Source organism: Scyliorhinus torazame, chromosome 5 (assembly GCF_047496885.1).
Source record: "Scyliorhinus torazame isolate Kashiwa2021f chromosome 5, sScyTor2.1, whole genome shotgun sequence".
Taxonomy (NCBI): Eukaryota; Metazoa; Chordata; class Chondrichthyes; order Carcharhiniformes; family Scyliorhinidae; genus Scyliorhinus; species Scyliorhinus torazame.
The window spans coordinates 17108842-17180930 of record NC_092711.1 but is presented as its reverse complement, the minus strand read 5'-3'; positions in this window follow the sequence as shown (position 1 = coordinate 17180930).

The window sequence follows — 72089 nt, the reverse complement described above, 5'->3', positions numbered from 1 at the left end:
AGGTGAGTGTAGATGCTGAGGATGGGTTTCTGCAGGTTGTGTTATTGGGAGGTTAGTGGAGATGCTGAGGATGGGTTTCTGCAGGTTGTGTTATTGGGAGGTGAGTGAAGATGCTGAAGATGGGTTTCTGCAGGTTGTGTTATTGGAAGGTGAGTAAAGATGCTGAGGATGGATTTCTGCAGGTTGTGTTATTGGGAGGTGAGTGGAGATGCTGAGGATGGGTTTCTGCAGGTTGTGTTATTGGGAGGTGAGTGAAGATGCTGAGGATGGGTTTCTGCAGGTTGTGTTATTGGAATGTGAGTGAAGATGCTGAGGATGGGTTTCTGCAGGTTGTCTTATTGGAAGGTGAGTGTAGATGCTGAGGATGGGTTTCTGCAGGTTGTGTTACTGGGAGGTTAGTGGAGATGCTGAGGATGGGTTTCTGCAGGTTGTGTTATTGGGAGGTGAGTGAAGATGCTGAGGATGGGGTTCTGCAGGTTGTGTTATTGGGAGGTGAGTGGAGATGCTGAGGATGGGCTCTGCAGGTTGTGTTATTGGGAGGTGAGTGGAGATGCTGAGGATGGGTTTCTGCAGGTTGTGTTATTGGGAGGTGAGTGAAGATGCTGAGGATGGGGTTCTGCAGGTTGTGTTATTGGGAGGTGAGTGAAGATGCTGAGGATGGGATTCTGCAGGTTGTGTTATTGGGAGGTGAGTGAAGATGCTGAGGATGTGTTTCTGCCGGTTGTGTTATTGGGAGTTGAGTGGAGATGCTGAGGATGGGTTTCTGCCGGTTGTGTTATTGGGAGGTGAGTGAAGATGCTGAGGATGGGTTTCTGCAGGTTGTGTTATTGGGAAATGAGTGGAGATGCTGAGGATGGGTTTCTGCAGGTTGTGTTTTTGGGAGATGAGTGGAAATGCTGAGAATGGGTTTCTGCAGGTTGTGTTATTGGGAGATGAGTGGAAATGCTGAGAATGGGTATCTGCAGGTTGTGTTATTGGGAGGTTACGGAAGATGCTGAGAATCGGTTTCTGCAGGTTGTGTTATTGGATGGTGAGTGTAGATGCTGAGGATGGGTTTCTGCAGGTTGTGTTATTGGAAGGTAAGTGTAGATGCTGAGGATGGGTTTCTGCAGGTTGTGTTGTTGGGAGGTGAGTGGAGATGCTGAGAATGGGTTTCTGCAGGTTGTGTTATTGGGAGGTGAGTGAAGATGCTGAGAATGGGGTTCTGCAGGTTGTGTGATTGGAATGTGAGTGAAGATGCTGAGGATGGGTTTCTGCAGGTTGTGTTGTTGGGAGGTGAGTGGAGATGCTGAGAATGGGTTTCTGCAGGTTGTGTTATTGGGAGGTGAGTGAAGATGCTGAGGAAGATTTTTTGCAGGTTTTGTTATTGGAAGATTTGTGAAGATGCTGAGGATGGGTTTCTGCAGGTTGTGTTATTGGGAGGTGAGTGGAGATGCTGAGGATGGGTTTCTGCAGGTTGTGTTATTGGGGGGTGAGTGAAGATGCTGAGGATGGGTTTCTGCAGGTTGTGTTATTGGGAGGTTAGTGGAGATGCTGAGGATGGGTTTCTGCCGGTTGTGTTATTGGGAGGTGAGTGAAGATGCTGAGGATGGGTTTCTGCAGGTTGTGTTATTGGGAGGTGTGTGGAGGTGCTGGGGATGGGTTTCTGCAGGTTGTGTTATTGGGAGGTGAGTGAAGATGCTGAGGATGGGTTTCTGCAGGTTATGTTATTGGGAGGTGAGTGGAGATGCTGAGGATGGGTTTCTGCAGGTTGTGTTATTGGGAGGTGAGTGGAGATGCTGAGGATGGGTTTCTGCAGGTTGTGTTATTGGGAGGTGAGTGAAGATGCTGAGGATGGGTTTCTGCATGTTGTGTTATTGGAAGGTGAGTGAAGATGCTGAGGATGCGTTTCTGCAGGTTGTGTTACTGGGAGGTGAGTGGAGATGCTGAGAATGGTTTTCTGCAGCTTGTGTTATTGGGAGGTGAGTGGAGATGCTGTGGATGCGTTTCTGAAGGTTGTGTTATTGGAAGCTGAGTGGAGATGCTGAGGATGGAGTTCTGCAGGGTGTGTTATTGGGAGGTGAGTGGAGATGCTGAGAATGGTTTTCTGCAGCATGTGTTATTGGAAGGTGAGTGGAGATGCTGAGGATGCGTTTCTGAAGTTTGTGTTATTGGAAGGTTACTGGAGATGCTGAGGATGGGTTTCTGCAGGTTGTGTTATTGGGAGGTGAGTGGAGATGCTGAGGATGCGTTTCTGCAGGTTGTGTTATTGGAATGTTCGTGAAGATGATGAGGATGGGTTTCTGCAGGTTGTGTTATTGGGAGGTGAGTGGAGATGCTGAGGATGGGTTTCTGCAGGTTGTGTTATTGGGAGGTGAGTTGAGATGCTGAGGATGGGTTTCTGCAGGTTGTGTTATTGGGAGGTGAGTGAAGATGCTGAGGATGGGTTTCTGCAGGTTGTATTATTGGGAGGTTAGTGGAGATGCTGAGGATGGGTTTCTGCAGGTTGTGTTATTGGGAGGTGAGTGGAGATGCTGAGGATGGGTTTCTGCAGGTTGTGTTATTGGAAGGTTAGTGGAGATGCTGAAGATGGGTTTCTGCAGGTTGTGTTACTGGGAGGTGAGTGAAGATGCTGAGGATGGGTTTCTGCAGGTTATGTTATTGGGAGGTGAGTGGAGATGCTGAGGAAGGGTTTCTGCAGGTTGTGTTATTGGGAGGTGTGTGAAGATGCTGAGGATGGGTTTCTGCAGGTTGTGTTATTGGGAGGTGGGTGAAGATGCTGAGGATGGGATTCTGCAGGTTATGTTATTGGGAGGTGAGTGGAGATGCTGAGGATGGGTTTCTGCAGGTTGTGTTATTGGGAGGTGAATGACGATGCTGAGGATGGGTTTCTGCAGGTTGTGTTATTGGGAGGTGAGTGGAGATGCTGAGGATGGGTTTCTGCAGGTTGTGTTATTGGGAGGTGAGTGGAGATGCTGAGGATGCGTTTCTGCAGGTTGTGTTATTGGAATGTTCGTGAAGATGATGAGGATGGGTTTCTGCAGGTTGTGTTATTGGGAGGTGAGTGGAGATGCTGAGGATGGGTTTCTGCAGGTTGTGTTATTGGGAGGTGAGTTGAGATGCTGAGGATGGGTTTCTGCAGGTTGTGTTATTGGGAGGTGAGTGAAGATGCTGAGGATGGGTTTCTGCAGGTTGTATTATTGGGAGGTTAGTGGAGATGCTGAGGATGGGTTTCTGCAGGTTGTGTTATTGGGAGGTGAGTGGAGATGCTGAGGATGGGTTTCTGCAGGTTGTGTTATTGGAAGGTTAGTGGAGATGCTGAAGATGGGTTTCTGCAGGTTGTGTTACTGGGAGGTGAGTGAAGATGCTGAGGATGGGTTTCTGCAGGTTATGTTATTGGGAGGTGAGTGGAGATGCTGAGGACGGGTTTCTGCAGGTTGTGTTATTGGGAGGTGTGTGAAGATGCTGAGGATGGGTTTCTGCAGGTTGTGTTATTGGGAGGTGGGTGAAGATGCTGAGGATGGGATTCTGCAGGTTATGTTATTGGGAGGTGAGTGGAGATGCTGAGGATGGGTTTCTGCAGGTTGTGTTATTGGGAGGTGAATGACGATGCTGAGGATGGGTTTCTGCAGGTTGTGTTATTGGGAGGTGAGTGAAGATGCTGAGGATGGGTTTCTGCAGGTTGTGTTATTGGAATGTGAGTGAAGATGCTGAGGATGGGTTTCTGCAGGTTGTCTTATTGGAAGGTGAGTGTAGATGCTGAGGATGGGTTTCTGCAGGTTGTGTTATTGGGAGGTTAGTGGAGATGCTGAGGATGGGTTTCTGCAGGTTGTGTTATTGGGAGGTGAGTGAAGATGCTGAAGATGGGTTTCTGCAGGTTGTGTTATTGGAAGGTGAGTAAAGATGCTGAGGATGGATTTCTGCAGGTTGTGTTATTGGGAGGTGAGTGGAGATGCTGAGGATGGGTTTCTGAAGGTTGTGTTATTGGGAGGTGAGTGGAGATGCTGAGGATGGGTTTCTGCAGGTTGTGTTATTGGGAGGTGAGTGGAGATGCTGAGGATGGGTTTCTGCAGGTTGTGTTATTGGAAGGTTAGTGAAGATGCTGAGGACGGTTTCTGCAGGTTGTGTTATTGGGAGGTGATTGGAGATGCTGAGGATGGGTTTCTGCAGGTTGTGTTATTGGGAGGTGGGTGAAGATGCTGAGGACGGGATTCTGCAGGTTATGTTATTGGGAGGTGAGTGGAGATGCTGAGGATGGGTTTCTGCAGGTTGTGTTATTGGGAGGTGAATGACGATGCTGAGGATGGGTTTCTGCAGGTTGTGTTATTGGGAGGTGAGTGTAGATGCTGAGGATGGGTTTCTGCAGGTTGTGTTATTGGGAGGTTAGTGGAGATGCTGAGGATGGGTTTCTGCAGGTTGTGTTATTGGGAGGTGAGTGAAGATGCTGAGGATGGGGTTCTGCCGGTTGTGTTATTGGGAGGTGAGTGGAGATGCTGAGGATGGGCTCTGCAGGTTGTGTTATTGGGAGGTGAGTGGAGATGCTGAGGATGGGTTTCTGCAGGTTGTGTTATTGGGAGGTGAGTGAAGATGCTGAGGATGGGGTTCTGCAGGTTGTGTTATTGGGAGGTGAGTGAAGATGCTGAGGATGGGATTCTGCAGGATGTGTTATTGGGAGGTGAGTGAAGATGCTGAGGATGGGTTTCTGCCGGTTGTGTTATTGGGAGGTGAGTGGAGATGCTGAGGATGGGTTTCTGCCGGTTGTGTTATTGGGAGGTGAGTGAAGATGCTGAAGATGGGTTTCTGCAGGTTGTGTTATTGGAAGGTGAGTAAAGATGCTGAGGATGGATTTCTGCAGGTTGTGTTATTGGGAGGTGAGTGGACATGCTGAGGATGGGTTTCTGAAGGTTGTGTTATTGGGAGGTGAGTGGAGATGCTGAGGATGGGTTTCTGCAGGTTGTGTTATTGGGAGGTGAGTGGAGATGCTGAGGATGGGTTTCTGCAGGTTGTATTATTGGAAGGTTAGTGAAGATGCTGAGGACGGTTTCTGCAGGTTGTGTTATTGGGAGGTGATTGGAGATGCTGAGGATGGGTTTCTGCAGGTTGTGTTATTGGGAGGTGAGTGGAGATGCTGAGGATGGGTTTCTGCAGGTTGTGTTATTGGGAGGTTAGTTGAGATGCTGAGGATGGGTTTCTGCAGGTTGTGTTATTGGGAGGTGAGTGAAGATGCTGAGGATGGGTTTTCTGCAGGTTGTGTTATTGGGAGGTGAGTGGAGATGCTGAGGATGGGTTTTTGCAGGTTGTGTTATTGGGAGGTGAGTGACGATGCTGAGGATGGGTTTCTGCAGGTTGTGTTATTGGGAGGTGAGTGAAGATGCTGAGGATGGGTTTCTGCAGGTTGTGTTATTGGGAGGTGAGTGAAGATGCTGAGGATGGGTTTCTGCAGGTTGTGTTATTGGGAGATGAGTGGAGATGCTGAGGATGGGTTTCTGCAGGTTGTCTTATTGGGAGGTGAGTGAAGATGCTGAGTATGGGTTTCTGCAGGTTGTGTTATTGGAAGGTGAGTGAAGATGCTGAGGATGGGTTTCTGCAGGTTGTCTTATTGGGAGGTGAGTGGAGATGCTGGGGATGGGTTTCTGCAGGTTGTGTTATTGGGAGGTGATTGTAGATGCTGAGGATGGGTTTCTGCAGGTTGTGTAATTGGGAGGTGAGTGGAGATGCTGAGGATGGGTTTCTGCAGGTTGTGTTATTGGAAGGTTAGTGAAGATGCTGAGGACGGTTTCTGCAGTTTGTGTTATTGGGAGGTGAGTGGAGATGCTGAGGATGGGTTTCTGCAGGTTGTGTTATTGGGAGGTGAGTGGAGATGCTGAGGACGGGTTTCTGCAGTTTGTGATGTTGGGAGGTGATTGGAGACGCTGAGGATGGGTTTCTGCAGGTTGTGTTATTGGGAGGTGAGTGGAGATGCTGAGGATGGGTTTCTGCAGGTTGTGTTATTGGGAGGCGAATGAAGATGCTGAGGATGGATTTCTGCAGGATGTGTTATTGGGAGGTGAGTGAAGATGCTGAGGATGGGTTTCTGCAGGTTGTGTTATTGGGAGGTGAGTGAAGATGCTGAGGATGGGTTTCTGCAGGTTGTGTTATTGGAAGGTGCGTGGAGATGCTGAAGATGGTTTTCTGCAGGTTGTGTTATTGGGAGGTGAGTGGAGATGCTGAGGATGGGTTTCTGCAGGTTGTGTTATTGGGAGGTGAGTGGAGATGCTGAGGATGGGTTTCTGCAGGTTGTGTTATTGGGAGGCGAATGAAGATGCTGAGGATGGATTTCTGCAGGATGTGTTATTGGGAGGTGAGTGAAGATGCTGAGGATGGGTTTCTGCAGGTTGTGTTATTGGGAGGCGAATGAAGATGCTGAGGATGGGTTTCTGCAGGTTGTGTTATTGGGAGGCGAATGAAGATGCTGAGGATGGATTTCTGCAGGATGTGTTATTGGGAGGTGAGTGAAGATGCTGAGGATGGGTTTCTGCAGGTTGTGTTATTGGGAGGTGAGTGGAGATGCTGAGGATGGGTTTCTGCAGCTTGTGTTATTGGGAGGTGAGTGAAGATGCTCAGGATGGGTTTCTGCAGGTTGTGTTATTGGGAGGTTAGTTGAGATACTGAGGATGGGTTTCCGCAGGTTGTGTTATTGGGAGGTGAGTGGCGATGCTGAGGATGGGTTTCTGCAGGTTGTGTAATTGGGAGGTGAGTGGAGATGCTGAGGATGGGGTTCTGCAGGTTGTCTTATTGGGAGGTGATTGTAGATGCTGAGGATGGGTTACTGCAGGTTGTATATTTGGGAGGTGAGTGGAGATGCTGAGGATGGGTTTCTGCAGGTTGTGTTATTGGAAGGTTAGTGAAGAGGCTGAGGACGGTTTCTGCAGGTTGTGTTATTGGGAGGTGATTGGAGACGCTGAGGATGGGTTTCTGCAGGTTGTGTTATTGGGAGGTGAGTGGAGATGCTGAGGATGGGTTTCTGCAGGTTGTGTTATTGGGAGGTGAGTGGAGATACTGAGGATGGATTTCTGCAGGTTGTGTTATTGGGAGGTGAGTGAAGATGCTGAGGATGGGTTTCTGCAGGTTGTGTTATTGGAAGGTGCGTGGAGATGCTGAGGATGGGTTTCTGCAGGTTGTCTTATTGGGAGGTGAGTGAAGATGCTCAGGATGGGTTTCTGCAGGTTGTGTTATTGGGAGGTTAGTTGAGATGCAGAGGATGGGTTTCTGCAGGTTGTGTTATTGGGAGGTTAGTTGAGATGCTGAGGATGGGTTTCTGCAGGTTGTGTTATTGGGAGGTGAGTGGCGATGCTGAGGATGGGTTTCTGCAGGTTGTGTTATTGGAAGGTGAGTGGAGATGCTGAGGAAGGGTTTATGCAGGTTGCGTTATTGGGAGGTTAGTGGAGATGCTGAGGATGGGTTTCTGAAGGTTGTGTTATTGGAAGGCGAGTGAAGATGCTGAGGATGGGTTTCTGCTGGTTGTGTTACTGGGAGGTTATTTGAGATGCTGAGGAGTGGTTTCTGCAGGTTGTGTTATTGGGAGGTGAGTGGAGATGCTGAGGATGGGTTTCTGCAGGTTGTATTATTGGAAGGTGAGTAAAGATGCTGAGGATGGGTTTCTGCAGGTTGTGTTATTGGAAGGTGAGTGAAGATGCTGAGGATGGGTTTCTGCAGGTTGTGTTATCGGGAGGTTAGTGAAGATGCTGATGGTGGGTTTCTGCAGGTTGTGTTATTGGGTGTGAGTGGAGCTGCTGAGGATGGTATTCTGTTGGTTGTGTTTTGGGAGTTTAGTGAAGATGCTGAGGATTGGTTTCTGCAGGTTGTGTTATTGGGAGGAGAGTGAAGATGCGGAGGATGTGTTTCTGCAGGTTGTGTTATTGGGAGGTTAGTGAAGATGCAGAGGATGGGTCTCTGCAGGTTGTGTTATTGGAAGGTGAGTGAAGATGCTGAGGATGGGTTTCTGCAGGTTGTGTTATTGGAAGGTTACTGAAGATGCTGAGGATGGTTTTCTGCAGATTGTGTTATTGGGAGGTGGGTGTAGATGCTGAGGATGGGTTTCTGCAGGTTGTGCTATTGGAAGGTTAGTGAAGATGCTGAGGATGGGTTTCTGCAGGTTGTGTTATTGGGAGGTGAGTGGAGATGCTGAGATTGGGTTTCTGCAGGTTGTGCTATAGGAAGGTGAGTGAAGATGCTGAGGATGGGTTTCTGCAGGTTGTGTTATTGGGAGGTGAGTGAAGATGCTGAGGATGGGTTTCTGCAGGTTGTGTTATTGGAAGGTGATTGGAGATGCTGAGGATGGGTTTCTGCAGGTTGTGTTATTGGGAGGTGAGTGGAGGTGCTGAGAATGGGTTTCTGCAGGTTGTGTTATTGTAAGGTTAGTGAAGATGCTGAGGATGGGTTTCTGCAGGATGTGTTATTGGGAGGTGAGTGGAGATGCTGAGGATGGGTTTCTGCAGGTTGTGTTATTGGGAGGTTAGTTGAGATGCTGAGGATGGGTTTCTGCAGGTTATGTTATTGGGAGGTGAGTGAAGATGCTGAGGATGGGTTTCTGCAGGTTTTGTTATTGGAAGGTGAGTGGCGATGCTGAGGATGGATTTCTACAGGTTGTGTTATTGGGAGGTGAGTGGAGATGCTGAGGATGGGTTTCTACAGGTTGTGTTATTGGGAGGTGAGTGGCGATGCTGAGGATGGGTTTCTACAGGTTGTGTTATTGGGAGGTGAGTGGCGATGCTGAGGATGGGTTTCTACCGGTTGTGTTACTGGGAGGTGAGTGGATATGCTGAGGATGGGTTTCTGCAGGTTGTGTTATTGGGAGGTGAGTGGAGATGCTGAGGATGGGTTTCTACAGGTTGTGTTACTGGAAGGTGAGTGGAGATGCTGAGGATGGTTTTCTGCAGGTTGTGTTATTGGGAGGTGAGTGAAGATGCTGAGGACGGTTTCTGCAGATTGTGTTATTGGGAGGTGATTGGAGACGCTGAGGATGGGTTTCTGCAGGTTGTGTTATTGGGAGGTGAGTGAAGATGCTGAGGATGGGTTTCTGCAGGTTGTGTTATTGGGGGGTGAGTGAAGATGCTGAGGTTGGATTTCTGCAGGTTGTGTTATTGGAAGGTTACTGAAGATGCTGAGGATGGTTTTCTGCAGATTGTGTTATTGGGAGGTGGGTGTAGATGCTGAGGATGGGTTTCTGCAGGTTGTGCTATTGGAAGGTTAGTGAAGATGCTGAGGATGGGTTTCTGCAGGTTGTGTTATTGGGAGGTGAGTGGAGATGCTGAGATTGGGTTTCTGCAGGTTGTGCTATAGGAAGGTGAGTGAAGATGCTGAGGATGGGTTTCTGCAGGTTGTGTTATTGGAAGGTGATTGGAGATGCTGAGGATGGGTTTCTGCAGGTTGTGTTATTGGGAGGTGAGTGGAGATGCTGAGGATGGATTTCTGCAGGATGTGTTATTGGGAGGTGAGTGGAGATGCTGAGGATGGGTTTCTGCAGGTTGTGTTATTGGGAGGTTAGTTGAGATGCTGAGGATGGGTTTCTGCAGGTTGTGTTATTGGGAGGTGAGTGGAGATGCTGAGGATGGGTTTCTGCAGGTTGTGTTATTGGAAGGTGAATGAAGATGCTGAGGATGGGTTTCTACAGGTTGTGTTATTGGGAGGTGAGTGGCGATGCTGAGGATGGGTTTCTACAGGTTGTGTTATTGGGAGGTGAGTGGAGATGCTGAGGATGGGTTTCTGCAGGTTGTGTTATTGGAAGGTTAGTGGAGTTGCTGAGGATGGGTTTCTGCAGGTTGTGTTATTGGGAGGTGAGTGAAGATGCTGAGGATGGGTTTCTGCAGATTGTGTTATTGGGAGGTGATTGGAGACGCTGAGAATGGGTTTCTGCAGGTTGTGTCATTGGGAGGTGAGTGGAGATGCTGAGGATGGGTTTCTGCAGGTTGTGTTATTGGAATGTGAGTGAAGATGCTGAGGATGGGTTTCTGCAGGTTGTGTTATTGGAAGGTTAGTGGAGATGCTGAGGATGGGTTTCTGCAGGTTGTGTTATTGGAAGGTTAGTGGAGTTGCTGAGGATGGGTTTCTGCAGGTTGTGTTATTGGAAGGTTAGTGAAGATGCTGAGGACGGTTTCTGCAGATTGTGTTATTGGGAGGTGATTGGAGACGCTGAGGATGGGTTTCTGCAGGTTGTGTTATTGGGAGGTGAGTGAAGATGCTGAGGATGGGTTTCTGCAGGTTGTGTTATTGGGAGGTGAATGAAGATGCTGAGGATGGATTTCTGCAGGTTGTGTTATTGGGAGGTGAGTGAAGATGCTGAGGTTGGATTTCTGCAGGTTGTGTTATTGGGAGGTGAGTGGAGATGCTGAGGATGGGTTTCTGCAGGTTGTCTTATTGGGAGGTGAGTGAAGATGCTCAGGATGGGTTTCTGCAGGTTGTGTTATTGGGAGGTTAGTTGAGATGCTGATAATGGGTTTCTGCAGGTTGTGTTATTGGGAGGTGAGTGGAGATGCTGAGGATGGGTTTCTGCAGGTTGTGTTATTGGAAGGTGAGTGGAGATGCTGAGGGTGGGTTTCTGCAGGTTGTGTTATTGGAAGTTGAGTGAAGATGCTGAGGATGGGTTTCTGCAGGTTGTGTTACTGGGAGGTTAGTTGAGATGCTGAGGATTGGTTTCTGCAGGTTGTGTTATTGGGAGGTGAGTGGAGATGCTGAGGATGGGTTTCTGCAGGTTGTGTTATTGGAAGGTTAGTGGAGATGCTGAGGATGGGTTTCTGCAGGTTGTGTTATTGGAAGGTTAGTGGAGTTGCTGAGGATGGGTTTCTGCAGGTTGTGTTATTGGAAGGTTAGTGAAGATGCTGAGGACGGTTTCTGCAGATTGTGTTATTGGGAGGTGATTGGAGACGCTGAGGATGGGTTTCTGCAGGTTGTGTTATTGGGAGGTGAGTGAAGATGCTGAGGATGGGTTTCTGCAGGTTGTGTTATTGGGAGGTGAATGAAGATGCTGAGGATGGATATCTGCAGGTTGTGTTATTGGGAGGTGAGTGAAGATGCTGAGGTTGGATTTCTGCAGGTTGTGTTATTGGGAGGTGAGTGGAGATGCTGAGGATGGGTTTCTGCAGGTTGTCTTATTGGGAGGTGAGTGAAGATGCTCAGGATGGGTTTCTGCAGGTTGTGTTATTGGGAGGTTAGTTGAGATGCTGATAATGGGTTTCTGCAGGTTGTGTTATTGGGAGGTGAGTGGCGATGCTGAGGATGGGTTTCTGCAGGTTGTGTTATTGGAAGGTGAGTGGAGATGCTGAGGATGGGTTTCTGCAGGTTGCGTTATTGGGAGGTGAGTGGAGATGCTGAGGATGGGTTTCTGCAGGTTGTGTTATTGGAAGGTGAGTGGAGATGCTGAGGGTGGGTTTCTGCGGGTTGTGTTATTGGAAGTTGAGTGAAGATGCTGAGGATGGGTTTCTGCAGGTTGTGTTACTGGGAGGTTAGTTGAGATGCTGAGGATTGGTTTCTGCAGGCTGTGTTATTGGGAGGTGAGTGGAGATGCTGAGGATGGGTTTCTGCAGGTTGCGTTATTGGGAGGTGAGTGGAGATGCTGAGGATGGGTTTCTTCAGGTTGTGTTATTGGGAGGTGAGTGAAGATGCTGAGGATGGGTTTCTGCAGGTTGTCTTATTGGGAGGTGAGTGGAGATGCTGAGGATGGGTTTCTGCAGTTTGTGTTATTGGGAGGTGATTGTAGATGTTGAGGATGGGTTTCTGCAGGTTGTGTAATTGGGAGGTGAGTGGAGATGCTGAGGATGGGTTTCTGCAGGTTGTGTTATTGGAAGGTTAGTGAAGATGCTGAGGACGGTTTCTGCAGGTTGTGTTATTGGGAGGTGAGTGGAGATGCTGAGGATGGGTTTCTGCAGGTTGTGTTATTGGGAGGTGAGTGGAGATGCTGAGGATGGGTTTCTGCAGTTTGTGTTATTGGGAGGTGATTGGAGACGCTGAGGATGGGTTTCTGCAGGTTGTGTTATTGGGAGGTGAGTGGAGATGATGAGGATGGGTTTCTGCAGGTTGTGTTATTGGGAGGCGAATGAAGATGCTGAGGATGGATTTCTGCAGGTTGTGTTATTGGAAGGTGAGTGGAGATGCTGAGGGTGGGTTTCTGCAGGTTGTGTTATTGGAAGTTGAGTGAAGATGCTGAGGATGGGTTTCTGCAGGTTGTGTTACTGGGAGGTTAGTTGAGATGCTGAGGATTGGTTTCTGCAGGTTGTGTTATTGGGAGGTGAGTGGAGATGCTGAGGATGGGTTTCTGCAGGTTGTGTTATTGGGAGGTGAGTGGAGATGCTGAGGATGGGTTTCTTCAGGTTGTGTTATTGGGAGGTGAGTGAAGATGCTGAGGATGGGTTTCTGCAGGTTGTCTTATTGGGAGGTGAGTGGAGATGCTGAGGATGGGTTTCTGCAGGTTGTGTTATTGGGAGGTGATTGTAGATGTTGAGGATGGGTTTCTGCAGGTTGTGTAATTGGGAGGTGAGTGGAGATGCTGAGGATGGGTTTCTGCAGGTTGTGTTATTGGAAGGTTAGTGAAGATGCTGAGGACGGTTTCTGCAGGCTGTGTTATTGGGAGGTGAGTGGAGATGCTTAGGATGGGTTTCTGCAGGTTGTGTTATTGGGAGGTGAGTGGAGATGCTGAGGATGGGTTTCTGCAGTTTGTGTTATTGGGAGGTGATTGGAGACGCTGAGGATGGGTTTCTGCAGGTTGTGTTATTGGGAGGTGAGTGGAGATGCTGAGGATGGGTTTCTGCAGGTTGTGTTATTGGGAGGCGAATGAAGATGCTGAGGATGGATTTCTGCAGGTTGTGTTATTGGGAGGTGAGTGAAGATGCTGAGGATGGGTTTCTGCAGGTTGTGTTATTGGGAGGTGAGTGAAGATGCTGAGGATGGGTTTCTGCAGGTTGTGTTATTGGAAGGTTAGTTGAGATGCTGAGGATTGGTTTCTGCAGGTTGTGTTATTGGGAGGTGAGTGGAGATGCTGAGGATGGGTTTCTGCAGGTTGTGTTATTGGGAGGTGAGTGGAGATGCTGAGGATGGGTGTCTTCAGGTTGTGTTATTGTGAGGTGAGTGAAGATGTTGAGGATGGGTTTCTGCAGGTTGTCTTATTGGGAGGTGAGTGGAGATGCTGAGGATGGGTTTCTGCAGTTTGTGTTATTGGGAGGTGATTGTAGGTGTTGAGGATGGGTTTCTGCAGGTTGTGTAATTGGGAGGTGAGTGGAGATGCTGAGGATGGGTTTCTGCAGGTTGTGTTATTGGAAGGTTAGTGAAGATGCTGAGGACGGTTTCTGCAGGTTGTGTTATTGGGAGGTGAGTGGAGATGCTGAGGATGGGTTTCTGCAGGTTGTGTTATTGGGAGGTGAGTGGAGATGCTGAGGATGGGTTTCTGCAGTTTGTGTTATTGGGAGGTGATTGGAGACGCTGAGGATGGGTTTCTGCAGGTTGTGTTATTGGGAGGTGAGTGGAGATGCTGAGGATGGGTTTCTGCAGGTTGTGTTATTGGGAGGCGAATGAAGATGCTGAGGATGGATTTCTGCAGGTTGTGTTATTGGAAGGTGAGTGGAGATGCTGAGGGTGGGTTTCTGCAGGTTGTGTTATTGGAAGTTGAGTGAAGATGCTGAGGATGGGTTTCTGCAGGTTGTGTTACTGGGAGGATAGTTGAGATGCTGAGGATTGGTTTCTGCAGGTTGTGTTATTGGGAGGTGAGTGGAGATGCTGAGGATGGGTTTCTGCAGGTTGTGTTATTGGGAGGTGAGTGGAGATGCTGAGGATGGGTTTCTTCAGGTTGTGTTATTGGGAGGTGAGTGAAGATGCTGAGGATGGGTTTCTGCAGGTTGTCTTATTGGGAGGTGAGTGGAGATGCTGAGGATGGGTTTCTGCAGGTTGTGTTATTGGGAGGTGATTGTAGATGTTGAGGATGGGTTTCTGCAGGTTGTGTAATTGGGAGGTGAGTGGAGATGCTGAGGATGGGTTTCTGCAGGTTGTGTTATTGGGAGGCGAATGAAGATGCTGAGGATGGATTTCTGCAGGTTGTGTTATTGGGAGGTGAGTGAAGATGCTGAGGATGGGTTTCTGCAGGTTGTGTTATTGGGAGGTGAGTGAAGATGCTGAGGATGGGTTTCTGCAGGTTGTGTTATTGGAAGGTGCGTGGAGATGCTGAGGATGGGTTTCTGCAGGTTGTCTTATTGGGAGGTGAGTGAAGATGCTCAGGATGGGTTTCTGCAGGTTGTGTTATTGGGAGGTTAGTTGAGATGCTGAGGATTGGTTTCTGCAGGTTGTGTTATTGGGAGGTGAGTGGAGATGCTGAGGATGGGTTTCTGCAGGTTGTGTTATTGGGAGGTGAGTGGAGATGCTGAGGATGGGTTTCTTCAGGTTGTGTTATTGGGAGGTGAGTGAAGATGCTGAGGATGGGTTTCTGCAGGTTGTCTTATTGGGAGGTGAGTGGAGATGCTGAGGATGGGTTTCTGCAGGTTGTGTTATTGGGAGGTGATTGTAGATGTTGAGGATGGGTTTCTGCAGGTTGTGTAATTGGGAGGTGAGTGGAGATGCTGAGGATGGGTTTCTGCAGGTTGTGTTATTGGAAGGTAAGTGAAGATGCTGAGGACGGTTTCTGCAGGCTGTGTTATTGGGAGGTGAGTGGAGATGCTGAGGATGGGTTTCTGCAGGTTGTGTTATTGGGAGGTGAGTGGAGATGCTGAGGATGGGTTTCTGCAGTTTGTGTTATTGGGAGGTGATTGGAGACGCTGAGGATGGGTTTCTGCAGGTTGTGTTATTGGGAGGTGAGTGGAGATGCTGAGGATGGGTTTCTGCAGGTTGTGTTATTGGGAGGCGAATGAAGATGCTGAGGATGGATTTCTGCAGGTTGTGTTATTGGGAGGTGAGTGAAGATGCTGAGGATGGGTTTCTGCAGGTTGTGTTATTGGGAGGTGAGTGAAGATGCTGAGGATGGGTTTCTGCAGGTTGTGTTATTGGAAGGTTAGTTGAGATGCTGAGGATTGGTTTCTGCAGGTTGTGTTATTGGGAGGTGAGTGGAGATGCTGAGGATGGGTTTCTGCAGGTTGTGTTATTGGGAGGTGAGTGGAGATGCTGAGGATGGGTGTCTTCAGGTTGTGTTATTGTGAGGTGAGTGAAGATGCTGAGGATGGGTTTCTGCAGGTTGTCTTATTGGGAGGTGAATGGAGATGCTGAGGATGGGTTTCTGCAGTTTGTGTTATTGGGAGGTGATTGTAGATGTTGAGGATGGGTTTCTGCAGGTTGTGTAATTGGGAGGTGAGTGGAGATGCTGAGGATGGGTTTCTGCAGGTTGTGTTATTGGAAGGTTAGTGAAGATGCTGAGGACGGTTTCTGCAGGTTGTGTTATTGGGAGGTGAGTGGAGATGCTGAGGATGGGTTTCTGCAGGTTGTGTTATTGGGAGGTGAGTGGAGATGCTGAGGATGGGTTTCTGCAGTTTGTGTTATTGGGAGGTGATTGGAGACGCTGAGGATGGGTTTCTGCAGGTTGTGTTATTGGGAGGTGAGTGGAGATGCTGAGGATGGGTTTCTGCAGGTTGTGTTATTGGGAGGCGAATGAAGATGCTGAGGATGGATTTCTGCAGGTTGTGTTATTGGAAGGTGAGTGGAGATGCTGAGGGTGGGTTTCTGCAGGTTGTGTTATTGGAAGTTGAGTGAAGATGCTGAGGATGGGTTTCTGCAGGTTGTGTTACTGGGAGGATAGTTGAGATGCTGAGGATTGGTTTCTGCAGGTTGTGTTATTGGGAGGTGAGTGGAGATGCTGAGGATGGGTTTCTGCAGGTTGTGTTATTGGGAGGTGAGTGGAGATGCTGAGGATGGGTTTCTTCAGGTTGTGTTATTGGGAGGTGAGTGAAGATGCTGAGGATGGGTTTCTGCAGGTTGTCTTATTGGGAGGTGAGTGGAGATGCTGAGGATGGGTTTCTGCAGGTTGTGTTATTGGGAGGTGATTGTAGATGTTGAGGATGGGTTTCTGCAGGTTGTGTAATTGGGAGGTGAGTGGAGATGCTGAGGATGGGTTTCTGCAGGTTGTGTTATTGGAAGGTTAGTGAAGATGCTGAGGACGGTTTCTGCAGGCTGTGTTATTGGGAGGTGAGTGGAGATGCTGAGGATGGGTTTCTGCAGGTTGTGTTATTGGGAGGCGAATGAAGATGCTGAGGATGGATTTCTGCAGGTTGTGTTATTGGGAGGTGAGTGAAGATGCTGAGGATGGGTTTCTGCAGGTTGTGTTATTGGGAGGTGAGTGAAGATGCTGAGGATGGGTTTCTGCAGGTTGTGTTATTGGAAGGTGCGTGGAGATGCTGAGGATGGGTTTCTGCAGGTTGTCTTATTGGGAGGTGAGTGAAGATGCTCAGGATGGGTTTCTGCAGGTTGTGTTATTGGGAGGTTAGTTGAGATACTGAGGATGGGTTTCCGCAGGTTGTGTTATTGGGAGGTGAGTGGCGATGCTGAGGATGGGTTTCTGCAGGTTGTGTAATTGGGAGGTGAGTGGAGATGCTGAGGATGGGGTTCTGCAGGTTGTCTTATTGGGAGGTGATTGTAGATGCTGAGGATGGGTTACTGCAGGTTGTATATTTGGGAGGTGAGTGGAGATGCTGAGTATGGGTTTCTGCAGGTTGTGTTATTGGAAGGTTAGTGAAGAGGCTGAGGACGGTTTCTGCAGGTTGTGTTATTGGGAGGTGATTGGAGACGCTGAGGATGGGTTTCTGCAGGTTGTGTTATTGGGAGGTGAGTGGAGATGCTGAGGATGGGTTTCTGCAGGTTGTGTTATTGGGAGGTGAGTGGGGATGCTGAGGATGGATTTCTGCAGGTTGTGTTATTGGGAGGTGAGTGAAGATGCTGAGGATGGGTTTCTGCAGGTTGTGTTATTGGAAGGTGCGTGGAGATGCTGAGGATGGGTTTCTGCAGGTTGTCTTATTGGGAGGTGAGTGAAGATGCTCAGGATGGGTTTCTGCAGGTTGTGTTATTGGGAGGTTTGTTGAGATGCTGAGGATGGGTTTCTGCAGGTTGTGTTATTGGGAGGTTAGTTGAGATGCTGAGGATGGGTTTCTGCAGGTTGTGTTATTGGGAGGTGAGTGGCGATGCTGAGGATGGGTTTCTGCAGGTTGTGTTATTGGAAGGTGAGTGGAGATGCTGAGGAAGGGTTTATGCAGGTTGCGTTATTGGGTGGTGAGTGGAGATGCTGAGGATTGGTTTCTGAAGGTTGTGTTATTGGGAGGTGAGTGGAGGTGCTGAGGATGGGTTTCTGCAGGTTGTGTTATTGGGAGGTGAGTGAAGATGCTGAGGATGGGTTTCTGCAGGTTGTGCTATTGGAAGGTTAGTGAAGATGCTGAGGATGGGTTTCTGCAGGTTGTGTTATTGGGAGGTGAGTGGAGATGCTGAGGATGGGTTTCTGCAGCTTGTGCTATTGGAAGGTGAGTGAAGATGCTGAGGATGGGTTTCTGCAGGTTGTGTTATTGGGAGGTGAGTGAAGATGCTGAGGATGGGTTTCTGCAGGTTGTGTTATTGGAAGGTGATTGGAGATGCTGAGGATGGGTTTCTGCAGGTTGTGTTATTGGGAGGTGAGTGGAGATGCTGAGGATGGGTTTCTGCAGGTTGTGTTATTGGGAGGTGAGTGGAGATGCTGAGGATGGATTTCTGCAGGTTGTGTTATTGGGAGGTGAGTGAAGATGCTGAGGATGGGTTTCTGCAGGTTGTGTTATTGGAAGGTGCGTGGAGATGCTGAGGATGGGTTTCTGCAGGTTGTCTTATTGGGAGGTGAGTGAAGATGCTCAGGATGGGTTTCTGCAGGTTGTGTTATTGGGAGGTTTGTTGAGATGCTGAGGATGGGTTTCTGCAGGTTGTGTTATTGGGAGGTTAGTTGAGATGCTGAGGATGGGTTTCTGCAGGTTGTGTTATTGGGAGGTGAGTGGCGATGCTGAGGATGGGTTTCTGCAGGTTGTGTTATTGGAAGGTGAGTGGAGATGCTGAGGAAGGGTTTATGCAGGTTGCGTTATTGGGTGGTGAGTGGAGATGCTGAGGATTGGTTTCTGAAGGTTGTGTTATTGGGAGGTGAGTGGAGGTGCTGAGGATGGGTTTCTGCAGGTTGTGTTATTGGGAGGTGAGTGAAGATGCTGAGGATGGGTTTCTGCAGGTTGTGCTATTGGAAGGTTAGTGAAGATGCTGAGGATGGGTTTCTGCAGGTTGTGTTATTGGGAGGTGAGTGGAGATGCTGAGGATGGGTTTCTGCAGCTTGTGCTATTGGAAGGTGAGTGAAGATGCTGAGGATGGGTTTCTGCAGGTTGTGTTATTGGGAGGTGAGTGAAGATGCTGAGGATGGGTTTCTGCAGGTTGTGTTATTGGAAGGTGATTGGAGATGCTGAGGATGGGTTTCTGCAGGTTGTGTTATTGGGAGGTGAGTGGAGATGCTGAGGATGGGTTTCTGCAGGTTGTGTTATTGGGAGGTGAGTGGAGGTGCTGAGAATGGGTTTCTGCAGGTTGTGTTATTGTAAGGTTAGTGAAGATGCTGAGGATGGGTTTCTGCAGGTTGTGTTATTGGGAGATGACTGGAAATGCTGAGAATGGATTTCTGCAGGTTGTGTTCATGGAAGGTTAGTGAAGTTGCTGAGAATGGGTTTCTGCAGGTTGTGTTATTGTAAGGTTAGTGAAGATGCTGAGGATGGGTTTCTGCAGGTTGTGTTATTGGTAGGTGAGTGGAGATGCTGAGGATGGGTTTCTGCAGGTTGTGTTATTGGGAGGTTAGTTGAGATGCTGAGGATGGGTTTCTACAGGTTGTGTTATTGGGAGGTGAGTGGCGATGCTGAGGATGGGTTTCTGCAGGTTGTGTAATTGGGAGGTGAGTCGAGATGCTGAGGATGGGTTTCTGCAGGTTGTCTTATTGGGAGGTGATTGTAGATGCTGAGGATGGGTTTCTGCAGGTTGTGTAATTGGGAGGTGAGTGGAGATGCTGAGGATGGGTTTCTGCAGGTTGTGTTATTGGAAGGTGAATGAAGATGCTGAGGATGGGTTTCTGCAGGATGTGTTATTGGAAGGTTAGTGGAGTTGCTGAGGATGGGTTTCTGCAGGTTGTGTTATTGGAAGGTTAGTGAAGATGCTGAGGATGGGTTTCTGCAGGTTGTGTTATTGGAAGGTTAGTGAAGATGCTGAGGATGGGTTTCTGCAGGATGTGTTATTGGAAGGTTAGTGGAGTTGCTGAGGATGGGTTTCTGCAGGTTGTGTTATTGGAAGGTTAGTGAAGATGCTGAGGACGGTTTCTGCAGGTTGTGTTATTGGGAGGTGATTGGAGACGCTGAGGATGGGTTTCTGCAGGTTGTGTTATTGGGAGGTGAGTGGAGATGCTGAGGATGGGTTTCTGTAGTTTGTGTTATTGGAAGGTGAGTGAAGATGCTGAAGATGGGTTTTTGCAGGTTGTGTTATTGGGAGATTAGTTGAGATACTGAGGATGGGTTTCTGCAGGTTGTGTTATTGGGAGGTGAGTGGACATGCTGAGGATGGGTTTCTGCAGGTTGTGTTATTGGGGGGTGAGTGAAGATGCTGAGGAAGGGTTTCTAAAGGTTGTCTTATTGGAAGTTGAGTGAAGATGCTGAGGATGGGTTTCTGCAGGTTGTGTTATTGGGAGGTGAGTCGAGATGCTGAGGATGGGTAGCTGCAGGTTGTGTTATTGGGAGGTGAGTGGAGATGCTGAGGATGGGTTTCTGCAGGTTGTGTTATTGGAAGGTGAGTGAAGATGCTGAGGATGGGTTTCTGCAGGTTTTGTTATTGGGAGGTGAGTGGAGATGCTGATGATGGGTTTCTGCAGGTTGTGTTATTGGGGGTGAGTGGAGCTGCTGAGGATGGTATTCTGTTGGTTGTGTTTTGGGAGTTTTGTGAAGATGCTGAGGATGGGTTTCCGCAGGTTGTGTTATTGGGAGGTGAGTGGCGATGCTGAGGATGGTTTTCTGCAGGTTGTGTAATTGGGAGGTGAGTGGAGATGCTGAGGATGTGTTTCTGCAGCTTGTGTTATTGGGAGGTGAGTGGAGATGCTGAGGATGGGTTTCTGCAGGTTGTGCTATTGGAAGGTGAGTGAAGATGCTGAGGATGGGGTTCTGCAGGTTGTCTTATTGGGAGGTGATTGTAGATGCTGAGGATGGGTTACTGCAGGTTGTATATTTGGGAGGTGAGTGGAGATGCTGAGTATGGGTTTCTGCAGGTTGTGTTATTGGAAGGTTAGTGAAGAGGCTGAGGACGGTTTCTGCAGGTTGTGTTATTGGGAGGTGATTGGAGACGCTGAGGATGGGTTTCTGCAGGTTGTGTTATTGGGAGGTGAGTGGAGATGCTGAGGATGGGTTTCTGCAGGTTGTGTTATTGGGAGGTGAGTGGAGATGCTGAGGATGGATTTCTGCAGGTTGTGTTATTGGGAGGTGAGTGAAGATGCTGAGGATGGGTTTCTGCAGGTTGTGTTATTGGAAGTTGCGTGGAGATGCTGAGGATGGGTTTCTGCAAGTTGTCTTATTGGGAGGTGAGTGAAGATGCTCAGGATGGGTTTCAGCAGGTTGTGTTATTGGGAGGTTAGTTGATATGCTGAGGATGGGTTTCTGCAGGTTGTGTTATTGGGAGGTTAGTTGAGATGCTGAGGATGGGTTTCTGCAGGTTGTGTTATTGGGAGGTGAGTGGCGATGCTGAGGATGGGTTTCTGCAGGTTGTGTTATTGGAAGGTGAGTGGAGATGCTGAGGAAGGGTTTATGCAGGTTGCGTTATTGGGAGGTGAGTGGAGATGCTGAGGATGGGTTTCTGAAGGTTGTGTTATTGGAAGGTGAGTGAAGATGCTGAGGATGGGTTTCTGCAGGTTGTCCTATTGGAAGGTTAGTGAAGATGCTGAGGATGGGTTTCTGCAGGTTGTGTTATTGGGAGGTGAGTGGAGATGCTGAGGATGGGTTTCTGCAGGTTGTGCTATTAGAAGGTGAGTGAAGATGCTGAGGATGGGTTTCTGCAGGTTGTGTTATTGGGAGGTGAGTGAAGATGCTGAGGATGGGTTTCTGCAGGTTGTGTTATTGGAAGGTGATTGGAGATGCTGAGGATGGGTTTCTGCAGGTTGTGTTATTGGGAGGTGAGTGGAGATGCTGAGGATGGGTTTCTGCAGGTTGTGTTATTGGGAGGTGAGTGGAGGTGCTGAGAATGGGTTTCTGCAGGTTGTGTTATTGTAAGGTTAGTGAAGATGCTGAGGATGGGTTTCTGCAGGTTGTGTTATTGGGAGATGACTGGAAATGCTGAGAATGGATTTCTGCAGGTTGTGTTATTGGAAGGTTAGTGAAGTTGCTGAGAATGGGTTTCTGCAGGTTGTGTTATTGTAAGGTTAGTGAAGATGCTGAGGATGGGTTTCTGCAGGTTGTGTTATTGGGAGGTGAGTGGAGATGCTGAGGATGAGTTTCTGCAGGTTGTGTTATTGGGAGGTTAGTTGAGATGCTGAGGATGGGTTTCTACAGGTTGTGTTATTGGGAGGTGAGTGGCGATGCTGAGGATGGGTTTCTGCAGGTTGTGTAATTGGGAGGTGAGTGGAGATGCTGAGGATGGGTTTCTGCAGGTTGTCTTATTGGGAGGTGATTGTAGATGCTGAGGATGGGTTTCTGCAGGTTGTGTAATTGGGAGGTGAGTGGAGATGCTGAGGATGGGTTTCTGCAGGTTGTGTTATTGGAAGGTGAATGAAGATGCTGAGGATGGGTTTCTGCAGGATGTGTTATTGGAAGGTTAGTGGAGTTGCTGAGGATGGGTTTCTGCAGGTTGTGTTATTGGAAGGTTAGTGAAGATGCTGAGGACGGTTTCTGCAGGTTGTGTTATTGGGAGGTGATTGGAGACGCTGAGGATGGGTTTCTGCAGGTTGTGTTATTGGGAGGTGAGTGGAGATGCTGAGGATGGGTTTCTGCAGGTTGTGTTATTGGGGGGTGAGTGAAGATGCTGAGGAAGGGTTTCTAAAGGTTGTCTTATTGGAAGTTGAGTGAAGATGCTGAGGATGGGTTTCTGCAGGTTGTGTTATTGGGAGGTGAGTCGAGCTGCTGATGATGGGTTTCTGCAGGTTGTGTTATTGGGGGTGAGTGGAGCTGCTGAGGATGGTATTCTGTTGGTTGTGTTTTGGGAGTTTAGTGAAGATGCTGAGGATGGGTTTCTGCAGGTTGTGTTATTGGGAGGTGAGTGAAGATGCGGAGGATGTGTTTCTGCAGGTTGTGTTATTGGGAGGTTAGTGAAGATGCAGAGGATGGGTCTCTGCAGGTTGTGTTATTGGAAGGTGAGTGAAGATGCTGAGGATGGGTTTCTGCAGGTTGTGTTATTGGAAGGTTACTGAAGATGCTGAGGATGGTTTTCTGCAGATTGTGTTATTGGGAGGTGGGTGAAGATGCTGAGGATGGGTTTCTGCAGGTTGTGCTATTGGAAGGTTAGTGAAGATGCTGAGGATGGGTTTCTGCAGGTTGTGTTATTGGGAGGTGAGTGGAGATGCTGAGGATGGGTTTCTGCAGGTTGTGCTATTGGAAGGTGAGTGAAGATGCTGAGGATGGGTTTCTGCAGGTTGTGTTACTGGGAGGTGAGTGAAGATGCTGAGGATGGGTTTCTGCAGGTTGTGTTATTGGAAGGTGATTGGAGATGCTGAGGATGGGTTTCTGCAGGTTGTGTTATTGGGAGGTGAGTGGAGATGCTGAGGATGGGTTTCTGCAGGTTGTGTTATTGGGAGGTGAGTGGAGGTGCTGAGAATTGGTTTCTGCAGGTTGTGTTATTGTAAGGTTAGTGAAGATGCTGAGGATGGGTTTCTGCAGGTTGTGTTATTGGGAGATGACTGGAAATGCTGAGAATGGATTTCTGCAGGTTGTGTTATTGGAAGGTTAGTGAAGTTGCTGAGAATGGGTTTCTGCAGGTTGTGTTATTGTAAGGTTAGTGAAGATGCTGAGGATGGGTTTCTGCAGGTTGTGTTATTGGGAGGTGAGTGGAGATGCTGAGGATGGGTTTCTGCAGGTTGTGTTATTGGGAGGTTAGTTGAGATGCTGAGGATGGGTTTCTACAGGTTGTGTTATTGGGAGGTGAGTGGCGATGCTGAGGATGGGTTTCTGCAGGTTGTGTAATTGGGAGGTGAGTGGAGATGCTGAGGATGGGTTTCTGCAGGTTGTCTTATTGGGAGGTGATTGTAGATGCTGAGGATGGGTTTCTGCAGGTTGTGTAATTGGGAGGTGAGTGGAGATGCTGAGGATGGGTTTCTGCAGGTTGTGTTATTGGAAGGTGAATGAAGATGCTGAGGATGGGTTTCTGCAGGTTGTGTTATTGGAAGGTTAGTGGGGTTGCTGAGGATGGGTTTCTGCAGGTTGTGTTATTGGAAGGTTAGTGAAGATGCTGAGGACGGTTTCTGCAGGTTGTGTTATTGGGAGGTGATTGGAGACGCTGAGGATGGGTTTCTGCAGGTTGTGTTATTGGGAGGTGAGTGAAGATGCTCAGGATGGGTTTCTGCAGGTCGTGTTATTGGGAGGTTAGTTGAGATGCTGAGGATGGGTTTCTGCAGGTTGTGTTATTGGGAGGTGAGTGGCGATGCTGAGGATGGGTTTCTGCAGGTTGTGTTATTGGAAGGTGAGTGGAGATGCTGAGGATGGGTTTCTGCAGGTTGCGTTATTGGGAGGTGAGTGGAGATGCTGAGGATGGGTTTCTGCAGGTTGTGTTATTGGAAGGTGAGTGGAGATGCTGAGGGTGGGTTTCTGCAGGTTGTGTTATTGGAAGTTGAGTGAAGATGCTGAGGATGGGTTTCTGCAGGTTGTGTTACTGGGACGTTAGTTGAGATGCTGAGGATTGGTTTCTGCAGGTTGTGTTATTGGGAGGTGAGTGGAGATGCTGAGGATGGGTTTCTGCAGGTTGTGTTATTGGGAGGTGAGTGGAGATGCTGAGGATGGGTTTCTGCAGATTGTGTTATTGGGAGGTGAGTGAAGATGCTGAGGATGGGTTTCTGCAGGTTGTGTTATTGGAAGGTGAGTGAAGATGCTGAGGATGGGTTTCTGCAGGTTGTGTTATTGGGAGGTTAGTGAAGATGCTGATGATGGGTTTCTGCAGGTTGTGTTATTGGGAGATTAGTTGAGATGCTGAGGATGGGTTTCTGCAGGTTGTGTTATTGGGAGGTGAGTGGAGATGCTGAGGATGGGTTTCTGCAGGTTGTGTTATTGGGGGGTGAGTGAAGATGCTGAGGAAGGGTTTCTAAAGGTTGTCTTATTGGAAGTTGAGTGAAGATGCTGAGGATGGGTTTCTGCAGGTTGTATAATTGGAAGGTGAGTGAAGATGCTGAGGATGGGTTTCTGCAGGTTTTGTTATTGGGAGGTTAGTGGAGATGCTGAGGATGGGTAGCTGCAGGTTGTGTTATTGGGAGGTGAGTGAAGATGCTGAGGATGGTTTTCTGCAGGTTTTGTTATTGGGAGGTGAGTGAAGATGCTGAGGATGTGTTTCTGCAGGTTTTGTTATTGGGAGGTGAGTGGAGATGCTGATGATGGGTTTCTGCAGGTTGTGTTATTGGGGGTGAGTGGAGCTGCTGAGGATGGTATTCTGTTGGTTGTGTTTTGGGAGTTTAGTGAAGATGCTGAGGATGGGTTTCTGCAGGTTGTGTTATTGGGAGGAGAGTGAAGATGCGGAGGATGTGTTTCTGCAGGTTTTGTTATTGGGAGGTTAGTGAAGATGCTGAGGATGGGATTCTGCAGGTTGTGTTATTGGGAGGTGAGTAAAGATGCTGAGGATGGGTCTCTGCAGGTTGTGTTATTGGAAGGTGAGTGAAGATGCTGAGGATGGGTTTCTGCAGGTTGTGTTATTGGAAGGTTACTGAAGATGCTGAGGATGGTTTTCTGCAGATTGTGTTATTGGAAGGTGAGTGTAGATGCTGAGGATGGGTCTCTGCAGGTTGTGTTATTGGAAGGTGAGTGAAGATGCTGAGTTAGGGTTTCTGCAGGTTGTGTTATTGGAAGGTTACTGAAGATGCTGAGGTTGGTTTTCTGCAGATTGTGTTATTGGGAGGTGGGTGAAGATGCTGAGGATGGGTTTCTGCAGGTTGTGCTATTGGAAGGTTAGTGAAGATGCTGAGGATGGGTTTCTGCAGGTTGTGTTATTGGAAGGTTAGTGAAGATGCTGAGGATGGGTTTCTGCAGGTTGTGTTGTTGGGAGGTGAGTAAAGATGCTGAGGATGGGTCTCTGCAGGTTGTGTTATTGGAAGGTGAGTGAAGATGCTGAGGATGGGTTTCTGCAGGTTGTGTTATTGGAAGGTTACTGAAGATGCTGAGGATGGTTTTCTGCAGATTGTGTTATTGGGTGGTGGGTGAAGATGCTGAGGATGGGTTTCTGCAGGTTGTGCTATTGGAAGGTTAGTGAAGATGCTGAGGATGGGTTTCTGCAGGTTGTGTTATTGGGAGGTGAGTGAAGATGCTGAGGATGGGTTTCTGCAGGTTGTGTTATTGGAAGGTGATTGGAGATGCTGAGGATGGGTTTCTGCAGGTTGTGTTATCGGGAGGTGAGTGAAAATGCTGAGGATGGGTTTCTGCAGGTTGTGTTATTGGGAGGTGAGTGGAAATGCTGAGAATGGATTTCTGCAGGTTGTGTTATTGGAAGGTTAGTTAAGTTGCTGAGAATGGGTTTCTGCAGGTTGTGTTATTGTAAGGTTAGTGAAGATGCTGAGGATGGGTTTCTGCAGGTTGTGTTATTGGGAGGTGAGTGGAGATGCTGAGGATGGGTTTCTGCAGGTTGTGTTATTGGAAGGTGAGTGAAGATGCTGAGGATGGGTTTCTGCAGGTTGTGTTATTGCGAGGTGAATTGAAATGCTGAGGATGGATTTCTGCAGGTTGTGTTATTGGGAGATGAGTGGAAATGCTGGGGATGGGTTTCTGTAGGTTTTACTCTAGCAATGAAGGACAAAATTTCATTTGCCTTCTTAATCACCTGTTGCACCTGTAAACCAACTTTTTGTGACTCATGCACTAGCACACCCAGGTCTCTCAGCACAGCAGTTTGTTTTAATATTTTATCATTTAAATAATAATCCCTTTTGCTGTTATTCCTACCAAAATGGATAATCTCACATTTTTCAACACTGTATACCATCTGCCAGACCCTTGCCCATTCACTTAGCCTATCCAAATCCCTCTGCAGACTTCCAGTATCCTCTGCACTTTTCGCTTTACCACTTATCTTAGTGTCGTCTGCAAACTTGGATACATTTCCCTTGGTCCCCAACTCCAAATCATCTCTGTAAATTGTGAACAGTTGTGGGCCCAACACTGATCCCTGAGGGACACCACTAGCTACTGATTGCCAACCAGAGAAACACCCATTAATCCCCACTCTTTGCTTTCTATTAATTAACCAATCCTCCATCCACGCTAATACTTTCCCTTTAATGCCATGCATCTTTATCTTATGCAGTAACCTTTTGTGTGGCACCTTGTCAAAGGCTTTATGGAAATCCAGATATATCACATCCATTGGCTCCCCGTTATCTACCGCACTGTTAATGTCTCAAAAAATTCCACTAAATTAGTTAGGCACGATCTGCTCTTTATGAACCCATGCTGCGTCTGCCCAATGGGACAATTTCTATCCAGATGCCTCGCTATTTCTTCCTTGATGATAGATTCCAGCATCTTCTCTACTACCGACGTTAAGCTCACTGGCCTAAAATTACCCGCTTTCTGCCTACCTCCTTTTTTAAACAGTGGTGTCACGTTTGCTAATTTCCAATCCGCCGGGACCACCCCAGAGTCTAGTGAATTTTGGTAAATTATCACTAGTGCATTTTCAATTTCCCTAGCCATCTCTTTTAGTACTCTGCGATGCATTCCATCAGGGCCAGGAGACTTGTCTACCTTTAGCCCATTAGCTTCGTGATGATAATCATCTCAAGGTCCACACCTGTCATAGCCTCATTTCCATCAGTCACTGGCATGTTATTTGTGTCTTCCACTGTGAAGACCGACCCAATAAACCTGTTCAGTTCCTCAGCCATTTCATCATCTCCCATTATTAAATCTCCTTTCTCATCCTCTAAAGGACTAATATTTACCTTAGCCAGTGTTTTTTGTTTTATATATTTGCAGAAACTTTTATTATCAGTTGTTATAGTCTGAGCAAGTTTACTCGCATAATCTATCTGACTCTTCTTTATAGCATTTTTAGTAGCTTTCTGTTGCCCCCTAAAGATTTCCCAGTCCTCTAGTCTCCCACTAATGTTTGCCACTTTGTATGCTTTTTCCTTCAATTTGATACTCTCCCTTATTTCCTTAGATATCCACGGTCGATTTTCCCTCTTTCTACCGTCTTTCCTTTTTGTTGGTATAAACCTTTGCTCAGCAGTGTGAAAAACCACTTGGAAGGTTCTCCATTGTTCCTCAACTGTTCCACCATAAAGTCTTTGCTCCCAGTCCAACTTAATTAGTTTGTCTCTCATCCCATTGTAATCTCCTTTGCTTAAGCACAAAACACTAGTGTTTGATTTTACCTTCTCACCCTCCATCTGTATTTTAAATTCCACCATATTGTGATCGCTGCTTCCGAGAGGATCCCTAACTATGAGATCCTGAATCAATCCTGTCTCATGACACAGGACCAGATCTAGGACCGCTTGTTCCCTTGTAGGTTCCATTACATACTGTTCAAGGAAACTATCGCGGATACATTCTATAAACTCCTCCTCAAGGCTGCCTTGACCGACGTGGTTAAACCAATCGACATGTAGATTAAAATCCCCCATGATAACCGCTGTACCATTTCTACATGCATCTGTTATTTATTTGTTTATTGCCAGCCCCACCATAATGTTACTATTTGGTGGCCTATAGACTACTCCTATCAGTGTCTTTTTCGCCTTACTGTTCCTGATTTCCACCCAAATGGATTCAACCTTATCCTCCATAGCACCGATGCCATCCTTACTGTTGCCCGGATGTCATCCTTAAATAACAGAGCTACACCACCTCCCTTACCATCCACTCTGTCCTTCCGAAAAGTTTGATACCCTCGGATATTTAACTCCCAGTCGTGACCATCCTTTAACCATGTTTCAGTAATGGCCACTAAATCATCGTCATTCACGATGATTTGCACCATCAACTCATTTACCCTATTCCGAATACTACGAGCATTCAGGTAAAGTACACTTATGTTGGCTTTTTTACCTCTGTTCTGAATCTTAACACCTCGATCAGTAACCTCTCCTAAGTTATATTTCCTCTTAACGTTTCTCCTAATTTTCCTTGTCGTTGAACCCACATCTTCCTGTAACAACCTGCCGCGTTGCTTACCATTAATGTTTTCACTTCCCGTTTTATTCCTTTTAGTATTCCTGGTCCTATTCACTGAGCTCCCCTCAGTCACTGTACCTTGTACTGTCGCCCTTTTTGATTTTTGACTTTGGCTTCTCTGCCTTACACTTTCCCCCTTACTGCCTTTTATTTCTGTCCCTGTTTTACTACCTTCCAACTTCCTGCATCGGTTCCCATCCCCCTGCCACATGAGGTTAAACTGTCCCCAACAGCTCTAGCAACCCCCGCCACACCCCCCCCCCACTCCCCCAGGACATCGGTTCCAGTCCTGCCTAGGTGCAGACCGTCAGGTTTGTACTGGTCCCACATCCTCCAGAACCGGTTCCAATGCCCCAGGAATGTGAATCCCTCCCCCTTGCACCATCTCTCGAGCTATGCATTCATCCTATCTATCCTGACATTCCTAGTCTGATTAGCTCGTGGCACTGGTAGCAATCCTGAGATTACTACTTTTGAGGCCCTACTTTTTAGTTTAAATCCTAACTCCCTGAATTCAACTTGTAGGACCTCGTCCTGCTTTTCACCTATATCGTTGGTGCCTATGTGCACCACGACAGCTGGCTGTTCCCCCCCACCCCCCCCCAGAATGTCCTGCAGCCGCTCCGGGACATCCTTGACCCTTGCACCAGGGAGGTAACATACCATCCTGGAGTCTCGATTTCGTCCGCAGAACCGCCTGTCTAGTCCCCTTACGATTGAGTCCCCTATCACTATAGCCCTGCCATTCTTCTTCCTGCCCAGCTGCGCAGCAGAGCCAGCCACGGTGCCATGAACCTGGCTGCTGCTGCCTTCCCCTGGTGAGCCATCTCCCTCAACAGTATCCAAAGCGGTATATCTGTTTTGCAGGGAGATGACCGCAGAGGACACCTGCACTGCCTTCCTACTCTTGCTCTGTCTTTTGGTCACCCATTTTCTATCTCCCTCAATACCTTTCACCTGCGGTGTGACCAACTCGCTGAACGTGCTATCCACGACGTCCTCAGCATCGCGGATGCTCCAAAGTGAGTCCATCCGCAGATCCAGAGCCGTCAAGCGGTCTAACAGGAGCTGCAACTGGACACACTTCTTGCACGTGAAGGAGCCAGGGACAGTGGACGTGTCCCTAAGCTCCCACATCGCACACGAGGAGCATGACACGGGTCTGAGATCTCCTGCCATGTCTTAAACATTAGGTAAACTTATACAACTACAATTCCAAAACACGAAAGAAAAAATAAATTAATTAGACAATGAAAAAAAATACACTACTTCCCAGACACTTACCAGGGATAAAAAAGCACCTCCTCCCCATCCAGCTTCGACTTCCCACCGAGATTCAAATTCACAAACTCACTCTCTGGTGTCTCACTCTGGCTGTATCCTCTCTGGTAAAAAAGAGAAGTAAATGGTGAACTATAAACAGGCACAGAGGTCTCTGAAACAGCTTTTTAATTGGCGGCTCCCGAGGCCACACTGCCTGTCCCCTGCTCCCAGGGATTATTGAGCAGTAAATGGTTAACTATATACAGCACAGAGGTATCTGAAACACCTTTTTAACTGGGGGCTCCCGAGGCCACACTGCCTATCCCCTGCTCCCAGGGATTATTGAGCAGTAAATGGTTAACTATATACAGCACAGAGGTCTCTGAAACAGCTTTTTAATTGTGGGCTCCCAGACCACACTGACTGTCCCCTGCTCCCAGGGATTATTGAGCAGTAAATGGTGAACTATAAACAGGCACAGAGGTCTCTGAAACAGCTTTTTAATTGGGGGACCCTGGACCACACTGACTGTCCCCTGCTCCCAGGGATTATTGAGCAGTAAATGGTTAACTATATACAGCACAGAGGTCTCTGAAACAGCTTTTTAATTGGGGGTTCCCGGAGCCACACTGCCTGTCCCCTGCTCCCAGGGATTATTGAGCAGTAAATGGTTAACTATATACAGCACAGAGGTCTCTGAAACAGCTTTTTAATTGGGGGCTCCCGAGGCCACACTGCCTGTCCCCTGCTCCCAGGGATTATTGAGAAGTAAATGGTTAACTATATACAGCACAGAGGTCTCTGAAACAGTTTTTTAATTGGGGGCTCCCCAGGCCACACTGCCTGTCCCCGGCTCCCAGGGATTGTTGAGCAGTAAGTGGTTAACTATATACAGCACAGAGGTCTCTGAAACAGCTTTTTAATTGGGGTCTCCCGGACCACACTGCCTGTCCCCTGCTCCCAGGGATTATTGAGCAGTAAATGGTTAACTAGATACAGGCACAGAGGTCTCTGAAACAGCTTTTTAATTGGGGTCTCCCGGACCACACTGCCTGCCCCCTGCTCCCAGGGATTATTGAGCAGTAAATGGTTAACTATAAACAGGCACAGAGGTCTCTGAAACAGCTTTTTAATTGGGGGCTCCCGGACCACACTGCCTGTCCCCTGCTCCCAGGGATTATTGAGCAGTAAATGGTTAACTATATACAGGCACAGAGGTCTCTGAAACAGCTTTTTAATTGGGGGTTCCCGGAGCCACACTGCCTGTCCCCTGCTCCCAGGGATTATTGAGCAGTAAATGGTTAACTATATACAGCACAGAGGTCTCTGAAACAGCTTTTTAATTGGGGGTTCCCGGACCACACTGCCTGTCCCCTGCTCCCAGGGATTATTTAGCAGTAAATGGTTAACTATATACAGCACAAAGGACTCTGAAACAGCTATTGAATTGGGGGCTCTCGAGGCCACACTGAGTGACCCTCCACCCAGGGATTATTGATAAGTAAATGGTTAACTATATACAGCACAGAGGTCTCTGAAACAGCTGTTGAATTGGGGGCTCTCGAGGCCACACTGACTGACCCTCCTCCCAGGGATTATTGAGCAGTAAATGGTTAACTATATACAGGCACAGAGGTCTCTGAAACAGCTTTTTAATTGGGGGCTCCCGGAGCCACACTGCCTGTCCCCTGCTCCCAGGGATTATTGAGCAGTAAATGGTTAACTGTATACAGCACAGAGGTCTCTGAAACAGCTTTTTAATTTGGGCTCCCGGAGCCACACTGCCTGTCCCCTGCTCCCAAGGATTATTGAACAGTAAATGGTTAACTATATACAGGCACAGAGGTCTCTGAAACAGCTTTTTAATTGGGAGCTCCCAGACCACACTGCCTGTTCCCTGCTCCCAGGGATTATTGATAAGTAAATGGTTAACTATATACAGCACAGAGGTCTCTGAAACAGCTGTTGAATTGGGGGCTCTCGAGGCCACACTGACTGACCCTCCTCCCAGGGATTATTGAGCAGTAAATGGTTAACTATATACAGGCACAGAGGTCTCTGAAAAAGCTTTTTAATTGGGGGCTCCCGGACCACACTGCCCGTCCCCTCTCCCAGTGATTATTGAGCAGTAAATGGTTAACTATATACAGCACAGAGGTCTCTGAAACAGCTTCTTAATTGGGGGCTCCCAAGGTCACACTGTCTGACCCCTGCTCCAAGGGATTATTGAGAACATAGAACGATACAGCGCAGTACAGGCCCTTCGGCCCACGATGTTGCACCGAAACAAAAGCCATCTAACCTACACTATGCCATTATCATCCATATCTTTATCCAATAAACTTTTAAATGCCCTCAATGTTGGCGAGTTCACTACAGTAGCAGGTAGGGCATTCCACGGCCTCACTACTCTTTGCGTAAAGAACCTACCTCTGACCTCTGTCCTATATCTATTATCTCTCAGTTTAAAGCTATGTCCCCTCGTGCCAGCCATTTCCATCCGTGGGAGAAGGCTCTCACTGTCCACCCTATCTAACCCCCTGATCATTTTGTATGCCTCTATTAAGTCTCCTCTTAACCTTCTTCTCTCCAACGAAAACAACCTCAAGTCCATCAGCCTTTCCTCATAAGATTTTTCCTCCATACCAGGCAACATCCTGGTAAATCTCCTCTGCACCCGCTCCAAAGCCTCCACGTCCTTCCTGTATGCGGTGACCAGAACTGTACGCAATACTCCAAATGTGGCCGTACCAGAGTTCTGTACAGCTGCAACATGACCTCCTGACTCCGGAACTCAATCCCTCTACCAATAAAGGCCAACACTCCATAGGCCTTCTTCACAACCCTATCAACCTGGGTGGCAACTTTCAGGGATCTATGCACATGGACACCTAGATCCCTCTGCTCATCCACACTTCCAAGAACGTTACCATTAGCCAGATATTCCGCATTCCTGTTATTCCTTCCAAAGTGAATCACCTCACACTTCTCTACATTAAACTCCATTTGCCACCTCTCAGCCCAGCTCTGCAGCTTATCTATATCCCTCTATAACCTGCTATATCCTTCCACACTATCGACAACACCACCGACTTCAGTATCGTCTGCAACTTTACTCACCCACCCTTCTGCGCCTTCCTCTAGGTCATTGATAAAAATGACAAACAGCAACGGCCCCAGAACAGATCCTTGTGGTACTCCACTTGTGACTGTACTCCATTCTGAACATTTCCCATCAACCACCACCCTCTGTCTTCTATCAGCTAGCCAATTTCTGATCCACATCTCTAACTCACCCTCAATCCCCAGCCTCCGTATTTTCTGCAATAGCCTACCGTGGGGAACCTTATCAAACGCTTTGCTGAAATCCATATACACCACATCAACTGCTCTACCCTCGTCTACCTGTTCAGTCACCTTCTCAAAGAACTCGATAAGGTTTGTGAGGCATGACCTACCCTCCACAAAGCCATGCTGACTATCCCTGATCATATTATTCCTATATAGATGATTATAAATCTTGTCTCTTATAATCCCCTCCAAGACTTTACCCACAACAGACGTGAGGCTCACCGGTCTATAGTTGCCGGGGTTGTCTCTGCTCCCCTTTTTGAACAAAGGGACCACATTTGCTATCCTCCAGTCCTCTGGCACTATTCCTGTAGCCAATGATGACATAAAATTCAAAGCCAAAGGTCCAGCAATCTCTTCCCTGGCCTCCCAGAGAAATCTAGGATAAATCCCATCAGGCCCCGGGACTTATCTATTTTCAGCCTTTCCAGAATTGCCAACACCTCTTCCCTACATACCTCAATGCCATCTATTTTATTGATTTTATCTATATATTTTATTAGCCTGGGTCTCAGCATTCTCCTCCACAACATTATCTTTTTCCTGAGTGAATACTGACGAAAAATATTCATTTAGTATCTCGCCTATCTCTTCAGACTCCACACACAGCTTCCCATCCCTGTCCTTGACTGGTCCTATTCATTCCCTAGTCATTCGCTTATTTCTGACATACCTATAGAAAGCTTTTGGGTTTTCCTTGATCCTACCTGCCAAATACTTATCATGCCCCCTCCTTGCTCGTCTTAGCTCTCTCTTTAGATCCTTCCTCGCTACCTTGTAACTATCCATCGCCCCAACTGAAACTTCACACCTCATCTTCACATAGGCCTCCTTCTTCCTCTTAACAAGAGATTCCACTTCTTTGGTAAACCACGGTTCCCTCGCTCGACGCCTTCCTCCCTGTCTGACCGGTACATACTTATCAAGAACACGCAGTAGCTGATCCTTGAACAAGCTGCACTTATCCAGTGTGCCCAACACTTGCAGCCTACTTCTCCACCTTACCCCCCCCCCTCCCAAGTCACGTCTAATGGCATCATAATTGCCCTTCCCCCAGCTATAACTCTTGCCCTGCGGTGTATACTTATCCCTTTCCATCATTTACGTAAACGTCACCGAATTGTGGTCACTGTCCCCAAAGTGCTCTCCTACCTCCAAATCCAACAACTGGCCTGGTTCATTACCCAAAACCAAATCCAACGTGGCCTCGCCTCTTGTTGGCCTGTCAACATATTGTGTCAGGAAACCCTCCTGCACACACTGTACAAAAAACGACCCATCTAATGTACTCAAACTATATCTTTTCCAGTCACTATTTGGAAAGTTAAAGTCTCCCATAATAACTACCCTGTTACTTTCGCTCTTATCCAGGATCATCCTCGCCATCCTTTCCTCTACATCCCTAGAACTATTTGGAGGCCTATAGAAGACTCCCAACAGAGTGACCTCTCCTTTCATGTTTCTAACCTCAGCCCATACTACCTCGGAAGATGAGTCCCCATCTAGCATCCTCTCCGCTACCGTAATACTGCTCTTGACTAGCAGCGCCACACCTCCCCCTCTTTTGCCTCCTTCTCTGAGCTTACTAAAACACCTAAACCCCAGAACATGCAACATCCATTCCTGTCCCTGCTCTATCCATGTCTCCGAAATGGCCACAACATCGAAGTCCCAGGTACCAACCCATGCTGCCAGTTCCCCTACCTTATTTCGTATACTCCTGGCATTGAAGTAGACACACTTCAAACCACCTACCTGAACATTGGCCCCCTCATGCGACGTCAAATCTGTGCTTCTGACCTCTATACTCTCATTCTCCCTTACCCTAAAACTACAATCCAGGTTCCCATGCCCCTGCTGCATTCGTTTAACCCCCCCCCCCCTCCCAAAGAGCACTAACAAATCTCCCTCTCAGGATATTTGTGCCCCTCAGGTTCAGATGTAGACCATCCTGTCTGTAGAGGTCCCAGCTTCCCCAGAAAGAGCCCCAGTTATCCAGAAATCTGAATCCCTCCCGCCTGCACCATCCCTGTAAATGTAGAAGTAAATGTTTAACTGTATACAGGCACAGAGGTCTCTGAAACAGCTTTTTAATTGGGGGCTCCCGAGGCCACACTGCCTGTCCCCTGCTCCCAGGGATTATTGACCAGTAAATGGTTAACTATGTACAGCACAGAGGTCTCCGAAACAGCTTTTTAATTGGGGGCTCCCGGACCACACTGCCTGACCCCTGCTCCCAGGGATTATTGAGAAGTATATGGTTAACTATATACAGCACAGAGGTCACTGAAGCAACTTTTTAATTGGGGGCTCCCGAGGCCACACTGCCTGTCCCCTGCTCCCAGTGATTATTGAGCAGTAAATGGTTAACTATATACAGCACAGAGGTCACTGAAACAGCTTTTTAATTGGGGCCTCCCGAGGACACACTGCCTGTCCCCTGCTCCCAGGGATTATTGAGCAGTAAATGGTTAACTACATACAGCACAGAGGTCTCTGAAGCAGCTTTTTAATTGGGGCCTCCCGGACCACACTGCCTGTCCCCTGCTCCCAGGGATTATTGGGAAGTAAATGGTTAACTATATACAGGCACAGAGGTCTCTGAAACAGCTTTTTAATTGGGGCCTCCCGGACCACACTGCCTGTCCCCTGCTCCCAGGGATTATTGGGAAGTAAATGGTTAACTATATACAGCATAGAGGTCTCTGAAACAGCTTTTTAATTGGGGGCTCCCGAGGCCACACTGCCTGTCCCTGCTCCCAGGGATTATTGAGCAGTAAATGGTTAACTATATACAGCACAGAGGTCACTGAAGCAACTTTTTAATTGGGGGCTCCCGAGGCCACACTGCCTGTCCCCTGCTCCCAGGGATTATTGAGCAGTAAATGGTTAACTATATACAGCACAGAGGTCACTGAAACAGCTTTTTAATTGGGGGTTCCCGAGGCCACACTGCCTGTCCCCTGCTCCCAGGGAATATTGAGCAGTAAATGGTCAACTATATACAGCACAGAGGTCTCTGAAACAGCTTTTTAATTGGGGGCGTCCGGACCACACTGCCTGTCCCCTGCTCCCAGGGATTATTGGGAAGTAAATGGTTAACTATATACAGCATAGAGGTCTCTGAAACAGCTTTTTAATTGGGGGCTCCCGAGGCCACACTGCCTGTCCCCTGCTCCCAGTGATTATTGAGAACAAATGGTTAACTATCTACAGCACAGAGTTCTCTGAAATAGCGTTTTAATTGGGGGCTCCCGAGGCCACACTGCCTGTCCCCTGCTCCCAGTGATTATTGAGCAGTAAATGGTTAACTATATACAGCACAGAGGTCACTGAAGCAACTTTTTAATTGGGGGCTCCCGAGGCCACACTGCCTGTCCCCTGCTCCCAGGGATTATTGAGAACAAATGGTTAACTATATACAGGCGCAGAGGTCTCTGAAACAGCTTTTTAATTGGGGGCTCCCCAGGCCACACTGCCTGTCCCCTGCTCCCAGGGATTATTGGGAAGTAAATGGTTAACTGTATACAGGCACAGAGGTCTCTGAAACAGCTTTTTAATTGGGGGCTCCCGGACCACACTGCCTGTCCCCTGCTCCCAGGGATTATTGAGCAGTAAATGGTTAACTATATACAGCACAGAGGTCACTGAAACTGCTTTTTAATTGGGGGCTCCCGGACCACACTGCCTGTCCCCTGCTACCAGGGTTTATTGAGAAGTAAATGGTTAACTATACACAGCACAGAGGTCACTGAAACAGCTTTTTAATTGGGGGCTCCCGAGGCCACACTGCCTGATCCCTGCTCCCAGGGATTATTGAGCAGTAAATGGTTAACTATACACAGCACAGAGGTCACTGAAACAGCTTTTTAATTGGGGGCTCCCGAGGCCACACTGCCTGTCCCCTGCACCCATGGATTATTGAGCAGGAAATGGTTAACTATACACAGCACAGAGGTCTCTGAAACAGCTTTTTAATTGGGGGCTCCCGAGGTCACACTGCCTGTCCCCTGCTCCCAGGGATTATTCCCCATTAGTCGTGGTTGACACACTCACACACGATGGGCCCAGAGCCGGTAACGTGGACCACATGGGACCCCCCCTGAAAGAGGCAGCGCTGTCAGATTCCTCTCCCTTACCTCCCTCAGTAACATGCAAACAACTTGAGTCATTTATATAAGAAAAGCTGGGGACATTAAACAGGGGCAGTTCAGAACAGTCCATCTCAGGGGTAATCTGAGGCCTGGTGGATCACCCTGGGCCCCATCCGGCTCCTCCACCAATGGGATTGTGCTGTTGTCAGCAGCAGGATGTAGCTTCGAGGATTCAACACCACGTCGGGGTCTCCTCCCCCCCTCTCCAGCTCCATCGGGGTCACCGGTGAGCTCCCTCCGGAGACACCTGAGGAAGGAGCAGCGCTCCGAAAGCTAGTGATTGGAAACAAACCTGGTGAACTTTAACCTGGTGTTGTCAGACTTGTGACTATTCTCTGCGGAATCTCCGGGTCCCTCGGCCCCGGCTCTGCCGCGGGAGCAGTGTTGATGCCGGCTGGCTCCAACTGTTCAGACATTGGCTGTGTGACCTCCCAGCTCCTTAAATGGTCAAAGTACTTCCTCACTCGTCTGCCTGGCAATTCCACCGTGTCTGACACTGGACCGTCTGTCTGGCAATTCCCCCGTGTCTGACACTGGACCGTCTGTCTGGTAATTCCCCCGTGTCTGACACTGGACCGTCTGTCTGGCAATTCCACCGTGTCTGAGACTGGACCGTCTGCCTGGCAATTCCACCGTGTCTGACACTGGACCGTCTGTCTGGCAATTCCACCATGTCTGAAACTGGACCGTCTGTCTGGTAATTCCACCGTGTCTGAGACTGGACCGTCTGCCTGGCAATTCCACCGTGTCTGACACTGGACCGTCTGTCTGGCAATTCCAACATGTCTGACACTGGACCGTCTGTCTGGCAATTCCACCGTGTCTGACACTGGCCCGTCTGTCTGGTAATTCCACCGTGTCTGACACTGGACCGTCTGTCTGGTAATTCCACCGTGTCTGACACTGGACCGTCTGTCTGGCAATTCCAACATGTCTGACACTGGGCCGTCTGCCTGGCAATTCCACCGTGTCTGACACTGGACCGTCTGCCTGGCAATTCCACCGTGTCTGACACAGGACCGTCTGCCTGGTAATTCCACCGTGTCTGACACTGGACCGTCTGCCTGGTAATTCCACCGTGTCTGACACTGGACCGTCTGTCTGGCAATTCCACCGTGTCTGAGACTGGGCCGTCTGTCTGGTAATTCCACCGTGTCTGACACTGGACCGTCTGCCTGGCAATTCCACCGTGTCTGACACTGGGCCGTCTGTCTGGCAATTCCACCGTGTCTGACACTGGACCGTCTGTCTGGTAATTCCACCGTGTCTGACACTGGACCGTCTGTCTGACAATTCCACCATGTCTGACACTGGGCCGTCTGTCTGGTAATTCCACCGTGTCTGACAAGGGACCGTCTGCCTGGTAATTCCACCATGTCTGACACTGGACCGTCTGCCTGGTAATTCCACCATGTCTGACACTGGACCGTCTGTCTGGTAATTCCACCGTGTCTGACACTGGACCGTCTGTCTGGTAATTCCACCGTGTCTGACACTGGACCGTCTGTCTGGTAATTCCACCATGTCTGAGACTGGACCGTCTGCCTGGCAATTCCACCATGTCTGACACTGGACCGTCTGTCTGGCAATTCCACCATGTCTGAGACTGGACCGTCTGCCTGGCAATTCCACCGTGTCTGACACTGGACCGTCTGTCTGGTAATTCCACCATGTCTGACACTGGACCGTCTGCCTGGTAATTCCACCGTGTCTGACACTGGACCGTCTGTCTGGTAATTCCACCATGTCTGAGACTGGACCGTCTGTCTGGTAATTCCACCGTGTCTGACACTGGACCGTCTGTCTGGTAATTCCACCGTGTCTGACACTGGACCGTCTGCCTGGCAATTCCACCATGTCTGACACTGGACCGTCTGCCTGGTAATTCCACCGTGTCTGACACTGGACCGTCTGTCTGGTAATTCCACCGTGTCTGACACTGGACCGTCTGCCTGGTAATTCCACCGTGTCTGACACTGGACCGTCTGTCTGGCAATTCCACCGTGTCTGACACTGGACCGTCTGTCTGGCAATTCCACCGTGTCTGAGACTGGACCGTCTGCCTGGTAATTCCACCGTGTCTGACACTGGGCCGTCTGTCTGGTAATTCCACCGTGTCTGACACTGGACCGTCTGCCTGGTAATTCCACCGTGTCTGACACTGGACCGTCTGTCTGGCAATTCCACCGTGTCTGACACTGGACCGTCTGTCTGGCAATTCCACCGTGTCTGAGACTGGACCGTCTGCCTGGTAATTCCACCATGTCTGAGACTGGACCGTCTGCCTGGCAATTCCACCATGTCTGACACTGGACCGTCTGTCTGGTAATTCCACCATGTCTGAGACTGGACCGTCAGCCTGGCAATTCCACCATGTCTGAGACTGGACCGTCTGCCTGGTAATTCCACCATGTCTGAGACTGGACCGTCTGCCTGGCAATTCCACCGTGTCTGACACTGGACCGTCTGCCTGGTAATTCCACCGTGTCTGAAACTGGACCGTCTGTCTGGTAATTCCACCGTGTCTGACACTGGACCGTCTGTCTGGTAATTCCACCATGTCTGACACTGGACCGTCTGTCTGGTAATTCCACCGTGTCTGACACTGGACCGTCTGTCTGGTAATTCCACCGTGTCTGACACTGGACCGTCTGCCTGGTAATTCCACCGTGTCTGACACTGGACCGTCTGCCTGGCAATTCCACCGTGTCTGACACTGGACCGTCTGTCTGGTAATTCCACCATGTCTGACACTGGACCGTCTGCCTGGTAATTCCACCGTGTCTGACACTGGACCGTCTGCCTGGCAATTCCACCGTGTCTGAGACTGGACCGTCTGTCTGGTAATTCCACCGTGTCTGAGACTGGACCGTCTGTCTGGTAATTCCACCGTGTCTGACACTGGACCGTCTGTCTGGCAATTCCACCGTGTCTGAGACTGGACCGTCTGTCTGGTAATTCCACCGTGTCTGACACTGGACCGTCTGTCTGGCAATTCCACCGTGTCTGAGACTGGACCGCCTGCCTGGTAATTCCACCGTGTCTGACACTGGGCCGTCTGTCTGGTAATTCCACCATGTCTGACACTGGACCGTCTGCCTGGCAATTCCACCGTGTCTGACACTGGACCGTCTGTCTGGTAATTCCACCGTGTCTGACACTGGACCGTCTGTCTGGCAATTCCACCGTGTCTGACACTGGACCGTCTGCCTGGTAATTCCACCGTGTCTGACACTGGACCGTCTGTCTGGTAATTCCACCGTGTCTGAGACTGGACCGTCTGTCTGGCAATTCCACCGTGTCTGATACTGGACCGTCTGTCTGGTAATTCCACCATGTCTGACACTGGACCGTCTGTCTGGTAATTCCACCGTGTCTGACACTGGACCGTCTGTCTGGTAATTCCACCGTGTCTGAGACTGGACCGTCTGCCTGGTAATTCCACCGTGTCTGAGACTGGACCGTCTGCCTGGTAATTCCACCGTGTCTGACACTGGACCGTCTGTCTGGTAATTCCACTGTGTCTGACACTGGACCGTCTGCCTGGTAATTCCACCATGTCTGACACTGGACCTTCTGTCTGGCAATTCCACCGTGTCTGACACTGGACCGTCTGTCTGGTAATTCCACCGTGTCTGACACTGGACCGTCTGTCTGGCAATTCCACCTTGTCTGACACTGGACCGTCTGTCTGGTAATTCCACCGTGTCTGACACTGGGCCGTCTGCCTGGCAATTCCACCGTGTCTGAGACTGGACCGTCTGCCTGGCAATTCCACCGTGTCTGACACTGGACCGTCTGTCTGGTAATTTCACCGTGTCTGATACTGGACCGTCTGTCTGGTAATTCCACCGTGTCTGACACTGGGCCGTCTGTCTGGCAATTCCACCGTGTCTGATACTGGACCGTCTGTCTGGTAATTCCACCGTGTCTGACACTGGGCCGTCTGTCTGGCAATTCCACCGTGTCTGATACTGGACCGTCTGTCTGGTAATTCCACCGTGTCTGACACTGGGCCGTCTGCCTGGTAATTCCACCGTGTCTGACACTGGACCGTCTGCCTGGTAATTCCACCGTGTCTGAGACTGGACCGTCTGTCTGGTAATTCCACCGTGTCTGACACTGGGCCGTCTGCCTGGCAATTCCACCGTGTCTGATACTGGACCGTCTGTCTGGTAATTCCACCGTGTCTGACACTGGGCCGTCTGTCTGGTAATTCCACCGTGTCTGACACTGGACCGTCTGCCTGGTAATTCCACCCTGTCTGACACTGGACCGTCTGTCTGGCAATTCCACCTTGTCTGACACTGGACCGTCTGTCTGGTAATTCCACCGTGTCTGAGACTGGACCGTCTGTCTGGTAATTCCACCCTGTCTGACACTGGACCGTCTGTCTGGTAATTCCACCCTGTCTGACACTGGACCGTCTGTCTGGCAATTCCACCTTGTCTGACACTGGACCGTCTGTCTGGTAATTCCACCGTGTCTGACACTGGACCGTCTGTCTGGCAATTCCACCGTGTCTGAGACTGGGCCGTCTGTCTGGTAATTCCACCGTGTCTGACACTGGACCGTCTGTCTGGTAATTCCACCGTGTCTGACACTGGACCGTCTGTCTGGCAATTCCACCGTGTCTGACACTGGACCGTCTGTCTGGTAATTCCACCGTGTCTGACACTGGACCGTCTGTCTGGTAATTCCACCATGTCTGACACTGGACCGTCTGTCTGGTAATTCCACCGTGTCTGACACTGGACCGTCTGTCTGGTAATTCCACCGTGTCTGACACTGGACCGTCTGCCTGGTAATTCCACCGTGTCTGACACTGGACCGTCTGTCAGGCAATTCCACCGTGTCTGACACTGGACCGTCTGCCTGGCAATTCCACCGTGTCTGAGACTGGACCGTCTGTCTGGCAATTCCACCGTGTCTGACACTGGACCGTCTGTCTGGCAATTCCACCGTGTCTGACACTGGACCGTCTGTCTGGTAATTCCACCGTGTCTGACACTGGACCGTCTGTCTGGTAATTCCACCGTGTTTGACACTGGGCCGTCTGTCTGGCAATTCCACCGTGTCTGACACTGGACCGTCTGCCTGGCAATTCCACCTTGTCTGAGACTGGACCGTCTGCCTGGCAATTCCACCGTGTCTGAGACTGGACCGTCTGTCTGGCAATTCCACCTTGTCTGAGACTGGGCCGTCTGTCTGGTAATTCCACCTTGTCTGAGACTGGACCGTCTGCCTGGTAATTCTACCGTGTCTGAGACTGGACCGTCTGCCTGGTAATTCCACCGTGTCTGACACTGGATCGTCTGTCTGGCAATTCCACCGTGTCTGACACTGGACCGTCTGTCTGGCAATTCCACCTTGTCTGAGACTGGGCCGTCTGTCTGGTAATTCCACTGTGTCTGAGACTGGACCGTCTGCCTGGCAATTCCACAATGTCTGAGACTGGGCCGTCTGCCTGGTAATTCCACCGTGTCTGACAAGGGACCGTCTGTCTGGCAATTCCACCCTGTCTGACACTGGACCGTCTGTCTGGCAATTCCACCATGTCTGACACTGGACCGTCTGCCTGGCAATTCCACCGTGTCTGACACTGGACCGTCTGTCTGGCAATTCCACCTTGTCTGAGACTGGGCCGTCTGTCTGGTAATTCCACCGTGTCTGAGACTGGACCGTCTGTCTGGCAATTCCACCGTGTCTGACACTGGACCGTCTGTCTGGCAATTCCACCTTGTCTGAGACTGGGCCGTCTGTCTGGTAATTCCACCGTGTCTGAGACTGGGCGGTCTGTCTGGTAATTCCGCCATGTCTGACACTGGACCGTCTGTCTGGTAATTCCACCGTGTCTGAGACTGGGCCGTCTGTCTGGTAATTCCGCCATGTCTGACACTGGACCGTCTGTCTGGCAATTCCACCGTGTCTGAGACTGGACCGTCTGCCTGGTAATTCCACCGTGTCTGAGACTGGACCGTCTGTCTGGTAATTCCACCGTGTCTGACACTGGACCGTCTGCCTGGTAATTCCACCGTGTCTGACACTGGACCGTCTGCCTGGTAATTCCACCGTGTCTGAGACTGGACCGTCTGTCTGGTAATTCCACCGTGTCTGACACTGGACCGTCTGCCTGGTAATTCCACCGTGTCTGACACTGGACCGTCTGCCTGGTAATTCCACCGTGTCTGACACTGGACCGTCTGTCTGGTAATTCCACCGTGTCTGACACTGGACCGTCTGTCTGGCAATTCCACCATGTCTGACACTGGGCCGTCTGTCTGGTAATTCCACCATGTCTGACACTGGACCGTCTGTCTGGCAATTCCACCGTGTCTGAGACTGGACCGTCTGTCTGGTAATTCCACCGTGTCTGACACTGGACCGTCTGTCTGGTAATTCCACCGTGTCTGAGACCGGACCGTCTGTCTGGCAATTCCACCGTGTCTGACACTGGACCGTCTGTCTGGCAATTCCACCGTGTCTGAGACTGGACCGTCTGTCTGGTAATTCCACCATGTCTGACACTGGACCGTCTGTCTGGTAATTCCACCGTGTCTGACACTGGACCGTCTGTCTGGCAATTCCACCGTGTCTGACACTGGACCGTCTGTCTGGCAATTCCACCGTGTCTGAGACTGGACCGTCTGTCTGGTAATTCCACCGTGTCTGACACTGGAACGTCTGTCTGGTAATTCCACCGTGTCTGACACTGGACCGTCTGCCTGGTAATTCCACCGTGTCTGACACTGGACCGTCTGTCTGGCAATTCCACCATGTCTGACACTGGACCGTCTGTCTGGCAATTCCACCATGTCTGACACTGGACCGTCTGTCTGGCAATTCCACCGTGTCTGACACTGGACCGTCTGTCTGGCAATTCCACCGTGTCTGACACTGGACCGTCTGCCTGGTAATTCCACCGTGTCTGACACTGGACCGTCTGTCTGGCAATTCCACCGTGTCTGACACTGGACCGTCTGTCTGGTAATTCCACCGTGTCTGAGACTGGACCGTCTGTCTGGTAATTCCACCATGTCTGAGACTGGACCGTCTGTCTGGCAATTCCACCGTGTCTGACACTGGACCGTCTGTCTGGCAATTCCACCGTGTCTGACACTGGACCGTCTGTCTGGTAATTCCACCGTGTCTGAGACTGGACCGTCTGTCTGGTAATTCCACCGTGTCTGACACTGGACCGTCTGTCTGGCAATTCCACCGTGTCTGACACTGGACCGTCTGTCTGGCAATTCCACCGTGTCTGAGACTGGACCGTCTGTCTGGTAATTCCACCGTGTCTGAGACTGGACCGTCTGCCTGGCAATTCCACCATGTCTGACACTGGACCGTCTGTCTGGCAATTCCACCGTGTCTGAGACTGGACCGTCTGTCTGGCAATTCCACCGTGCCTGACACTGGGCCGTCTGTCTGGTAATTCCACCATGTCTGACACTGGACCGTCTGTCTGGCAATTCCACCGTGTCTGATACTGGACCGTCTGTCTGGCAATTCCACCGTGTCTGAGACTGGACCGTCTGCCTGGTAATTCCACCGTGTCTGACACTGGGCCGTCTATCTGGTAATTCCACCATGTCTGACACTGGACCGCCTGTCTGGTAATTCCACCGTGTCTGACACTGGACCGCCTGTCTGGTAATTCCACCGTGTCTGACACTGTTCCGTCTGTCTGGTAATTCCACCGTGTCTGACACTGGACCGTCTGTCTGGTAATTCCACCGTGTCTGAGACTTGACCGTCTGTCTGGCAATTCCACCGTGTCTGACACTGGACCGTCTGTCTGGTAATTCCACCATGTCTGACACTGGACCGTCTGTCTGGTAATTCCACCATGTCTGACACTGGACCGTCTGTCTGGCAATTCCACCGTGTCTGACACTGGACCGTCTGTCTGGCAATTCCACCGTGTCTGACACTGGGCCGTCTGTCTGGTAATTCCACCGTGTCTGACACTGGACCGTCTGTCTGGTAATTCCACCGTGTCTGACACTGGACCGTCTGTCTGGTAATTCCACCGTGTCTGACACTGGGCCGTCTGTCTGGTAATTCCACCGTGTCTGACACTGGACCGTCTGTCTGGTAATTCCACCGTGTCTGACACTGGACCGTCTGTCTGGCAATTTCACCGTGTCTGACACTGGACCGTCTGTCTGGCAATTCCACCATGTCTGACACTGGACCGTCTGTCTGGTAATTCCACCATGTCTGACACTGGACCGTCTGTCTGGCAATTCCACCGTGTCTGACACTGGACCGTCTGCCTGGTAATTCCACCGTGTCTGACACTGGACCGCCTGCCTAGTAATTCCACCGTGTCTGACACTGGACCGTCTGCCTGGTAATTCCACCGTGTCTGACACTGGACCGTCTGTCTGGTAATTCCACCGTGTCTGACACTGGACCGTCTGTCTGGCAATTCCACCATGTCTGACACTGGACCGTCTGTCTGGTAATTCCACCATGTCTGACACTGGACCGTCTGTCTGGTAATTCCACCATGTCTGACACTGGACCGTCTGTCTGGCAATTCCACCGTGTCTGACACTGGACCGTCTGCCTGGTAATTCCACCGTGTCTGACACTGGACCGCCTGCCTGGTAATTCCACCGTGTCTGACACTGGACCGTCTGCCTGGTAATTCCACCGTGTCTGACACTGGACCGTCTGTCTGGCAATTCCACCGTGTCTGACACTGGGCCGTCTGTCTGGCAATTCCACCGTGTCTGAGACTGGACCGTCTGTCTGGTAATTCCACCGTGTCTGAGACTGGACCGTCTGTCTGGCAATTCCACCGTGTCTGACACTGGACCGTCTGCCTGGTAATTCCACCGTGTCTGACACTGGGCCGTCTGTCTGGCAATTCCACCGTGTCTGAGACTGGACCGTCTGTCTGGTAATTCCACCGTGTCTGAGACTGGACCGTCTGTCTGGTAATTCCACCGTGTCTGACACTGGGCCGTCTGTCTGGTAATTCCACCGTGTCTGAGACTGGACCGTCTGTCTGGTAATTCCACCGTGTCTGACACTGGGCCGTCTGTCTGGTAATTCCACCGTGTCTGAGACTGGACCGTCTGTCTGGTAATTCCACTGTGTCTGACACTGGGCCGTCTGTCTGGTAATTCCACCGTGTCTGACACTGGGCCGTCTGTCTGGCAATTCCACCGTGTCTGACACTGGACCGTCTGTCTGGTAATTCCACCGTGTCTGAGACTGGACCGTCTGTCTGGTAATTCCACCGTGTCTGAGACTGGACCGTCTGTCTGGTAATTCCACCGTGTCTGACACTGGGCCGTCTGTCTGGTAATTCCACCGTGTCTGAGACTGGACCGTCTGCCTGGCAATTCCACCATGTCTGACACTGGACCGTCTGTCTGGCAATTCCACCGTGTCTGAGACTGGACCGTCTGTCTGGCAATTCCACCGTGCATGACACTGGGCCGTCTGTCTGGTAATTCCACCATGTCTGACACTGGACCGTCTGTCTGGCAATTCCACCGTGTCTGATACTGGACCGTCTGTCTGGCAATTCCACCGTGTCTGACACTGGGCCGTCTATCTGGTAATTCCACCATGTCTGACACTGGACCGCCTGTCTGGTAATTCCACCGTGTCTGACACTGGACCGCCTGTCTGGTAATTCCACCGTGTCTGACACTGTTCCGTCTGTCTGGTAATTCCACCGTGTCTGACACTGGACCGTCTGTCTGGTAATTCCACCGTGTCTGAGACTGGACCGTCTGTCTGGCAATTCCACCGTGTCTGACACTGGACCGTCTGTCTGGTAATTCCACCATGTCTGACACTGGACCGTCTGTCTGGTAATTCCACCATGTCTGACACTGGACCGTCTGTCTGGCAATTCCACCGTGTCTGACACTGGACCGTCTGTCTGGCAATTCCACCGTGTCTGACACTGGGCCGTCTGTCTGGTAATTCCACCGTGTCTGACACTGGACCGTCTGTCTGGTAATTCCACCGTGTCTGACACTGGACCGTCTGTCTGGTAATTCCACCGTGTCTGACACTGGGCCGTCTGTCTGGTAATTCCACCGTGTCTGACACTGGACCGTCTGTCTGGTAATTCCACCGTGTCTGACACTGGACCGTCTGTCTGGCAATTTCACCGTGTCTGACACTGGACCGTCTGTCTGGCAATTCCACCATGTCTGACACTGGACCGTCTGTCTGGTAATTCCACCATGTCTGACACTGGACCGTCTGTCTGGCAATTCCACCGTGTCTGACACTGGACCGTCTGCCTGGTAATTCCACCGTGTCTGACACTGGACCGCCTGCCTGGTAATTCCACCGTGTCTGACACTGGACCGTCTGCCTGGTAATTCCACCGTGTCTGACACTGGACCGTCTGTCTGGTAATTCCACCGTGTCTGACACTGGACCGTCTGTCTGGCAATTCCACCATGTCTGACACTGGACCGTCTGTCTGGTAATTCCACCATGTCTGACACTGGACCGTCTGTCTGGTAATTCCACCATGTCTGACACTGGACCGTCTGTCTGGCAATTCCACCGTGTCTGACACTGGACCGTCTGCCTGGTAATTCCACCGTGTCTGACACTGGACCGCCTGCCTGGTAATTCCACCGTGTCTGACACTGGACCGTCTGCCTGGTAATTCCACCGTGTCTGACACTGGACCGTCTGTCTGGCAATTCCACCGTGTCTGACACTGGGCCGTCTGTCTGGCAATTCCACCGTGTCTGAGACTGGACCGTCTGTCTGGTAATTCCACCGTGTCTGAGACTGGACCGTCTGTCTGGCAATTCCACCGTGTCTGACACTGGACCGTCTGCCTGGTAATTCCACCGTGTCTGACACTGGGCCGTCTGTCTGGCAATTCCACCGTGTCTGAGACTGGACCGTCTGTCTGGTAATTCCACCGTGTCTGAGACTGGACCGTCTGTCTGGTAATTCCACCGTGTCTGACACTGGGCCGTCTGTCTGGTAATTCCACCGTGTCTGAGACTGGACCGTCTGTCTGGTAATTCCACCGTGTCTGACACTGGGCCGTCTGTCTGGTAATTCCACCGTGTCTGAGACTGGACCGTCTGTCTGGTAATTCCACCGTGTCTGACACTGGGCCGTCTGTCTGGTAATTCCACCGTGTCTGACACTGGGCCGTCTGTCTGGCAATTCCACCGTGTCTGACACTGGACCGTCTGTCTGGCAATTCCACCGTGTCTGACACTGGACCGTCTGTCTGGTAATTCCACCGTGTCTGACACTGGACCGTCTGTCTGGCAATTCCACCATGTCTGACACTGGACCGTCTGTCTGGCAATTCCACCGTGTCTGACACTGGACCGTCTGTCTGGCAATTCCACCGTGTCTGATACTGGGCCGTCTGTCTGGTAATTCCACCATGTCTGAGACTGGACCGTCTGCCTGGCAATTCCACCATGTCTGACACTGGACCGTCTGCCTGGCAATTCCACCATGTCTGACACTGGACCGTCTGTCTGGTAATTCCACCGTGTCTGACACTGGACCGTCTGTCTGGCAATTCCACCGTGTCTGAGACTGGGCCGTCTGCCTGGCAATTCCACCATGTCTGAGACTGGACCGTCTGCCTGGCAATTCCACCGTGTCTGAGACTGGACCGTCTGTCTGGCAATTCCACCGTGTCTGACACTGGACCGTCTGTCTGGTAATTCCACCGTGTCTGACACTGGACTGTCTGTCTGGTAATTCCACCGTGTCTGACACTGGACTGTCTGTCTGGCAATTCCACCATGTCTGAGACTGGACCGTCTGCCTGGCAATTCCACCGTGTCTGAGACTGGACCGTCTGTCTGGCAATTCCACCGTGTCTGACACTGGACCGTCTGTCTGGTAATTCCACCGTGTCTGACACTGGACCGTCTGCCTGGCAATTCCACCGTGTCTGACACTGGGCCGTCTGTCTGGTAATTCCACCATGTCTGAGACTGGACCGTCTGCCTGGCAATTCCACCATGTCTGACACTGGACCGTCTGCCTGGCAATTCCACCATGTCTGACACTGGACCGTCTGTCTGGTAATTCCACCGTGTCTGACACTGGACCGTCTGTCTGGCAATTCCACCGTGTCTGACACTGGGCCGTCTGCCTGGTAATTCCACCGTGTCTGACACTGGACCGTCTGCCTGGTAATTCCACCGTGTCTGACACTGGACCGTCTGCCTGGTAATTCCACCGTGTCTGAGACTGGACCGTCTGCCTGGCAATTCCACCGTGTCTGACACTGGACTGTCTGTCTGGTAATTCCACCGTGTCTGACACTGGACCGTCTGCCTGGTAATTCCACCGTGTCTGAGACTGGACCGTCTGCCTGGCAATTCCACCGTGTCTGACACTGGGCCGTCTGCCTGGTAATTCCACCGTGTCTGAGACTGGACCGTCTGCCTGGTAATTCCACCATGTCTGACACTGGACCGTCTGCCTGGCAATTCCACCGTGTCTGACACTGGGCCGTCTGCCTGGTAATTCCACCGTGTCTGAGACTGGACCGTCTGCCTGGTAATTCCACCATGTCTGACACTGGACCGTCTGCCTGGCAATTCCACCGTGTCTGACACTGGGCCGTCTGCCTGGTAATTCCACCATGTCTGACACTGGACCGTCTGTCTGGCAATTCCACCATGTCTGACACTGGACCGTCTGCCTGGCAATTCCACCGTGTCTGACACTGGACCGTCTGCCTGGCAATTCCACCGTGTCTGACACTGGACCGTCTGCCTGGCAATTCCACCATGTCTGACACTGGACCGTCTGTCTGGTAATTCCACCGTGTCTGACACTGGACCGTCTGTCTGGTAATTCCACCATGTCTGACACTGGACCGTCTGCCTGGTAATTCCACCATGTCTGAGACTGGACCGTCTGTCTGGCAATTCCACCGTGTCTGACACTGGGCCGTCTGTCTGGTAATTCCACCGTGTCTGAGACTGGACCGTCTGTCTGGCAATTCCACCGTGTCTGACACTGGACCGTCTGTCTGGTAATTCCACCATGTCTGACACTGGACCGTCTGCCTGGTAATTCCACCATGTCTGACACTGGACCGTCTGTCTGGTAATTCCACCATGTCTGACACTGGACCGTCTGTCTGGTAATTCCACCATGTCTGACACTGGGCCGTCTGTCTGGTAATTCCACCATGTCTGACACTGGGCCGTCTGCCTGGCAATTCCACCATGTCTGACACTGGACCGTCTGCCTGGCAATTCCACCGTGTCTGACACTGGACCGTCTGTCTGGCAATTCCACCGTGTCTGACACTGGACCGTCTGTCTGGCAATTCCACCGTGTCTGACACTGGGCCGTCTGTCTGGCAATTCCACCGTGTCTGACACTGGACCGTCTGTCTGGCAATTCCACCGTGTCTGAGACTGGACCATCTGTCTGGCAATTCCACCGTGTCTGACACTGGGCCGTCTGTCTGGCAATTCCACCGTGTCTGACACTGGACCGTCTGCCTGGCAATTCCAACATGTCTGACACTGGGCCGTCTGTCTGGCAATTCCACCGTGTCTGACACTGGGCCGTCTGTCTGGTAATTCCAACATGTCTGACACTGGGCCGTCTGTCTGGCAATTCCACCATGTCTGACACTGGACCGTCTGCCTGGCAATTCCACCGTGTCTGACACTGGACCGTCTGCCTGGCAATTCCACCGTGTCTGAGACTGGACCGTCTGCCTGGCAATTCCACCGTGTCTGAGACTGGACCGTCTGCCTGGTAATTCCACCCTGTCTGAGACTGGACCGTCTGTCTGGCAATTCCACCATGTCTGACACTGGACCGTCTGCCTGGCAATTCCACCATGTCTGACACTGGACCGTCTGTCTGGTAATTCCACCGTGTCTGACACTGGCCCGTCTGTCTGGCAATTCCACCGTGTCTGACACTGGACCGCCTGTCTGGTAATTCCACCGTGTCTGATACTGGACCGTCTGCCTGGCAATTCCACCTTGTCTGACACTGGGCCGTCTGTCTGGCAATTCCACCGTGTCTGACACTGGACCGTCTGCCTGGTAATTCCACCGTGTCTGACACTGGACCGTCTGTCTGGCAATTCCACCGTGTCTGAGACTGGACCGTCTGTCTGGCAATTCCACCGTGTCTAACACTGGACCGTCTGTCTGGCAATTCCACCGTGTCTGACACTGGACCGTCTGTCTGGTAATTCCACCGTGTCTGAGACTGGACCGTCTGTCTGGCAATTCCACCGTGTCTAACACTGGACCGTCTGTCTGGCAATTCCACCGTGTCTGACACTGGACCGTCTGTCTGGTAATTCCACCGTGTCTGAGACTGGACCGTCTGTCTGGCAATTCCACCGTGTCTAACACTGGACCGTCTGTCTGGCAATTCCACCGTGTCTGACACTGGACCGTCTGTCTGGCAATTCCACCGTGTCTGACACTGGACCGTCTGTCTGGCAATTCCACCGTGTCTGACACTGGACCGTCTGTCTGGTAATTCCACCGTGTCTGACACTGGACCGTCTGCCTGGCAATTCCACCATGTCTGACACTGGGCCGTCTGTCTGGTAATTCCACCGTGTCTGACACTGGACCGTCTGTCTGGCAATTCCACCGTGTCTGACACTGGACCGACAGCCTGGCAATTCCACCGTGTCTGACACTGGACCGTCTGTCTGGCAATTCCACCGTGTCTGACACTGGACCGTCTGCCTGGCAATTCGACCGTGTCTGACACTGGACCGTCTGTCTGGTAATTCCACCGTGTCTGACACTGGACCGTCTGCCTGGTAATTCCACCGTGTCTGACACTGGACCGTCTGTCTGGCAATTCCACCGTGTCTGACACTGGACCGTCTGCCTGGCAATTCCACCATGTCTGACACTGGACCGTCTGTCTGGTAATTCCACCGTGTCTGACACTGGGCCGTCTGCCTGGCAATTCCACCATGTCTGACACTGGACCGTCTGTCTGGTAATTCCACCGTGTCTGACACTGGGCCGTCTGCCTGGTAATTCCACCATGTCTGAGACTGGACCGTCTGCCTGGCAATTCCACCGTGTCTGACACTGGACCGTCTGTCTGGTAATTCCACCATGTCTGACACTGGACCGTCTGTCTGGCAATTCCACCGTGTCTGACACTGGACCGTCTGCCTGGTAATTCCACCATGTCTGACACTGGACCGTCTGTCTGGTAATTCCACCGTGTCTGAGACAGGCCCGTCTGTCTGGTAATTCCACCGTGTCTGACACTGGACCGTCTGTCTGGTAATTCCACCGTGTCTGACACTGGACCGTCTGTCTGGCAATTCCACCGTGTCTGACACTGGACCGTCTGTCTGGTAATTCCACCGTGTCTGACACTGGACCGTCTGTCTGGTAATTCCACCGTGTCTGACACTGGACCGTCTGTCTGGCAATTCCACCGTGTCTGACACTGGACCGTCTGTCTGGTAATTCCACCGTGTCTGACACTGGACCGTCTGTCTGGCAATTCCACCGTGTCTGAGACTGGACCGTCTGCCTGGCAATTCCACCGTGTCTGACACTGGACCGTCTGTCTGGTAATTCCACCGTGTCTGAGACTGGACCGTCTGTCTGGCAATTCCACCGTGTCTGACACTGGACCGTCTGTCTGGTAATTCCACCATGTCTGACACTGGACCGTTTGTCTGGTAATTCCACCGTGTCTGACACTGGACTGTCTGTCTGGTAATTCCACCATGTCTGACACTGGACCGTCTGTCTGGCAATTCCACCGTGTCTGACACTGGACCGTCTGCCTGGTAATTCCACCGTGTCTGACACTGGACCGTCTGCCTGGCAATTCCACCGTGTCTGACACTGGGCTGTCTGTCTGGTAATTCCACCGTGTCTGACACTGGGCTGTCTGTCTGGTAATTCCACCGTGTCTGAGACTGGACCGTCTCTCTGGTAATTCCACCGTGTCTGACACTGGACCGTCTGTCTGGTAATTCCACCGTGTCTGACACTGGACCGTCTGTCTGGCAATTCCACCGTGTCTGAGACTGGGCCGTCTGCCTGGTAATTCCACCGTGTCTGACACTGGACCGTCTGTCTGGTAATTCCACCGTGTCTGACACTGGACCGTCTGTCTGGCAATTCCACCGTGTCTGACACTGGACCGTCTGTCTGGTAATTCCACCGTGTCTGACACTGGACCGTCTGTCTGGCAATTCCACCGTGTCTGAGACTGGGCCGTCTGCCTGGTAATTCCACCGTGTCTGACACTGGACCGTCTGTCTGGTAATTCCACCATGTCTGATACTGGACCGTCTGTCTGGTAATTCCACCGTGTCTGACACTGGGCCGTCTGCCTGGTAATTCCAACGTGTCTGACACTGGACCGTCTGTCTGGTAATTCCACCGTGTCTGATACTGGACCGTCTGCCTGGTAATTCCACCGTGTCTGAGACTGGACCGTCTGTCTGGTAATTCCACCGTGTCTGACACTGGACCGTCTGTCTGGTAATTCCACCGTGTCTGACACTGGACCGTCTGTCTGGTAATTCCACCGTGTCTGACACTGGACCGTCTGTCTGGTAATTCCACCGTGTCTGACACTGAACCGTCTGCCTGGCAATTCCACCATGTCTGACACTGGGCCGTCTGTCTGGCAATTCCACCATGTCTGACACTGGACCGTCTGCCTGGTAATTCCACCGTGTCTGACATTGGGCCGTCTGCCTGGCAATTCCACCGTGTCTGACACTGGACCGTCTGTCTGGTAATTCCACCGTGTCTGACACTGGACCGTCTGCCTGGTAATTCCACCGTGTCTGAGACTGGACCGTCTGTCTGGTAATTCCACCGTGTCTGACACTGGACCGTCTGTCTGGCAATTCCACCGTGCCTGACACTGGGCCGTCTGCCTGGTAATTCCACCGTGTCTGACATTGGGCCGTCTGCCTGGCAATTCCACCGTGTCTGACACTGGACCGTCTACCTGGTAATTCCACCGTGTCTGATACTGGACCGTCTGCCTGGTAATTCCACCGTGTCTGAGACTGGACCGTCTGTCTGGTAATTCCACCGTGTCTGACACTGGACCGTCTGCCTGGCAATTCCACCGTGTCTGACACTGGGCCGTCTGTCTGGCAATTCCACCGTGTCTGAGACTGGACCGTCTGTCTGGTAATTCCACCGTGTCTGACACTGGGCCGTCTGCCTGGCAATTCCACCGTGTCTGACACTGGGCCGTCTGCCTGGCAATTCCACCGTGTCTGACACTGGACAGTCTGACTGGTAATTCCACCGTGTCTGACACTGGACCGTCTGCCTGGTAATTCCACCGTGTCTGACACTGGGCCGTCTGCCTGGCAATTCCACCATGTCTGACACTGGGCCGTCTGCCTGGTAATTCCACCGTGTCTGACACTGGACCGTCTGTCTGGTAATTCCACCGTGTCTGACACTGGACCGTCTGTCTGGTAATTCCACCGTGTCTGAGACTGGACCGTCTGTCTGGTAATTCCACCGTGTCTGACACTGGTCCGCCTGCCTGGAAATTCCACCGTGTCTGACACTGGGCCGTCTGTCTGGCAATTCCACCGTGTCTGACACTGGACCGTCTGTCTGGTAATTCCACCGTGTCTGACACTGGACCGTCTGCCTGGCAATTCCACCATGTCTGACACTGGACCGTCTGCCTGGCAATTCCACCATGTCTGACACTGGACCGTCTGCCTGGCAATTCCACCATGTCTGACACTGGGCCGTCTGCCTGGCAATTCCACCATGTCTGACACTGGACCGTCTGTCTGGTAATTCCACCATGTCTGACACTGGACCGTCTGCCTGGCAATTCCACCGTGTCTGACACTGGACCGTCTGTCTGGCAATTCCACCATGTCTGACACTGGACCGTCTGCCTGGCAATTCCACCGTGTCTGAGACTGGGCCGTCTGCCTGGCAATTCCACCGTGTCTGACACTGGGCCGTCTGTCTGGCAATTCCACCGTGTCTGACACTGGACCGTCTGTCTGGTAATTCCACCGTGTCTGACACTGGACCGTCTGCCTGGCAATTCCACCATGTCTGACACTGGACCGTCTGCCTGGCAATTCCACCGTGTCTGACACTGGACCGTCTGTCTGGCAATTCCACCATGTCTGACACTGGACCGTCTGTCTGGCAATTCCACCGTGTCTGAGACTGGACCGTCTGCCTGGTAATTCCACCGTGTCTGACACTGGGCCGTCTGCCTGGCAATTCCACCATGTCTGACACTGGACCGTCTGCCTGGTAATTCCACCGTGTCTGAGACTGGACCGTCTGTCTGGCAATTCCACCCTGTCTGACACTGGACCGTCAGCCTGGCAATTCCACCGTGTCTGACACTGGACCGTCTGTCTGGCAATTCCACCGTGTCTGACACTGGACCGTCTGCCTGGTAATTCCACCGTGTCTGACACTGGGCCGTCTGCCTGGTAATTCCACCGTGTCTGACACTGGACCGTCTGTCTGGCAATTCCACCATGTCTGACACTGGGCCGTCTGTCTGGCAATTCCACCCTGTCTGACACTGGACCGTCAGCCTGGCAATTCCACCGTGTCTGACACTGGACCGTCTGTCTGGCAATTCCACCGTGTCTGACACTGGGCCGTCTGCTTGGCAATTCCACCGTGTCTGACACTGGACCGTCTGTCTGGCAATTCCACCGTGTCTGACACTGGACCGTCTGTCTGATAATTCCACCGTGTCTGACACTGGACCGTCTGTCTGGTAATTCCACCATGTCTGACACTGGGCCGTCTGCCTGGTAATTCCACCATGTCTGACACTGGACCGTCTGCCTGGTAATTCCACCGTGTCTGATACTGGACCGTCTGTCTGGTAATTCCACCGTGTCTGAGACTGGACCGTCTGTCTGGTAATTCCACCGTGTCTGAGACTGGACCGTCTGTCTGGCAATTCCACCGTGTCTGACACTGGGCCGTCTGCTTGGCAATTCCACCGTGTCTGACACTGGGCCGTCTGCCTGGCAATTCCACCGTGTCTGACACTGGGCCGTCTGCCTGGTAATTCCACCGTGTCTGAGACTGGACCGTCTGTCTGGTAATTCCACCGTGTCTGAGACTGGACCGTCTGTCTGGTAATTCCACCGTGTCTGACACTAGGCCGTCTGCCTGGCAATTCCACCGTGTCTGACACTGGGCCGTCTGCCTGGCAATTCCACCGTGTCTGACACTGGGCCGTCTATCTGGTAATTCCACCGTGTCTGAGACTGGACCGTCTGTCTGGTAATTCCACCATGTCTGAGACTGGACCGTCTGTCTGGTAATTCCACCATGTCTGACGCTGGACCGTCTGCCTGGTAATTCCACCGTGTCTGACACTGGTCCGCCTGTCTGGTAATTACACCGTGTCTGACACTGAACCGTCTGTCTGGCAATTCCACCGTGTCTGACACTGGGCCGTCTGCCTGGTAATTCCACCGTGTCTGACACTGGACCGTCTGTCTGGTAATTCCACCGTGTCTGACACTGGTCCGCCTGCCTGGAAATTCCACCGTGTCTGACACTGGACCGTCTGTCTGGCAATTCCACCATGTCTGACACTGGACCGTCTGTCTGGTAATTCCACCGTGTCTGACACTGGACCGTCTGTCTGGTAATTCCACCGTGTCTGACACTGGGCCGTCTGCCTGGTAATTCCACCGTGTCTGAGACTGGACCGTCTGTCTGGTAATTCCACCGTGTCTGAGACTGGACCGTCTGTCTGGCAATTCCACCATGTCTGACACTGGACCGTCTGTCTGGCAATTCCACCGTGTCTGACACTGGACCGTCTGTCTGGTAATTCCACCGTGTCTGACACTGGACCGTCTGCCTGGCAATTCCACCATGTCTGACACTGGACCGTCTGCCTGGCAATTCCACCGTGTCTGACACTGGACCGTCTGTCTGGCAATTCCACCATGTCTGACACTGGACCGTCTGTCTGGCAATTCCACCGTGTCTGAGACTGGACCGTCTGCCTGGTAATTCCACCGTGTCTGACACTGGGCCGTCTGCCTGGCAATTCCACCATGTCTGACACTGGACCGTCTGCCTGGTAATTCCACCGTGTCTGAGACTGGACCGTCTGTCTGGCAATTCCACCCTGTCTGACACTGGACCGTCAGCCTGGCAATTCCACCGTGTCTGACACTGGACCGTCTGTCTGGCAATTCCACCGTGTCTGACACTGGACCGTCTGCCTGGTAATTCCACCGTGTCTGACACTGGGCCGTCTGTCTGGCAATTCCACCCTGTCTGACACTGGACCGTCAGCCTGGCAATTCCACCGTGTCTGACACTGGACCGTCTGTCTGGCAATTCCACCGTGTCTGACACTGGACCGTCTGTCTGGCAATTCCACCGTGTCTGACACTGGGCCGTCTGCCTGGCAATTCCACCGTGTCTGACACTGGACCGTCTGTCTGATAATTCCACCGTGTCTGACACTGGACCGTCTGTCTGGTAATTCCACCATGTCTGACACTGGGCCGTCTGCCTGGTAATTCCACCATGTCTGACACTGGACCGTCTGCCTGGTAATTCCACCGTGTCTGATACTGGACCGTCTGTCTGGTAATTCCACCGTGTCTGAGACTGGACCGTCTGTCTGGTAATTCCACCGTGTCTGAGACTGGACCGTCTGTCTGGTAATTCCACCGTGTCTGAGACTGGACCGTCTGTCTGGTAATTCCACCGTGTCTGACACTGGACCGTCTGCCTGGTAATTCCACCATGTCTGACACTGGGCCGTCTGCTTGGCAATTCCACCGTGTCTGACACTGGGCCGTCTGCCTGGCAATTCCACCGTGTCTGACACTGGGCCGTCTGCCTGGTAATTCCACCGTGTCTGAGACTGGACCGTCTGTCTGGTAATTCCACCGTGTCTGAGACTGGACCGTCTGTCTGGTAATTCCACCGTGTCTGACACTAGGCCGTCTGCCTGGCAATTCCACCGTGTCTGACACTGGGCCGTCTGCCTGGCAATTCCACCGTGTCTGACACTGGGCCGTCTATCTGGTAATTCCACCGTGTCTGAGACTGGACCGTCTGTCTGGTAATTCCACCATGTCTGAGACTGGACCGTCTGTCTGGTAATTCCACCATGTCTGACACTGGACCGTCTGTCTGGTAATTCCACCGTGTCTGACACTGGTCCGCCTGCCTGGAAATTCCACCGTGTCTGACACTGGACCGTCTGTCTGGCAATTCCACCATGTCTGACACTGGACCGTCTGTCTGGTAATTCCACCGTGTCTGACACTGGACCGTCTGTCTGGTAATTCCACCGTGTCTGACACTGGGCCGTCTGCCTGGTAATTCCACCGTGTCTGAGACTGGACCGTCTGTCTGGTAATTCCACCGTGTCTGAGACTGGACCGTCTGTCTGGTAATTTCACCGTGTCTGACACTGGACCGTCTGTCTGGTAATTCCACCATGTCTGACACTGGACCGTCTGCCTGGTAATTCCACCATGTCTGACACTGGACCGTCTGCCTGGTAATTCCACCGTGTCTGACACTGGACCGTCTGTCTGACAATTCCACCGTGTCTGACACTGGACCGTCTGCCTGGTAATTCCACCGTGTCTGACACTGGACCGTCTGTCTGACAATTCCACCGTGTCTGACACTGGGCCGTCTGCCTGGCAATTCCACCGTGTCTGACACTGGGCCGTCTGCCTGGTAATTCCACCGTGTCTGAGACTGGACCGTCTGTCTGGTAATTCCACCGTGTCTGAGACTGGACCGTCTGTCTGGTAATTCCACCGTGTCTGACACTAGGCCGTCTGCCTGGCAATTCCACCGTGTCTGACACTGGGCCGTCTGCCTGGCAATTCCACCGTGTCTGACACTGGGCCGTCTATCTGGTAATTCCACCGTGTCTGAGACTGGACCGTCTGTCTGGTAATTCCACCATGTCTGAGACTGGACCGTCTGTCTGGTAATTCCACCGTGTCTGAGACTGGACCGTCTGTCTGGTAATTCCACCGTGTCTGACACTAGGCCGTCTGCCTGGCAATTCCACCGTGTCTGACACTGGGCCGTCTGCCTGGCAATTCCACCGTGTCTGACACTGGGCCGTCTATCTGGTAATTCCACCGTGTCTGAGACTGGACCGTCTGTCTGGTAATTCCACCATGTCTGAGACTGGACCGTCTGTCTGGTAATTCCACCATGTCTGACGCTGGACCGTCTGCCTGGTAATTCCACCGTGTCTGACACTGGTCCGCCTGTCTGGTAATTACACCGTGTCTGACACTGAACCGTCTGTCTGGCAATTCCACCGTGTCTGACACTGGGCCGTCTGCCTGGTAATTCCACCGTGTCTGACACTGGACCGTCTGTCTGGTAATTCCACCGTGTCTGACACTGGTCCGCCTGCCTGGAAATTCCACCGTGTCTGACACTGGACCGTCTGTCTGGCAATTCCACCATGTCTGACACTGGACCGTCTGTCTGGTAATTCCACCGTGTCTGACACTGGACCGTCTGTCTGGTAATTCCACCGTGTCTGACACTGGGCCGTCTGCCTGGTAATTCCACCGTGTCTGAGACTGGACCGTCTGTCTGGTAATTCCACCGTGTCTGAGACTGGACCGTCTGTCTGGCAATTCCACCATGTCTGACACTGGACCGTCTGTCTGGCAATTCCACCGTGTCTGACACTGGACCGTCTGTCTGGTAATTCCACCGTGTCTGACACTGGACCGTCTGCCTGGCAATTCCACCATGTCTGACACTGGACCGTCTGCCTGGCAATTCCACCGTGTCTGACACTGGACCGTCTGTCTGGCAATTCCACCATGTCTGACACTGGACCGTCTGTCTGGCAATTCCACCGTGTCTGAGACTGGACCGTCTGCCTGGTAATTCCACCGTGTCTGACACTGGGCCGTCTGCCTGGCAATTCCACCATGTCTGACACTGGACCGTCTGCCTGGTAATTCCACCGTGTCTGAGACTGGACCGTCTGTCTGGCAATTCCACCCTGTCTGACACTGGACCGTCAGCCTGGCAATTCCACCGTGTCTGACACTGGACCGTCTGTCTGGCAATTCCACCGTGTCTGACACTGGACCGTCTGCCTGGTAATTCCACCGTGTCTGACACTGGGCCGTCTGTCTGGCAATTCCACCCTGTCTGACACTGGACCGTCAGCCTGGCAATTCCACCGTGTCTGACACTGGACCGTCTGTCTGGCAATTCCACCGTGTCTGACACTGGACCGTCTGTCTGGCAATTCCACCGTGTCTGACACTGGGCCGTCTGCCTGGCAATTCCACCGTGTCTGACACTGGACCGTCTGTCTGATAATTCCACCGTGTCTGACACTGGACCGTCTGTCTGGTAATTCCACCATGTCTGACACTGGGCCGTCTGCCTGGTAATTCCACCATGTCTGACACTGGACCGTCTGCCTGGTAATTCCACCGTGTCTGATACTGGACCGTCTGTCTGGTAATTCCACCGTGTCTGAGACTGGACCGTCTGTCTGGTAATTCCACCGTGTCTGAGACTGGACCGTCTGTCTGGTAATTCCACCGTGTCTGAGACTGGACCGTCTGTCTGGTAATTCCACCGTGTCTGACACTGGACCGTCTGCCTGGTAATTCCACCATGTCTGACACTGGGCCGTCTGCTTGGCAATTCCACCGTGTCTGACACTGGGCCGTCTGCCTGGCAATTCCACCGTGTCTGACACTGGGCCGTCTGCCTGGTAATTCCACCGTGTCTGAGACTGGACCGTCTGTCTGGTAATTCCACCGTGTCTGAGACTGGACCGTCTGTCTGGTAATTCCACCGTGTCTGACACTAGGCCGTCTGCCTGGCAATTCCACCGTGTCTGACACTGGGCCGTCTGCCTGGCAATTCCACCGTGTCTGACACTGGGCCGTCTATCTGGTAATTCCACCGTGTCTGAGACTGGACCGTCTGTCTGGTAATTCCACCATGTCTGAGACTGGACCGTCTGTCTGGTAATTCCACCATGTCTGACACTGGACCGTCTGTCTGGTAATTCCACCGTGTCTGACACTGGTCCGCCTGCCTGGAAATTCCACCGTGTCTGACACTGGACCGTCTGTCTGGCAATTCCACCATGTCTGACACTGGACCGTCTGTCTGGTAATTCCACCGTGTCTGACACTGGACCGTCTGTCTGGTAATTCCACCGTGTCTGACACTGGGCCGTCTGCCTGGTAATTCCACCGTGTCTGAGACTGGACCGTCTGTCTGGTAATTCCACCGTGTCTGAGACTGGACCGTCTGTCTGGTAATTTCACCGTGTCTGACACTGGACCGTCTGTCTGGTAATTCCACCATGTCTGACACTGGACCGTCTGCCTGGTAATTCCACCATGTCTGACACTGGACCGTCTGCCTGGTAATTCCACCGTGTCTGACACTGGACCGTCTGTCTGACAATTCCACCGTGTCTGACACTGGACCGTCTGTCTGGTAATTCCACCATGTCTGACACTGGTCCGCCTGCCTGGAAATTCCACCGTGTCTGACACTGGACCGTCTGTCTGGCAATTCCACCGTGTCTGACACTGGACCGTCTGCCTGGCAATTCCACCGTGTCTGACACTGGACCGTCTGCCTGGAAATTCCACCGTGTCTGACACTGGTCCGCCTGCCTGGAAATTCCACCGTGTCTGACACAGGGCCGTCTGTCTGGCAATTCCACCGTGTCTGACACTGGACCGTCTGTCTGGTAATTCCACCGTGTCTGACACTGGACCGTCTGCCTGGCAATTCCACCATGTCTGACACTGGACCGTCTGTCTGGTAATTCCACCGTGTCTGATACTGGACCGTCTGTCTGGTAATTCCACCATGTCTGACACTGGACCGTCTGTCTGGTAATTCCACCATGTCTGAGACTGGACCGTCAGCCTGGCAATTCCACCGTGTCTGACACTGGACCGTCTGCCTGGCAATTCCACCATGTCTGACTCTGGACCGTCTCTCTGGCAATTCCACCATGTCTGACACTGGGCCGTCTGTCTGGCAATTCCACCGTGTCTGACACTGGACCGTCTGTCTGGTAATTCCACCGTGTCTGACACTGGACCGTCTGTCTGGTAATTCCACCGTGTCTGAGACTGGCCCGTCTGCCTGGCAATTCCACCGTGTCTGACACTGGACCGTCAGCCTGGCAATTCCACCGTGTCTGACACTGGACCGTCTGCCTGGCAATTCCACCATGTCTGACACTGGACCGTCTGTCTGGCAATTCCACCGTGTCTGACACTGGGCCATCTGCCTGGCAATTCCACCGTGTCTGACACTGGACCGTCTGTCTGGTAATTCCACCGTGTCTGACACTGGACCGCCTGTCTGGCAATTTCACCGTGTCTGACACTGGACCGTCTGTCTGGCAATTCCACCGTGTCTGACACTGGACCGCCTGCCTGGTAATTCCACCGTGTCTGACACTGGACCGTCTGTCTGGTAATTCCACCATGTCTGACACTGGATCGTCTGCCTGGCAATTCCACCGTGTCTGAGACTGGACCGTCTGTCTGATAATTCCACCGTGTCTGACACTGGACCGTCTGTGTGGCAATTCCACCGTGTCTGACACTGGACCGTCTGCCTGGCAATTCCACCATGTCTGACACTGGACCGTCTGTCTGGCAATTCCACCATGTCTGACACTGGACCGTCTGCCTGGTAATTCCACCGTGTCTGACACTGGACCGCCTGCCTGGCAATTCCACCGTGTCTGACACTGGACCGTCTGCCTGGCAATTCCACCATGTCTGACACTGGACCGTCTGCCTGGCAATTCCACCGTGTCTGAGACTGGACCGTCTGCCTGGTAATTCCACCGTGTCTGACACTGGACCGTCTGTCTGGCAATTCCACCGTGTCTGACACTGGACCGTCTGTCTGGTAATTCCACCGTGTCTGACACTGGACCGTCTGCCTGGCAATTCCACCGTGTCTGACACTGGACCGTCTGTCTGGTAATTCCACCGTGTCTGACACTGGACCATCTGCCTGGCAATTCCACCGTGTCTGACACTGGGCCGTCTGTCTGGTAATTCCACCGTGTCTGACACTGGACCGTCTGTCTGGTAATTCCACCGTGTCTGACACTGGACCGTCTGTCTGGCAATTCCACCGTGTCTGACACTGGACCGTCTGTCTGGTAATTCCACCGTGTCTGACACTGGACCGTCTGTCTGGTAATTCCACCATGTCTGACACTGGACCGTCTGCCTGGTAATTCCACCGTGTCTGACACTGGACCGTCTGCTTGGCAATTCCACCATGTCTGACACTGGACCGTCTGCCTGGCAATTCCACCGTGTCTGACACTGGGCCGTCTGTCTGGTAATTCCACCATGTCTGACACTGGACCGTCTGCCTGGCAATTCCACCATGTCTGACACTGGACCGTCTGTCTGGTAATTCCACCGTGTCTGACACTGGACCGTCTGCCTGGCAATTCCACCGTGTCTGACACTGGGCCGTCTGTCTGGTAATTCCACCGTGTCTGACACTGGACCGTCTGTCTGGTAATTCCACCATGTCTGACACTGGACCGTCTGTCTGGCAATTCCACCATGTCTGACACTGGACCGTCTGTCTGGCAATTCCACCGTGTCTGACACTGGACCGTCTGCCTGGTAATTCCACCGTGTCTGAGACTGGACCGTCTGCCTGGTAATTCCACCTTGTCTGACACTGGACCGTCTGCCTGGTAATTCCACCGTGTCTGACACTGGACTGTCTGTCTGGCAATTCCACCGTGTCTGACACTGGGCCGTCTGTCTGGCAATTCCACCGTGTCTGACACTGGACCGTCTGTCTGGCAATTCCACCGTGTCTGACACTGGACCGTCTGTCTGGTAATTCCACCATGTCTGACACTGGACCGTCTGTCTGGCAATTCCACCGTGTCTGACACTGGACCGTCTGTCTGGCGATTCCACCGTGTCTGACACTGGACCGTCTGCCTGGCAATTCCACCGTGTCTGACACTGGACCGTCTGCCTGGCAATTCCACCTTGTCTGACACTGGACAGTCTGCCTGGTAATTCCACCGTGTCTGACACTGGACCGTCTGTCTGGTAATTCCACCATGTCTGACACTGGACCGTCTGCCTGGTAATTCCACCCTGTCTGACACTGGGCCGTCTGTCTGGTAATTCCACCGTGTCTGAGACTGGACCGTCTGCCTGGCAATTCCACCGTGTCTGACACTGGGCCGTCTGCCTGGTAATTCCACCGTGTCTGACACTGGACCGTCTGTCTGGTAATTCCACCATGTCTGACACTGGACCGTCTGTCTGGCAATTCCACCGTGTCTGACACTGGGCCGTCTGTCTGGTAATTCCACCGTGTCTGACACTGGACCGTCTGTCTGGTAATTCCACCGTGTCTGACACTGGACCGTCTGTCTGGCAATTCCACCATGTCTGACACTGGACCGTCTGTCTGGCAATTCCACCGTGTCTGACACTGGACCGTCTGTCTGGTAATTCCACCATGTCTGACACTGGACCGTCTGCCTGGCAATTCCACCATGTCTGACACTGGACCGTCTGTCTGGCAATTCCACCATGTCTGACACTGGACCGTCTGCCTGGTAATTCCACCGTGTCTGACACTGGGCCGTCTGTCTGGTAATTCCACCGTGTCTGACACTGGGCCGTCTGTCTGGTAATTCCACCGTGTCTGACACTGGACCGTCTGCCTGGCAATTCCACCGTGTCTGAGACTGGACCGTCTGCCTGACAATTCCACCGTGTCTGACACTGGACCGTCTGTCTGACAATTCCACCGTGTCTGACACTGGACCGTCTGTCTGGCAATTCCACCATGTCTGACACTGGACCGTCTGTCTGGCAATTCCACCGTGTCTGACACTGGACCGTCTGCCTGGCAATTCCACCGTGTCTGACACTGGGCCGTCTGTCTGGTAATTCCACCGTGTCTGACACTGGACCGTCTGTCTGACAATTCCACCGTGTCTGACACTGGACCGTCTGTCTGGCAATTCCACCGTGTCTGACACTGGACCGTCTGTCTGGTAATTCCACCATGTATGACACTGGACCGTCTGTCTGGTAATTCCACCGTGTCTGACACTGGACCGTCTGCCTGGCAATTCCACCGTGTCTGACACTGGGCCGTCTGTCTGGTAATTCCACCATGTCTGACACTGGACCGTCTGTCTGGTAATTCCACCGTGTCTGACACTGGACCGTCTGTCTGGCAATTCCACCGTGTCTGACACTGGACCGTCTGTCTGGTAATTCCACCGTGTCTGACACTGGACCGTCTGTCTGGCAATTCCACCGTGTCTGACACTGGACCGTCTGCCTGGTAATTCCACCGTGTCTGACACTGGACCGTCTGCTTGGCAATTCCACCATGTCTGACACTGGACCGTCTGCCTGGCAATTCCACCATGTCTGACACTGGACCGTCTGTCTGGTAATTCCACCATGTCTGACACTGGACCGTCTGCCTGGCAATTCCACCGTGTCTGACACTGGGCCGTCTGTCTGGTAATTCCACCGTGTCTGACACTGGACCGTCTGTCTGGTAATTCCACCATGTCTGACACTGGACCGTCTGTCTGGCAATTCCACCATGTCTGACACTGGACCGTCTGTCTGGCAATTCCACCGTGTCTGACACTGGACCGTCTGCCTGGTAATTCCACCGTGTCTGACACTGGACCGTCTGCCTGGTAATTCCACCTTGTCTGACACTGGACCGTCTGCCTGGTAATTCCACCGTGTCTGACACTGGGCCGTCTGTCTGGCAATTCCACCGTGTCTGACACTGGACCGTCTGTCTGGTAATTCCACCGTGTCTGACACTGGACCGTCTGTCTGGCAATTCCACCGTGTCTGACACTGGACCGTCTGTCTGGCAATTCCACCGTGTCTGACACTGGACCGTCTGCCTGGCAATTCCACCGTGTCTGACACTGGACCGTCTGCCTGGCAATTCCACCTTGTCTGACACTGGACCGTCTGCCTGGTAATTCCACCGTGTCTGACACTGGACCGTCTGTCTGGTAATTCCACCATGTCTGACACTGGACCGTCTGCCTGGTAATTCCACCGTGTCTGACACTGGACCGTCTGCCTGGCAATTCCACCGTGTCTGACACTGGGCCGTCTGTCTGGTAATTCCACCGTGTCTGAGACTGGACCGTCTGTCTGGCAATTCCCCCGTGTCTGACACTGGGCCGTCAGCCTGGCAATTCCACCCTGTCTGACACTGGGCCATCTGCCTGGCAATTCCACCGTGTCTGACACTGGACCGTCTGTCTGGTAATTCCACCGTGTCTGACACTGGGCCGTCTGTCTGGTAATTCCACCGTGTCTGAGACTGGACCGTCTGCCTGGCAATTCCACCGTGTCTGACACTGGGCGGTCTGCCTGGTAATTCCACCGTGTCTGACACTGGACCGTCTGTCTGGTAATTCCACCATGTCTGACACTGGACCGTCTGTCTGGCAATTCCACCGTGTCTGACACTGGGCCGTCTGCCTGGTAATTCCACCGTGTCTGACACTGGACCGTCTGTCTGGTAATTCCACCGTGTCTGACACTGGACTGTCTGTCTGGCAATTCCACCATGTCTGACACTGGACCGTCTGTCTGGCAATTCCACCGTGTCTGACACTGGACCGTCTGTCTGGCAATTCCACCGTGTCTGACACTGGACCGTCTGTCTGGCAATTCCACCGTGTCTGATACTGGACCGTCTGTCTGGTAATTCCACCATGTCTGACACTGGACCGCTTGCCTGGTAATTCCACCGTGTCTGACACTGGACCGTCTGCCTGGTAATTCCACCGTGTCTGACACTGGGCCGTCTGCCTGGCAATTCCACCATGTCTGAGACTGGACCGTCTGTCTGGTAATTCCACCGTGTCTGATACTGGACCGTCTGACTGGCAATTCCACCGTGTCTGACACTGGACCGTCTGTCTGGCAATTCCACCGTGTCTGAGACTGGACCGTCTGTCTGGTAATTCCACCGTGTCTGAGACTGGACCGTCTGCCTGGCAATTCCACCATGTCTGACACTGGGCCGTCTGTCTGGTAATTCCACCGTGTCTCACACTGGACCGTCTGTCTGACAATTCCACCGTGTCTGACACTGGACCGTCTGACTGGTAATTCCACCATGTCTGACACTGGACCGTCTGTCTGGCAATTCCACCGTGTCTGACACTGGACCGTCTGTCTGGCAATTCCACCGTGTCTGACACTGGACCGTCTGTCTGGTAATTCCACCGTGTCTGACACTGGACCGTCTGTCTGGCAATTCCACCGTGTCTGACACTGGACCGTCTGTCTGGTAATTCCACCGTGTCTGACACTGGACCGTCTGTCTGACAATTTTACCGTGTCTGACACTGGACCGTCTGTCTGGCAATTCCACCGTGTCTGACACTGGACCGTCTGTCTGGTAATTCCACCATGTCTGACACTGGACCGTCTGCCTGGTAATTCCACCGTGTCTGAGACCGGACCGTCTGCCTGGCAATTCCACCATGTCTGACACTGGACCGTCTGTCTGGTAATTCCACCATGTCTGACACTGGACCGTCTGCCTGGTAATTCCACCATGTCTGAGACCGGACCGTCTGCCTGGCAATTCCACCGTGTCTGACACTGGACCGTCTGCCTGGCAATTCCACCGTGTCTGACACTGGACCGTCTGTCTGGTAATTCCACCGTGTCTGACACTGGACCGTCTGCCTGGCAATTCCACCATGTCTGACACTGGACCGTCTGACTGGCAATTCCACCGTGTCTGACACTGGACCGTCTGCCTGGCAATTCCACCGTGTCTGACACTGGGCCGTCTGTCTGGTAATTCCACCGTGTCTGACACTGGACTGTCTGCCTGGCAATTCCACCATGTCTGACACTGGACCGTCTGCCTGGCAATTCCACCATGTCTGACACTGGACCGTCTGCCTAGCAATTCCACCGTGTCTGACACTGGACCGTCTGCCTGGTAATTCCACCATGTCTGACACTGGACCGTCTGCCAGGCAATTCGACCATGTCTGACACTGGACCGTCTGCCAGGCAATTCCACCATGTCTGACACTGGACCGTCTGTCTGGTAATTCCACCGCGTCTGACACTGGACCGTCTGCCTGGCAATTCCACCGTGTCTGACACTGGACCGTCTGTCTGGTAATTCCACCGCGTCTGACACTGGACCGTCTGCCAGGCAATTCCACCATGTCTGACACTGGACCGTCTGTCTGGTAATTCCACCGCGTCTGACACTGGACCGTCTGCCAGGCAATTCCACCATGTCTGACACTGGACCGTCTGCCAGGCAATTCCACCATGTCTGACACTGGACCGTCTGTCTGGTAATTCCACCGTGTCTGACACTGGACCGTCTGCCTGGCAATTCCACCGTGTCTGACACTGGACCGTCTGTCTGGCAATTTCACCGTGTCTGACACTGGACCGTCTGTCTGGTAATTCCACCGTGTCTGAGACTGGGCCGTCTGTCTGGCAATTCCAACATGTCTGAGACTGGACCGTCTGTCTGTTAATTCCACCGTGTCTGACACTGGGCCGTCTGTCTGGTAATTCCACCGTGTCTGACACTGGACCGTCTGTCTGGTAATTCCACCATGTCTGACACTGGACCGTCTGTCCGGCAATTCCACCGTGTCTGACATTGGACCGTCTGCCTGGCAATTCCACCATGTCTGATACTGGACCGTCTGTCTGGTAATTCCACCGTGTCTGACACTGGACCGTCTGCCTGGCAATTCCACCGTGTCTGACACTGGACCGTCTGTCTGGTAATTCCACCGTGTCTGACACTGGACCGTCTGCCTGGTAATTCCACCGTGTCTGACACTGGACCGTCTGCCTGGCAATTCCACCGTGTCTGACACTGGACCGTCTGTCTGGCAATTTCACCGTGTCTGACACTGGACCGTCTGTCTGGTAATTCCACCGTGTCTGAGACTGGGCCGTCTGTCTGGCAATTCCAACATGTCTGAGACTGGACCGTCTGTCTGTTAATTCCACCGTGTCTGACACTGGGCCGTCTGTCTGGTAATTCCACCGTGTCTGACACTGGACCGTCTGTCTGGTAATTCCACCATGTCTGACACTGGACCGTCTGTCTGGCAATTTCACCGTGTCTGACACTGGACCGTCTGTCTGGTAATTCCACCATGTCTGAGACTGGACCGTCTGTCTGGCAATTCCAACATGTCTGAGACTGGACCGTCTGTCTGGCAATTCCACCATGTCTGACACTGGACCGTCTGTCTGGCAATTCCACCATGTCTGACACTGGACCGTCTGTCTGGTAATTCCACCGTGTCTGAGACTGGACCGTCTGTCTGGTAATTCCACCGTGTCTGACACTGGACCGTCTGCCTGGTAATTCCACCATGTCTGACACTGGACCGTCTGTCTGGCAATTCCACCGTGTCTGACACTGGACCGTCTGCCTGGTAATTCCACCATGTCTGACACTGGACCGTCTGTCTGGCAATTCCACCGTGTCTGACACTGGACCGTCTGCCTGGTAATTCCACCATGTCTGACACTGGACCGTCTGTCTGACAATTCCACCGTGTCTGACACTGGACCGTCTGTCTGGCAATTCCACCGTGTCTGACACTGGACCGTCTGCCTGGTAATTCCACCATGTCTGACACTGGACCGTCTGCCTGGCAATTCCACCGTGTCTGACACTGGACCTTCTGACTGGTAATTCCACCGTGTCTGAGACTGGACCGTCTGTCTGGCAATTTCACCATGTCTGACACTGGACCGTCTGACTGGTAATTCCACCGTGTCTGACACTGGACCGTCTGCCTGGCAATTCCACCGTGTCTGACACTGGACCGTCTGACTGGTAATTCCACCGTGTCTGACACTGGACCGTCTGCCTGGTAATTCCACCGTGTCTGACACTGGACCGTCTGTCTGGCAATTCCACCGTGTCTGACACTGGACCGTCTGCCTGGTAATTCCACCATGTCTGACACTGGACCGTCTGTCTGGCAATTTCACCATGTCTGACACTGGACCGTCTGCCTGGCAATTCCACCGTGTCTGACACTGGACCGTCTGACTGGTAATTCCACCGTGTCTGAGACTGGACCGTCTGTCTGGCAATTTCACCATGTCTGACACTGGACCGTCTGACTGGTAATTCCACCGTGTCTGACACTGGACCGTCTGCCTGGCAATTCCACCGTGTCTGAGACTGGACCGTCTGCCTGGTAATTCCACCGTGTCTGACACTGGACCGTCTGCCTGGTAATTCCACCGTGTCTGACACTGGACCGTCTGCCTGGCAATTCCACCGTGTCTGACACTGGACCGTCTGCCTGGCAATTCCACCGTGTCTGACACTGGGCCGTCTGTCTGGTAATTCCACCATGTCTGACACTGGACCAAGCATCACCACAGTTCTGCCGAGTTTCCAATGTGGCCTGAAGCAAAGTCCCTGACAAAGACCAGATCTCCAACTTTAACCGGCCTGTCTCCTTTTACCGAGTCTGTTTCTTCTATTGGGAATCTAGCGGCACCTCCATCTTCCCAGCAAGTTGGGGACAATGATGTCCAAACGAGCCTGGTAGTGATGCCCACTGAATGGCTCTGCAGAGTGACGGCCGGGGTGGGGGGTGGGGGTGGGTGGCGGGGTTCGGGGTGAGGTATAATTCGAGCGCAGGATATCAGCCACCTTGATGTTTAATGGTCTGTTGAGCTTCATCACTGCTGACATCATCTGATCTGCTCTCTGACAGCTCCCCCGAGGACGGGTGGTTTGGGGCTGTTGCAATGTGCTGGATGCCGGTTGTATTGACAAAGTGCTGACATTCCTCCCCTGTGAACACAGTCACATTGTCGGACAACAATGCATCTTGGAGGCAGGGCGTCGCAGAAAGGTCAACGCAGACCCTCTGTGGGGGCTTCTGGGGTGGTCCACATCTCCTGAACATTGAAACAGCTCCAGTGGGCATCCTCTAGGTTCAGGAACATTCTTCCAGGAAAGGATTTGTGAAATACACATGTAACCACATCAACGGAAGGCCAGGATATTCCCATGGATACAGGGGGGCTGTGAGAGGCAACGCCTGCTGTGCCTGCAAATACATCTCAATGGAGCACCATTTGCTCAATGTCCTTATCGATGCCCAGCCACCGACAGTCGCTTCTGGTCAACATTCCCATCTCTGTGTGGCCAGGGTGTGCTCTGCATAACCCCCGCAGCTCCTGGTCAACATTCCCATCTCTGTGTGAGGCCAGGCTGTGCTCTGTATAACCCCTGCAGCTCCTGGTCAATGTTCCCATCTCTGTGTGGCCAGGGTATGCTCGCTATAACTCCTGCAACTCCTGGTCAACTTTCCCATCTCTGTGTGGCCAGGGTGAGCTCTGTATAACCCCTGCAGCTCCTGGTCAACATTCCCATCTCTGTGTGGCCAGGGTGTGCTCTGTATAACCCCAGCAGCTACTGGTCAAAATTCCCATCTCTGTGTGTGGCCAGGATGTGCACTGTATACCCCTGCAGCTCCTGGTCAACATTCCCATCACTGTGTGGCCAGGGTGTGCTCTGTATAGCCCCTGCAGCTCCTGGTCAACATTCCCATCTCTGTGTGGCCAGGGTGTGCTCTGTATAACTCCTGCAGCTCCTGGTCAACATTCCCATCTCTGTGTGGCCAGAGTGTGCTTTGTCTAACCCCTTCAGCTCCTGGCCAACATTCCCATCTCTGTGTGCCCAGGCTGTGCTCTGTATAACCCCTGCAGCTCCTGGTCAACATTCCCATCTCTGTGTGGCCAGGGTGTGCTCTTTATAACCCCAGCAGCTCCTGGTCAACATTACCACCTCTGTGTGGCCAGGTTGTGCTCTGTATAACTCCTGCAGCTTTTGGTCAACATTCCCATCTCTGTGTGGCCAGGGTGTGCTCTGTATAACCCCTGCAGCTCCTGGTCAACATTCCAATCTCAGTGTGGCCAGGG